At 40.6% G+C, this 70,381-nt stretch overlaps 1 protein-coding gene and 1 non-coding gene across 6 annotated transcripts; one reads left to right on the forward strand and one right to left on the reverse strand.

The window, feature by feature from the left end:
• The first annotated feature begins 7,254 nt into the window (after window positions 1-7,254).
• On the forward strand, window positions 7,255-49,712 carry LOC121853430 (innexin inx2-like). Of its 5 annotated transcripts, none has more exons than XM_042347596.1 (9): window positions 7,255-7,550; window positions 38,097-38,314; window positions 42,606-42,739; window positions 42,898-43,060; window positions 45,922-46,083; window positions 46,292-46,405; window positions 46,879-48,706; window positions 48,758-48,845; window positions 48,905-49,712. In XM_042347596.1, exons 1-7 carry the CDS (start codon window positions 7,406-7,408, stop codon window positions 47,077-47,079), a joined length of 1,137 nt encoding a protein of 378 aa, XP_042203530.1. In that variant the 5' UTR covers window positions 7,255-7,405; the 3' UTR covers window positions 47,080-48,706; window positions 48,758-48,845; window positions 48,905-49,712. The 5 variants fall into 5 exon arrangements, with proteins under 5 accessions (XP_042203530.1, XP_042203690.1, XP_042203763.1 ...); XM_042347756.1 differs by having other exon boundaries at window positions 49,015-49,712; XM_042347829.1 differs by having other exon boundaries at window positions 48,758-48,823; window positions 49,015-49,712.
• A 2,147-nt stretch (window positions 49,713-51,859) lies between these two features.
• Window positions 51,860-51,933, reverse strand: Trnae-cuc. The gene has a single exon. It is a non-coding gene; the product is annotated as a tRNA-Glu (tRNA).
• Window positions 51,934-70,381: the final 18,448 nt, after the last annotated feature.

Here is a 70,381-nt window from a genome sequence, read left to right on the forward strand (position 1 = left end):
TTAGTTAATTCCTCGCGGAGCTCGGAAGGTGTGTCTGAGCGATGTAATAACCCCTGCCTCATTGTTGACAGCAATATTATATAAACTTGGGTTAATTACATTAATTCTATATAACTCCATCACCTACGGTAACTTTCCATGAGCAGTGAGATGTCATGGAGTGATCATGTGGTCCATTCATCGGTAACTTTCCACTGGAGGGCGCGTTTCTATTTAGACCTTAGGTCAGCTGTAAGAAGCCAGCTATTTACCCCATTGATCACTCAGTTGATACTCAACCCTCAAGAGAAACAGTCGTATTGATAAACAAGCTTCACAGACAACCTTGTCGTCAATATTTCTACCATCCATAGCTCAATTGAGATAGTTACCGGTGATATCCTTTTTGAAAGTGTACATAGAAACCCTTTTATAATAAATGAAGAAAAGGAACATATTGGGTTTCACTACAGAAAACCCAATAAACTTTTACATGTTCTAGTTCCATTAGATAATCAAGAATCAATGGTTAAGGGCGAGAACAATTCTGTGATTAGGTTATTTTTGTATTCAAGTAAACAGCAAAATGGCAGAAAGTGTAAATGTAAATAATTTCTCTATCAATGTACCAAGAAGGAATTATATGAATTAGCATCATTATATGAGATTTCTTTAAGGTCTAGTAATAAGTGTGTCGTGGAGAAAGAGTTGGTGGGAGAATTAGTTACTTTGGTAGTGTTAAAAGATATTGAGAAAGAAACTGAGGGGTTGACTAACCATGATGGTAAGATGAAAATGAGTGAAAAGTTGGCATTGGAAAGGTTAAGGTTAAAATTTGAATATATAATCAAATCTAAGCCGAGAAAGAGATAAAACTTAAAGAATTAGAAGTAGGGGCAAAGATGAGTGAAAGACTTGTAAACAGAAAAAATGATCATAGAGTTAACCAGTTATCAAAGTTTGTTGAAGAGGAAGTTGCAGATTTCTTTATCCAATTTGAGAAAATAGCAAAATTAAAAATTGCGATGAAAATGATTGGGCTCTTCTGGTTCAGACACGGTTCATAGGAAAAGCATTGAGGCTTATACTTGTTTAGATATGAGAGATGTCTGTTGATTATGAGGCTGTGAAAGAGGCTGTTTTAAACACTTTTCAAATTAATCCTGAAGTGTTCAGGGATATTCAAGAAATTGCAAAATCAGATTTACTTGGAGTTTGGTAGGGAATGTAGAGTGAAATTTTATAGGTGACGCAAGGCTAAGGGAGTGAAAACTTTTGAGGATTTGAGATAACTGATTATGTTAGAGCAGTTTAAAAATTTTTTTACACCCTGATGTGAAATATGAAATAAATAAGGGACAGTTTAAGGACTTGATGGAGGTGGCGCGGTTAGCAAAGCAGCTAGCAGTGGGATATGAAATGTACAAAAAGGGTATCTCACACAAACAAGGTGGAGATAGACAGTTCAGGACCTAGTATCATGGGAAGGGTCAACAGAACCAAATGTCCCCAGGTACTAAATGGTGCATTCAAGGGTCAGGTAAATTTGAGGAATCAAAGCATTCAGTTGTCAGGCAAATATATGACTGGGAATCTTCAACGGCAGGCAAAAAGTATTTTGTTATAAATTACACCATGGAAATAATAATGTAGGTTAGCAAGGAATACTACCAGTGGAATGCTATAGTCGTGGGGAAGTTGGCCGTTTTAAATCTCAGTGTAGAACTACTCAAAAGTCAGCAGGGTTAACTGTGTCTTGGGAAAACATTAAAGTTTCCACGAAGATGTGACAGGTGCCAGACACTGTGAGGTTAGGATGCCTGCTAGAGACTTAGAGGCATTTATAACTGAAGGGAAAATCTCCAGAGAAGAAGGTCCTAAGAGGAAATTTACTGTATTAAGGGACACTGGGGCAAATCAGAGTGTAATCCTCAAAAAATCAATGGATTGGACGGCAGAGTCTCGTTCAGGTGATGAGGTGAAAGTGAAAGTGTTAGGCTCAAAATTGATTATACCTATACATGTTGTGAACCTTGAGATGGACGTTGTCGTTGGCAAAGTTAAGGTTGGGGTGATGGATGAATTACCAGATGACGGAGTGGATATGTTATTGGGTTATGATCTAACAGGGTACCGTGTGGTTCCGGACCCTAAGTTGGTGGAAGATCCTCTAACTTGTGATGGGTATGGCACTACTGAGGTATCTACGAGTGACATAAATAATGTAAATGTTAAATGTGATGCAGTGAGAAAGGAGGTTGAAAATTTTGAAATTCTGATATTTTTCAGGTGGGCTGTCACTAGGTCTATAGCTAAGAAAGACCCATGTGAGGATGACGTTGATTTAGGTCAGTTATTAATGGAAAGCGAAAAGTAGGATGAGGTAATGGTGGAAGAGGGAGACAAAAATGGTAAGGTAGAGTTGGAAGTAGAGTTTTGTGCAGATTTTATTGTTGATAAAGGTGAATTAATCAACTTACAGATTGGGGATGACAGTTTAAAAGAAATCCAGAGTGAGGCTGAGAGGAATGGTAAGTCTGATGATAATTCTGGGATTTTACTGCCAAGGTGGTGTGTTGATGAGGAAGTGGAGACCCCCAGAGGTTCCAGCTTCAGATCACTGGGAAATGAAGAAGTAAATTGTTCTTACGAAAGAGTATCAGAAGAACCCAGGATATATTAGCTTTATCCCATGATTCTAGTTTGGCAGGACATTTAAGTGTTAGGAAAACCACAAGCAGGTTGCTGGTGCATTTTTGGCCTAGTTTGTAAAAGGATGTGTTAAAAAGTTGGTAAGGCAAATCAGATTAACCCACCTATACCATTAAAACCCATTCCGGCTTTTTGTAAACCTTTTAGAAAAATCGTAATAGACTGTGTAGGAGCTTTTGCCAAAGACACGGACTTCCCTGACTTCCATTTATACACCTCTATCATATCGCCTCTCACTCTATGTCTCTCGAGGGAGTGCAAATTAAGATGCTTTAACCTGTCTCTGTAATCAAGGTTCCTAATGCCTGGGATTAGCATTGATATTTTCCTCTAAATTCTTTCCAAGGATTCCATATCCATTCTGTAATACGGTGACCAGAATTGAACTGCGTAATCAAAGTGAGGTCTCACAAGCGCAAGATATAGTTTTAGGATGACCTCGCTAGTCTTGTAACTAACACTCCTTTGTATGAACCCAAGTACTTTATTAGCCTTGTTTCGAGCAAATACACATCGTTTACTTGGCCTAAGGTTCCTACTTATCATTACTCCTAAATCTCTCTCGCAGTCGGATTTCTCAATGGCAGCGTTGTTCATCTGGTAACTGGTTTCCCTGTTTACATCTCCTATACTAAGTACTTTACATTTGTCCCCGTTGAATTTCATCTGCCATTTTTCAGACCATTAGAAAAACTTTGTTTAGATCTTCCTGTAGTTTTGTGGAGTCCTCGTCAGATTTAATAACACGTCCTATTTTAGTGTCATCAGCAAATTTACTTATGTTGCTGTCTATGCTGATATCTATGTCATTATGTATAAAATAAATAATAATGGTCCAAGTACTGAGCCTTGGGGAACTCCGCTAGTGACGTTGCTCCAATGGGATTTAGTGCCGTTAATGCTCACTCGCTGTTTCCTGCCCTGTAACCACACCCTAATCTATTTAAGGATATTACCTTTGATGCCATGTGCTTCTTTCTTTCTAATTAGTCTTTCGTGGGGGACTATCGAAGGCTTTGCTAAAGTCGAGATATACCACATCATAATTGTGCCCCTCGTCCACCGATTCGAAAACTGAAGAAAAGAATGTTAATAGATTAGTTAGACATGAATGCCCGCTTGTGAAGCCAAGCTGGGAATCATTGATCAATTGTTGCTTCTCCAGGTAATTTCGAATAGAGTTTGAAAGGATTGCTTCTAGTAATTTGCCTACTATTGATGTTAGACTGATTGGACGGTAGTTAGAGAATACTAATCTATCCCCCCTTCTTGAAAATTGGTATTACATTCACTATCCTCCAGGATTCTGGTACTACACCTGTTTTTAAGGACATGTTAAACAACTTTGCTAAGGGCATACTAAGCTCTTCCTTACATTCCTTTAATACTCTGGCAAATATCTCATTGGGACCAGGTGACTTATTAGGCTTTAGTTTGTCTATTTGCTTACTAACATCTTTACTAGTCACTACTATCTCGCTTAATTTGTTTTCTTCACTATCTCTGAATAGAGTCGGTGCCTCGGGTATCATGTTTAAATTTTCGGTGGTGAAAACTGTTGAAAAATATTTATTCAGATTATTGCTCATTTCTCTGTCGTTATCAATTAGGTCGCTGGTATCTGTCTGTATTGGTCCAATCTTATCTCGTGTTTTAGTTTGATACATTTGGTAGAATCCTTTGGGGTTTGTCGTCGCCTCCCTTGCTATCTTCAGTTCATTATTCTTCTTTGCTCTCCTTACCTCGGTCTTAACCCTTCCGACCAATACCTTATGATAATCCCGGAGGTAAATTTCAGCACAATTTATCCTTCTACCAATAGCCTTCCTTTGGCCAATAATGTTCTTTAAATAATTATTTATCCATTTAGGGTCATTGTTGTCTGATCTGAGTTTTTTGTATGGTATGTGCTGCCTTTGTGCATTAAGTAACTCATTATTTAAATTGTCGTGGAACTCGGCATTCTCAGATCTCATTATCAGTTCGGTGTCAACCGTCAGGTTCGCTGGTGGGGTGAAGTTGGTGTGAGTCACCCCCAGGCGTGATACCCCTTCCTTCAACTGTCTCTTCAAACTATCAAAGTTTGCCCTTCTGAAATCTGGGACTTCAGTGGAATTTTCCTTTCGTCTGCCCTGAAAATGTACTGGTATGTTTAAGAAAATTTTGAAAGATTTGCATATTTATCAGAAGTTGTCACGTGCATATCATCTACAATCACAGGGTTGTTTAGAGGTTGCACCAGCCACTTAAAAACACACTGAGAATGTATTGTGAAGAGATGGAAATAGATTGGGATGAGGGTTTGCCTTTGCCTCTTTTTGTTCTGAGGGATGCTGTACAGGAGTCAACAAGTTGTAGCCCATTTGAATTAGTCAGGGGGCTTCTTAGTATGTTAAAGGAAAAGTGGCTTGGAAATTAGGACTCCCCTGGTTTGTTAAAATATGTGTCTGACTTTAAGAACAGATTGATGAGAGTCAGGAAAATAGCTGTTCAAAATTTGAAAAAGTCTCAGAGTGACATAAAGGTGTGGTATGATAAGGATGCCAGGGTTAAAAACAATAAACCTGGTGAGAAGGTGTTAGTGCTGTCACCTTTGCAAGGGAATCCAATGAAGGCAAGGTTTATCCCTCTTACACGAATTTACCAACCGTATTGAAAGACTCTTTGATACACTCTGTAATGCCATCTCCAACCTATACAGACTACCCTTGGCTCCAGCTGCTACCCAGCCACCCCCTCTTCTGGTTTGACGCAAGCTGGTAGCCCCCCGTGTGCCCCTCATGCTCATGGCCTACTCCACCGCCGCCATAATAGAGGACCTTCCATGATACAGGACCTTCCATAATACAGGACCTTCCATAATACAAGACCTTCCATAATACTGGACCTTCCACAATACAAGATATTCCATTATACAAGACCTTCCATAATACTGGACCTTCCATTATACAGGACATTCCATTATACAGGACCTTCCATAATACAGGACCTTCCATAATACAGTACCTTCCATAAAACAGGACCTTCCATAATACTGGACCTCAAATAAGACTGAACCTCCCATAAGACAGGACCTCCCATAACATTGGACCTCCCATAACACTGGACCTCACATAACATTGGAACTCTCATAACACTGGACCTTCCCATAAGAGAGGACCTAACATAACATTGGACTTCCCATAACTCTAGACCTCACATAACATTGGACCTCCCATAACACAGGACCTCCCATAACACAGGGCCTCCCATAACACAGGACCTCCCATAAGACTGGACCTCCCATAACACAGGACCTCCCATAAGACTGGACCTCCCATTATAAATTATAAATTTTACTTATCAGAATTATTATTATTATTATTATTATTATTATTATTATTATTATTGTTATTACGTTTTCGCCCCCCGGGCCCTGATGTGGGTCGGTGACCTGTGTCCGGGTGGGCTAATACCCAAAAAAAAAAAAAAATAACACTTGACCTCCCATAACATTGGAACTCTCATTACACTGGACCTTCCATAACACTAGACCTCCCATAACACAGGACCTCCCATAACACTGGACCTTCCCTCACGGGTCTCCCATAACACAGGACCTCCCACAACACTGGACCTCCCATAAGACTTGACCTCCCATAACACTGTACCTCCCATAACACAGCACCTCCCATAACACATGACCTCCCATAATGCAGGGCCTCCCATAACACTGTACCTCCCATAACACTGGACCCCCATAACACGGGGCCTCCCTATAATGCAGGGCCTCCCCATAACACTGTACCTCCCATAACACTCATAACACAGGGCCTCCCATAACACAGGACCTCCCATAACACTGGACCTCCCATAACACAGGGCCTCCCCATAACACAGGACCTCCCCTACCTCCCATAACACAGACCTCCCTCACAGCACCTCATAACACAGGACCTCCCATAACACAGGACCTCCCATAACACTGCACCTTGTCATAACACTGGACCTCCCATAACACAGCACCTCCCATAACACATGACCTCCCATAATGCAGGGCCTCCCATAACACAGCACCTCCCATAACACAGGACCTCCCATAACGCAGGGCCTCCCATAACACTGTACCTCCCATAACACTGGACCTCTCATAACGCAGCACCTCATAACACAGGACCTCCCATAACACAGGACCTCCCATAACACTGCATTTGTCATAACACTGGACCTCCCATAACACAGCACCTCCCATAACACATGACCTCCCATAATGCAGGGCCTCCCATAACACAGCACCTCCCATAACACAGGACCTCCCATAACGCAGGGCCTCCCATAACACTGTACCTCCCATAACACAGGACCTCCCTTAACACTGGACTTGTCATAACACTGGACCTCTCATAACACTGGACATCACACATAGCACACAGACTATACAGTTTACTGAAGATATATAATAGAGGCACCTTGAGTCTTAGTTTGGTAAGAATATCCAATGTATTGGAAGATATGATAAGGAACAAAGATTAGATAAATTACCAAGAGAAGTTTTTCGGTGGTATCACATTTAGTGCACAGCTGGCGTCCAAGGGAGGCGCTCGCTACCTACAGGATTAACCACAGGTGTTGCCACATTTTGCCGTCCGCCTACCCCTTTTCTCTGAAAACGCTATTTTCCTACACCTAAGGTTCAATTGTTTCAAGCTTCCCACGCGACCAAGAGACAACAACGATGGCTTTCAGAGCAATTTCATCAATAAAAGTGAAGGTTGAGCTAAAACCAGTGGTGGATAACATGGTGTTCCGCCTTCACTACCGTTACACTTACATAATATACATGGTATCGATGTTACTGTGTACACTCTATGATGCAATTGGTAAGTGTTGATGTTTTCGTGTATTCATCACAATAATGTTTTTGTTCTCACTAAAATATTTTAAATGTCCATCACTTAAATGTTTTAAATGTCCATCAGTTTAATATTATTACGTGTTAATTGCTATTTATGTTTTCAGATGTTCATCATTATAATGTTTTAAGAGTTCATCACTATTGATTTTTCATGTGTTCATCAGTATAATGTTTTCCTGTGTTGACACGAGATTCTAGTATGTGTTACGAGCCTCTGGTAGATGACACGAGCCTCTAGTAGGTGACACGAGCCTCTAGAAGGTGTCACGAGCCTCTAGTATGTGTTACGAGTCTCTAGTAGGTGACACGAGACTCTAGTAGGTGACACGAGCCTCTAGTAGGTGACACGAGCCTCTAGTAGGTGACACGAGCCTCTAGTCGGTGACACGAGACTCAAGTATATGTTACGAGCCTCTGGTAGATGACACGAGCCTCTAGTATGTGACACGAGCCTCTAATAGGTGACACGAGACTCTAGTAGGTGACAGAAGCCTCTAGTAGGTGTTACGAGCCTCTAGTCGGTGACACGAGGTTCCAGTATGTTTTCTTGGGTGTGGTCTTGATCCGTCACTATGGAAACAGCTTCCAGATGACAGCCACTCATGGGTAGTACTAATTGGGCTCATGCCACAACATGCGCCTTATTTGTATTGTATAATCTAGGCAACAATGCATGTTGTATTTTTAACCCACAACACCTAACTGTATATTGTAGTGAAGTAAATTACAAGTATTGGGCGAGTTTATGTATTTGGATGGGTAAAATGCTGTTACCAATTTGTTACCAATAATTAAATATTATTGTTTTTTTATCTACTAACTCTTGTGAGGTGGTGCAGGTCATCACACTAATAAAGGTGAGATGGTTCAGGTCATACCACTAATACATGTGAGGTAGTGCAGGTCATCATACTGGTATGTGTAAGGTGGTGTGGTGCATGTCATCACATTAATACATGTGACGTGGTGTAGCTCATCACACTAATACATGCTAATATATGTGAGGTGGAGCAGGTCATCACACTAATATAACTAAGGTGGTGCAGGTCATATCGCTAATACATGTGAGGGGGTGCTGGTCATCACACTGGCGCATGTAAGGTAGTGCGGGTCATCGCTCTAATGCATGTGAGGTGGTGCAGGTCATTACAATGGTACATGTAGGGTAGTGCAGGTCATCACACTAATATATGTGATGTGGTGCAAGTCATCACACTAATATAGGAGACGGTGTCGGTCATTACACTAATACATGGGATGTGGTGCAGGTCATCACATTAATACATGTGAGGTGGTGCAAGTCATCACACTAATAAATGTGATAAGGTGCAGGTCATCACACTGGTACATATGCTGTAGTGGAGGTCATGTAAGGTGGTTCATGTCATCACACTAATACATGTGAGGTGGTTCATGTCATCACACTAATACATGTAAGGTGGTTCATGTCATCACACTAATACATGAGAGGTGGTGCAGGTCATCACACTAATACATGTAAGGTGGTTCATGTCATCACACTAATACATGTGAGGTGGTTCATGTCATCACACTAATACATGAGAGGTGGTGCAGGTCATCACACTAATACATGTGAGGTGGTTCATGTCATCACACTAATACATGAGAGGTGGTGCAGGTCATCACACTAATACATGTAAGGTGGTTCATGTCATCACACTAATACATGTAAGGTGGTTCATGTCATCACACTAATACATGGGAGGTAGTGCAGGTCATCACACTAATACATGCAAGGTAGTTCATGTCATCACACTAATACATGAGAGGTGGTGCAGGTCATCACACTAATATATGTAAGGTGGTTCATGTCATCACACTAATACATGGGAGGTGGTGCAGGTCATCACACTAATACATGTGAGGTGGTTCATGTCATCACACTAATACATGAGAGGTGGTGCAGGTCATCACACTAATACATGTGAGGTGGTTCATGTCATCACACTAATACATGAGAGGTGGTGCAGGTCATCACACTAATACATGTAAGGTGGTTCATGTCATCACACTAATACATGTAAGGTGGTTCATGTCATCACACTAATACATGTGAGGTAGTGCAGGTCATCACACTAATACATGCAAGGTAGTTCATGTCATCACACTAATACATGAGAGGTGGTGCAGGTCATCACACTAATATATGTAAGGTGGTTCATGTCATCACACTAATACATGGGAGGTGGTGCAGGTCATCACACTAATACATGTGAGGTGGTTCATGTCATCACACTAATACATGAGAGGTGGTGCAGGTCATCACACTAATATATGTAAGGTGGTTCATGTCATCACACTAATACATGGGAGGTAGTGCAGGTCATCACACTAATACATGTAAGGTAGTTCATGTCATCACACTAATACATGTGAGGTGGTGCAGGTCATCACACTAATACATGTAAGGTGGTTCATGTCATCACACTAATACATGGGAAGTAATGCAGGTCAGCCACACTAATACTGTTACGACCCTCGGGTAGATCGTTACATGAACACAAATCACTTAAGTCTTTAAAATATATCAGTATTTATAATAATATTCTTAATCCTACGTTCTCCCAACAAAGGTCAAGTTAACAGATCAAAACCTAAACTAGTCAATAAAAATATGAACATTTATTAACTTATTCCAACCATCACAGATGTACATAAAATAAAATAAATAATAATACGACAAGATGTTTGGAAGCGGCTGAGTAAGGACTGAAGGTCCAACAAGATCACACAAAATCAATATCAAGCAAAACAAATCTCAATAGTCAAATGCCAACTCCCAAAACACCAGAGAGAGGGTATACTACTTAACTTAAGGCAGCTGTGCCGAGACTGACTAAAGTGTACCAGTAGGTCACCGACTTCACCTCTCTACCCCCAAATACTGACGTAACATATCCCGATTGGGCAAAACGTAAACTTTATATAAATTACCTATTGACATTAGTTCCACTCATCTAACCTGTATAAAAACGTAATACAATCAAATATAATACACTCAAACATAATATAATAAATACACAATGTACTAAACAAAGTTAATACTTAAATGATGAATCATTCAGTGTGGGTGATTAATGAACGAAACTGCTCGAGCCAACCACACACCATCCGAACTAACGTATTTACATAAGAACATAAGAAAATAGGAGTCTGCAATAGGCCGGTTGGCCTGTCCATGGCATCTCCTGTCGAGAGTTACTACCACTCTCTATCATCCATGAATCTATCTAGCCTCCTTTTAAAACTTTCCAGCGTTCCAGCACTTATTACAATGCTAAGCTTGTTCCACTCGTCTACCACCCGTTTTGTGAACCAGTTCCTTCCTATCTCCCTCCTAAACCTAAGCTTATCCAACTTAAATCCGTTGCTCCGAGTCCTATCCTGCTCGGATATTATAGGAACTTTATCTATATCCCCTTTATTGATTCCTTTCACCCACTTAAATACTTCTATCATATCTCCCCGCACTCTTCGTCTTTCTAGGGAATGCAAGTTTAGTTTCTTTAACCTATCCTGATATGGAAGGTTTCCAAGTCCCGGAATTATTTTCGTTATCTTCGCTGCACAGATTCTAGTGAATTGATATCCATTCTATAATAAGGGCACCAGAACTAAACCGCATAATCGAGGTGCGGCCTGACTAGTGCAAGATATAGTTGCAATAAAACCTCTGCAGTCTTATTACTTACACTTCTAGATATAAAACCCAATACTCTCTTTGCCCTATTTCGAACATTAACGCACTGTTTTCTAGGCCGTAGGTCCGGGCTTACAAATACCCCTAGGTCTCTTTCACAAGTCGACTTCTCTAGGTTAATGTTGTTTAGGCTGTATACATTGACAGTATTTGCACTTCCAATATTAAGTACGCTGCACTTACTGGTGTTGATTTTCATTTACCATTTTTCAGACCACCCCTGCAGTTTATTTAGATCCTCCTGTAGTGCATTTGCATCCTGCCCTGAATTAATCTGCCGTCCTATTTTGGTGTCATCCGCAAACTTGCTTATGTCACTGCTGATCCCAGTATCTAGATCAGTGGTTCTCAACCTTGTTTGCCCCATGCACCCCTTTCACCATATGTCAGAATGTCATTCCCCCCTACTTTCCAAGATTGTCTGCCTCAAAAAGTGCATTCCAAATAATATGCATATAATACTGAAAATCCTTTATTTTTTCCATATTAGTACATATACATTTACAATTTTACATGGATTATTTTTATAGTGGAGTTTTACAAATTAAATGCCAATTAAAAATGTTGATGGATTCATAAAACTTGAATAAAAGTAAAATAGTTTTTTTTTTATTTATAATGAATTACTTAACAGACCAAACTGAAGCATAATGCAATAAACAAAAAGTTCAATAGAATACCAGGATATTGTAAATTTGTAATTAATTTTATTCAGATGAAGATTACAGTCAATGAGAAACCTGTCATTGTTTTTTCTTCGCCAATTCTGGGATACGCGGAGGAGTGCTTGAAAGGGCACAACGCAGGTCATTTTCTACCTCTAATCTACTACGTTGCTTCGTTTTAATTTGCAACAGAGTTGAAAAGCCTGACTCACAAAGATATGTCGACACAAGCGGAAGCAATGCACGGATAGCTCTTTCTGCCACTTTTGGGTAGGAATCGCACATCAAGGGGCAAAATTCTGTGATTGATTTTTCATCGAACATATCTCTTGCTCCCGAATCAGTTTCCCCCCCCCGCCCTGAAAACCTAAATTCCCCCCCTGGGGGGAATTCCCCCCTGGTTGAGAACCCCTGATCTAGATCGTTTATGTAGATTATGAACAAGAGTGGGCCTAGTACTGACCCCTGGGGAACCCCACTGGTTACACAGCCCCACTCAGATTTAACACCATCTACGCTGACCCTCTGCGTTCTATCGGTGAGCCATGATTTTATCCAATTCAAAACTTTCCCTTCGATACCATGAGCCTTAACTTTTCTCAGAAGCCTCTGTTGCGGTACTCTGTCAAATGCTTTGCTAAAGTTTAAGTAAATAACATCGTAATTTTCGTCATTATCTACTACCTCGAAGACTTTCCTAAAAAACGTCAGCAGATTTGTTAGACAAGATTTTCCCTTTGTAAACCCATGTTGAGAGTCGTAGATTAATTTGCTTTTCTCTAAATGCGATCGGATGCTATTCGCTATAATTGATTCAAGAAATTTCCCCACTACTGACGTCAAGCCTATCGGCTGGTAATTTGAAGCTGATGCTCTGTCTCCCTTTTTAATTATGGGTACTACATTTGCCTGTTTTCACAAGTCTGGCACAACTCCCTTGTCTAATTATTTTGTAAATAAGTTTACGAGGGGTCCGCTAATCTGTTCCCTACACTCTTTCAAGACTCGAGGGAAAATTTCTTCCGGCCCTGGGGATTTTGTTTTCTTTAGTTTATTTAACCTCTTAAGAACATCCTCTTTTCTGATAGTGATATTCTTTAATTTCTCTTCTTCCTTTCCCCTAAATATCAGTTCCACCTCTAGAATTTCCTCGCGAATTTCTTCTGTGAAAACTGATAAGAAGTAGCTGTTCATTGCTTTGCTTATTTCCTCACTGCCATTTATCACTTCCCCCCTCCCTGACTTTAAAGGCCCCACTTTGTCCTTGACCTTTGTTCTATGTACCTAGAAAAATCCCTTGGGATTCGCCTTGGATTCTCTTGCTATTCTGATTTCATAGACTCTCTCTGCTTTCCTTACACATTTCTTAACATTCCTAGATAGTTCATTATACCTATTTCTGAGCTGCTCCTCCCCTCCCTTTAATTTCTTATAAATTCCTTTCTTTATTCCTATGTCATGTTTAAGTTTTCTGGTCATCCACCTTGGCTCATTCTTATTTGACCTAATTTTTCTGTCTGGTATATTTTGTTCTTGTGCTTTATGTAGTATACTAGTGAATATATTATAGTCATGATCAATTGTCGTGTCATCTATGACCTCACCCCTTCCTACTGGGGACTGATGTGACTGTTCCCAGGTGACCTCACCTCGGTACCTTCTTTACCCCTGATAATTCGCCAACTGAAAGTTTGGGACTCTGACCATATTGTCATTGTTTTTCGTTTTCCAATTTAGAGAGAACCTGATTTTTCTGTGATCACTGTTACCTAGTTCTTCCCCTACTGTGATATCTCTGATAATATTTTCTTTATTTGTTAATACTTGGTTAAATATATTGTCACCTCTAGTAGGTTCTGTAATTAGTTGTTTCAAAAAATTGTCCTGTACTGCATCTAGGAAGTCTTCAGATTCATAGTCACCTACAATGTTATCCCAGTCAATACTTCTGAACTTGAAATCCTCCATAATGCACAGGTTGTTATATTTTGCTGCCCTACTCATTTCCTGCCAAATGGGCTGAGCTGCTTCTTTCCCAAGACTTGGGGGCCTGTAAATCACTCCCATAATTACTTTTTCGCTTTCTTCCATGATTTCTACCCATACAGACTCGGTTCCTATTTCATCCTTTATTGACGAGCGCCTCAGTTAACGAGATTTCAGTTAAAAAGTTTCCTCCCATAAGAATCTCAACTTCGGTTAACGAGCAATCCCTCGATTAACGAGTTTTCGCTTGCACTTGGCGGTCAATCAGCTGTAGTATTAGTCCGCCAATACAGTAATCGGTTCTAGCGCTTAAATTCCTTACTATTTTAGTAAATATCAAGAAGTTTATACTATTCATTAATTTTAAAAGTTGAATATTAAATTTTTTAGTCATTTTAACAATTATTGAACATAATTGAAGGTAAAATTCACTAGTTTGTGGCGCGCCATCCAGCCTTTAACACACCAAACAAGCGTTAGCCTCTTTCTCTTTTCAGTGCAGGTAACATCTTGCTTGAGACTCTCTTCAACTAAAAGCTTTTTTTCTGTGTTTCCAGGCAAATTATTGGTCATTTTGAAATTTATTTTACATATTGACAATATATAGCGCAGTGCAGTGATATTTTAAAGAAAATATTCTTTATTTACAGCTAGTTTAAACTTAAAAAATCACGTGTTGACAATGTTTGAATCCAGCATGGGGCCTAAGAGATCAAGAAAAGCGATTTCCATCCAAACCAAGCAGGAAATTATAAAAAATCATGAAGAAGGCATTAGAACAAATGAGCTATGTAAAGAATATGGCTTGTCAACATCAACTGTGTCGACAATTCTTGCACAGAAAGACAAATTTAAAGAAGTGAAAAGTGAGAGACAAATCTACCAGAGTGTTTAAAAGTAGATCCCTACTTGTAGAAACTGAGAGGTTATTTCTCATTTGGATTAGGGAAAAACAGATGAAAGGTGATTCAGTTTCTACTGAATTCATTTGTGAAAGAGCCAGGGAGATTTACGAACATTTAAAGACGGATGAACCTGGTTCTTCAGGCACAGAATTTGAAGATTTTCGGGCCAGCAAAGGCTGGTTCGAAAAATTTAAGAAAAGAAGTGACATTTTCAGTGTTGTTAGGTATGGTGAAGCTGCTAGTGCTGATAAGGAAGGGGCAGCAAAGTTTTTAGTGGAATTTAAAGAATTGATGGAAGAAGAAAATTATCTTCCACAGCAAGTGTTCAATGTGGACGAAACTGGGCTGTTCTGGAAAAAGATGCCCAAAAGAACATTCATCACCAGAGATTAGGCCTTTTTACCTGGGCATAAACCCATGAAAGACCGTCTCACTCTATTGCTTGGTGCCAATGCTTCAGGGGATTTCCGACTGAAGCCTATGCTCGTCTACCACTCTGAAAACCCCAGGGTGTTCAAGCAATAGAAAGTTGGTAAGAGCAAAGCTTGGAGTTTATTGGAAGTCCAACAGTAAGGCATGGGTGACAAGACAGCTCATTAATGAATGGGCTGTTGAGGTGTTTTGCCCTTCTGTCAAGAGCTACCTAACCACCAATAAACTCCCTTTAAAGGCTCTTCTCCTCATGGATAATGTTCCTGGTCATGACCCAGAACTTGCCAGAACTTTGGAGTATCAATTTGACTTTGTGAAAGTGTTGTTTTTGCCTCCCAACACTACATCAATCATACAGCCAATGAACCAGAATGTGATCAGCAACTTCAAGAAATTGTACGTGAGGAAAATGTTTAGGAGGTGTCATCAGGCAACTTCTACTGATCCTGAACTAACACTAAAACAGTTCTGGAAGACACAATTCAACATCCTGGAGGCTGTAAAATTGATTGTGTCATCATGGCACTAGATCCCTCAATTCTTCATGGAAAGCACTGTGGCCATCAGTAGTCCATGACTTTGAGGGATTTCAGGATGACACAGAGTTGGACCAGGAGATTGTGTCCATTGGTCAGTCATAGGGCCTTGAAGTGGAAGAGGATGATGTCGAAGAGCTTGTGATGTCTCATGATGAGGAACTTACTCCTGATGACATGAAGCAACTGGATGAGATGTTAGAGGCTGACAATAGTGAGGAGGAAACTGAAAGTCATGACCATATGTCAACTAAAGAGTTGAAAGATGTTATTTACTACTGGGAGAAGTTCAGGGAACTGGCTTTAAGGCACCCATATGTGGAAAAAACTGAACCAACTTTGTGTGATGTTGAGGACTCAATGGTCTCCTTCTTTAAACATAATTTAATGGTGAGGAGGAGAGATGCCCCACAGACCACAATTGACACTTTTTTCAGTAAAAGGCAGAGGGAACAAGATGCTATCCTTCAACCTTCCACTTCAAGAAGGAGAGAGGATGATGCTAGCCCTCAGCCTTCCACTTCAAGAAGGAGAGAGGATGTTCATGGTGGAGAATCTTTCAGTCCAGAGGTTCCTGACATTTTCATGGAAGGTGACTCACCTTCCAAGAAGCAGTAAAATGCTTCTCCTCCACCTCCACTTCCTTCTCTTCTCCCTTCTCCTCCTCCACCTCCCACTTCAAATTCACATCAGCATCATCATCCAGGAGCCTTCTACATACACACCTCAAAGTAAGTGTTAATTTCTAACATTTTTGTTGAATTTAGGCAATTTTCGGTGAGCTGGAATCAATTACCCAAAAACCCATTGAAACAATGGGTTCGGTTAACGAGGTTTTCGGTTAACGAGCAACCTGCTGGAATGGATTGTGCTCGTTAACCGAGGGACCACTGCAACATTTTAATGTATCATTGACGAAGAGTGCGACCCCTCCCCCCTTCCTACCTTTCCTGTCCTTGTGAAAAAGGTTGTACCCTTCTAAGTGGTACACTGATAACAAAAATTTGCTCGCCAGATTCATCCAAGTTTCGGTGATTGCTATGACGTCTACATTCTCGGTACATACAACCACTGTCAGCAAGTCTATTTTATTTCTAACGCTCCTACTGTTTGTATAGTATACATTTAAACCTACCCTTCCCTGGTCCTGTTTTACCCCTTGTCCTGAGTAACCAATTTTACTTCCCAGGACCTGCTTGTTTTTGACTCACACTTTCCCCTACCTCTCTCTACTGGCGAAACCCCCCTTTGGAGTGACAATTTCACACTCCAGGGATGCAGACAACGTCTTTACCCTTGCAAGAGACAAGTGTACTCCATCACGACTGTACAGGCAGTCGTTGCCATAGAATCGTTGCCAGCTATCAATGAATACCCAACCATTGTTTGCACAATGTTTTTTCCAGTCGGCAATTTATAGCAATTGACCTGGACAGCCATTCACGACCAACCCCTATTCTAGGCAAGACACCACATACTATCAGGATCCCTCCCCTTTCTCTAATCTTCCCCAGAGCCTCCCTATACCTCTTGAAAAGTTCCTCACTCCTAACCTTTCCTATGTCGTTTCCTCCCACACCAAGACATACTACTGGATTGGACCCTCCCCTGACAAAACCCTATCTATCCTCTCGGCTACATGCCATGTCCCAGCCCCAGGAAAACACACCCTAGTACTACGTTTCCTATCTCTTGCACAAAACGTCCTATCTAAAAACCTCACCTGGCTGTCCCCAACTACCACGACCTTACCTCTGAGCAGGGTTTGTACAAATGCCCTTTCCTCTCCTTGCACCACACCGTCCTGCCTCTTCTCTTCCCCGTCAGCTTCCTCCAGAAACTTATGGCGGACACTCGTGACAAATACATATGATGTAATGCAGGATATCACACTAACACTTGTGATGTGGTACAAGTCACAATACTAATATTTGTGAAGTGGTGGTCACCACACTAATGTATGTGAGGTGGTGTAGGTCATCATACTAAAAATTGTGAGGTGGTGCAGGTCATCAAACTGGTACGTTTGATACCGGAGATTTGCATGGAACACCAACTGAATTACAGCGAAACACTTCCATTGAGAATAGTGAACAATTAATCGATCAGTCATTTGGTGATTTACTCCTTACTCACCTTAGGTCAGGTCGTACATACGACACCACACCTCACTACGTTTCGGTTCCATCTCCCTCAACACCAAAGCCCAGTGTGCCAGGAGAGTTTCCTTTCCCTCCTGCATCATCTAATCCTCCAGTAACATCTCAGTTGTTTAACAACCAACTAACCATGGCTCACTCTGCCCAAGGCACATTACCTCAGCTTCCTAATGTTATAAAAATCTTGCCACAACAGGAACCCCTTTCATTATTTACGGGTGATGATCCTAATTTTCACGTGGTCACATTTTTGCTTTCATGCGATGATGCTATGCAAAACAATGGAACAAGGCCAGGGAACGATGCAATATCTTGTATCTGTTCTCACATCAAGTATGATAGTCATGTAGATAAATTGATGAAGGCTACTGCTTTGAATTGCGCAGATTTTTATGGATTTAGGAGAAACGTGATTCAATTTTTGGATCACGAAGCACTTGGAGGTGATCTTAATTGGATTTTTCATTGGGCTAACAGAGCTGCTTCTGTTGGTTGGACACAGGACGTGTTCATAAGTCAAGCCCTGGCGGGAGAGATATATTATGACATCGTTTCGCAGTTTGCAACCTCAGATTGGGTTGACAAGGACAAGAAAATATCACTTGTGAATTTTGAAAGTCTTTTCGAATTTGCGATATATATATATATGTCTTGAATAAAGACGAAAGCTAAGGTACTCCGTTGTTTCCATTTTCCCGTGTGATTTTATCAAGATATATATATATATATATATATATATATATATATATATATATATATATATATATATATATATATATATATATATATATATATATATATATATATATATATATATATATATATATATATATATATATATATATATATATATATATATATATATATATATATATATATATATATATATATATATATATATATATATATATATATATATGTGTGTGTGTATATATATATATATATATATATATATATATATATATATATATATATATATATATAATAAGAAAATAAGGAGTCTGCAATAGGCCGGTTGGCCTGTGCATGGCAGCTCCTGTCGAGAGAGTTACTACCACTCTCTATCATCCATGAATCTATCTAGCCTCCTTTTGAAACTTTCCAGAGTTCCCGCACTTACTACAAAGTTGCTAAGCTTGTTCCACTCGTCCACCACCCTATTTGTGAACCAGTTTCTTCCAATCTCCCTCCTAAACCTAAACTTATCCAACTTGAATCCGTTGCTCCGAGTCCTATCCTGCTCAGATATTATAAGAACTTTATCTATATCCCCTTTATTGATTCCTTTCACCCACTTAAATACTTCTATCATATCTTCCCGCACTCTTCGTCTTTCTAGCGAATGCAAGTTAAGTTTCTTTAACCTATCCTGATATGGAAGGTTTCTAAGTTCCCGGAATCATTTTTGTCATTCTTCGCTGCACAGACTCTAGTGAATTTATATCCATTCTATAATAGGGGCACCAGAACTGAACTGCATAATCGAGGTGAGGCCTGACTAGCGCAAGATATAGTTGCAATAAGACCTCTGCACTCTTGTTACTTACACTTCTAGATATAAAACCCAATACTCTGTTTGCCTTATTTCGAACATTAACGCACTGTTTTCTAGGCCGTAGGTCCGGGCTTACAAGTACCCCTAGGTCTCTTTCACAAGTCGACTTCTCTAGGTTGATGTTGTTAAGGATGTATACATTATAAGTATTTGTTCTTCCAATATTAAGTACGCTGCACTTGCTGGTGTTGAATTTCATTTTCCATTTTTCAGACCACCCCTGCAGTTTATTTAGATCCTCCTGTAATGCACTTGCATCCTGCCCTGAATTAATTTGCCGCCCTATTTTGGTGTCATCCGCAAACTTGCTTATGTCACTGCTGATCCCAGTATCTAGATCGTTTATGTAGATTATGAACAAGAGTGGGCCTAGTACTGACCCCTGGGGAACCCCATTGGTTACACGGCCCCACTCAGATTTAACACCATCTACGCTGACCCTCTGCGTTCTATCGGTGAGCCATGATTTTATCCAATTTAAAAGTTTCCCCTCGACACCATGAGCCTTAATTTTTCTCAGAAGCCTCTGATGCGGTACTCTGTCAAATGCTTTGCTAAAGTCTAAGTAAACAACATCGTAATTTTCGTCATTATCTACTACCTCGAAGACTTTCCTAAAAAACGTTAGCAGATTTGTTAGACAAGATTTTCCCTTTGTAAACCCATGTTGAGAGTCGTAGATTTGCTTTTCTCTAGATGCGATCGGATGCTATCCGCTATAATTGATTCAAGAAATTTCCCCACTACTGACGTCAAACTGATCGGCCGGTAATTTGATGCTGATGCTCTGTCTCCCTTTTTGAATATGGATACTACATTTGCCTGTTTCCACAAGTCTGGCACAACTCTAGTGTCTAATGATTTTGTAAATAAGTTTACGAGGGGTCCGCTAATCTGTTCCCTACACTCTTTCAAGACTCGAGGGAAAATTTCATCCTGCCCTGGGGATTTTGTTTTCTTTAGTTTATTTATCTTCTTAAGAACATCCTCTTTTCTGATAGTGATATTCTTTAATTTCTCCTCTTCCTTTCCCTTAAATATCAGTTCCACCTCTGGAATTTCATAGCAAATTTCTTCTGTGAAAACTGATAAGAAGTAGCTGTTCAATGCTTTGCTTATTTCCTCACTGCCATTTATCACTTCTCCCCTCCCTGACTTTAAAGGGCCAACTTTGTCCTTGACCTTTGTCCTATATACCTGGAAAAATCCGTTGGGATTCGCCTTGGATTTTCTTGCTATTTTGATTTCATAGTCTCTCTTTGCCTTCATTACATTTTTCTTAACATTCCTAGATAGGTCATTATACCTGTTTCTGAGCTGCTCCTCCCCTCCCTTTAATTTCTTATATATTCCTTTCTTTATTCCTATGTCATGGTTAGGTTTTCTGGTCATCCACCTTGGCTCATTCTTATTTGACCTAATTTTTCTGTATGGTATATTTTGTTCTTGTGCTTTATGTAGTATACTAGTGAATATATTATAGTCATGATCAATTGTTGTGTCATCTATGACCTCACCCCTTCCTACTGGGAACTGACGTGACTGTTCCCAGGTGACCTCACCTAGGTACCTTCTTAACCCCTGATAATCCGCCAACCGAAAGTTTGGGACTCTGACCATATTGTCATTGTTTTTCGTTTCCCAATTTAGGGTGAACCTAATTTCTCTGTGATTACTGTTACCTAGTTCTTCCCCTACTGTGATATCTCTGAAAATATTTTCTTTATTTGTTAATACTAGGTCTAATATATTGTCACCTCCAGTAGGTTCTGTAATTAGTTGTTTAAAAAAATTGTCTTGTACTGCGTCTAGGAAGTCTTCAGATTCATAGTCGCCTACAATGTTGTCCTAGTCAATATTTCTGAAGTTGAAATCCCCCATAATGCATAGGTTGTTATATTTTGCTGCCCTACTCATTTCCTGCCATATGGGCTGAGCTGCTTCTTTGCCAAGACTTGGGGGCCTGTAAATCACTCCCATAATTAGTTTTTCTCTTCCTTCCGTGATTTCTACCCACACAGACTCGGTTCCTATTTCACCCTTTATTGAATTATTAATACAATATTTTAATGTATCCTTGACGAAGAGTGCGACCCCTCCCCCCTTCCTACCTTCCCTGTCCTTGTGAAAAAGGTTGTACCCTTCTATGTGGTACTCTGATAAAAAAAATTTGCTCGCCAGATTCATCCAAGTTTCGGTGATTGCTATGACGTCTACATTCTCGGTACATACAACCGCTCTCAGCAAGTCTATTTTATTTCTAACGCTCCTACTGTTTGTATAGTATACATTTAAACCTACCCTTCCCTGGTCCTGTTTTACCCCTTGTCCTGAGCAACTAATTTTACTTCCCAGGACCTGCTTGTTTTTTGACTCCCACTTTCCCAGACTTCTCTCTACTGGCGAACCCATGTTAAGGTAATTGATCATCCTCCAAGCAAGACTAGACTTCGAGTTTATTGCCGACTACAGAAAGAGTCGTTAGGTCAGACGAGTTTAACTTCACATCACGCATCTTTAAAACCGGACACAAACCCAATTTACGTACCAGTTCACAGACTACCTCATAGTTAGCGCGCTGTAATACAAGACATGGTTCAAGATTGTTTCGACCCTTGGCCTCTTAGGGTGTAACAAAATTACAAATTCACAAATTCAACTTCTCTTTGTGTTACAGGTCCAAGGAATAGATCAGCTAAAACTAATGGCCCATCACTTTTTTCGTAGATTTTAGTGTATATAAACAGAAAATAATTTCAGTTTCAATATTTTGCAACCTTTTGCTAGGTAAATTTTAGCGTGAAATTTATCGAAAATCTAACGTACAGCTGCATTAGTGCATTACAATTAAATAGTGAACATTGCTTTCTGACTTCATTCTTTAACAACCCAACTAACAATATTTTTTTCTGTTTCAGATTCTGATGCATTTATAAGTTGATAATATTTGCGATGGCTGCTTGTGTCAGGACGAGGAACCAAAAATCCAGCCATCTCAGTCACTATCTTGGGTCTGGGAGAGAGCTCCTGAAGTCAGGTTGCTACATTGAGAGATGCTTTGAGATACGGTGTTTTAATCAGGCAAATCAGTGAAAAGAACCAAAGAACTTACACAAACAAAGACATTGCCAGTGATATGACCAAAGCTGTCTTGGCACAGTACACTCTGGCTAACGCTCAGTTCAAGCCTCCAGTCATAACAAGTCAGAAGAAGATTAGTGAGAGACTGCTAGCCAGTTGGGAAAAGGCAAGAGATATCTCTCTTGGGAGAGGAAAACTTGCAGTTAAGGACAGCTTTGCCAAGCAACTGGACCAGTTATTTGACATAATTACTTGCAAGTGCCCAATTGTTCTCTGTCCTGAGTTTGGATGCGATCGTGACTGTAAATCCGAGGCCCACATCTCCTGTATTTGCAAGCGTGAACTGAAGATTCCTGTGATCGAACTGGCATTTGTCAAAGCACAGAGAGAGAAGACTGGCAGTATAGGGGCTCTCATGATATTCCGGAGTCCAAGAGACAGGAGGCTGCCACAGAGAGACAGAAGAGGAGAAGAGTTGCCGAGGAAAAGAGACTTGAGAAGGCCCAGGGTGAGGTAAAAAAGGCCGATGATTGGAGTCAAGCTGATTCAGAGTTTAATGACTTCCCCATGGCTGATCCGAGTGCTGACCAGGAGAATGGTGACTTTGTCCCTAACCCAGAAAATAATGATCCCAAACCTTCCAGGCATAAGATTCGAAATAGGAAAGATATCCCGAGCATAGCTCTGGCCAACATGCGACACCACACTGGTCTCAGAGCAACTGCAGAGATAGCAGCAGCTGCCTGGGTTGACGGTGGTTTGATAACACCTGATGATGTTCACCTGGTGATAGTTCATAGCAAAGTAAGAGAGCTCAGGAGAAACTTGTCAGTAACCTAGAAGAGGAGTTTGATAAGGGGATAAGAGAAAATGGAATCAATTGTTTGTTCTTTGATGGGAGAAGGGATGACACTAAAGTGTTCATGAAAGTTGGAGATTCTGACAAGTTGTTCCCTGCCATGGTGAAGGAGGAACACTACTCCTGCTGCAGTGAACCAGGAGGGAAGTATTTGTGGCATTTCACTCCAGAGAAAGATGACATCAGGAAACCAGCTGAGATAGTGGCAGATAACATTGTGAACTGGCTCAGAGAGAGGAACGTAGACCAGACCCTGCAGGCCATTGGAGGGGACAGCACCAACACGAACACAGGGTGGCAAGGGGGGGTCATACAGTGGATAGAGCGGAAGATTGGGAGGAAGCTGGTCTGGATTGTTTGTGACCTCCACACCAACGAGTTGCCACTCAGACATCTGATCCAGGAGCTGGATGGCAAGACTCTTTCAAACAACAGATGGTCTGGTCCTCTTGGCAAGATGCTGGACTCTGCCACTGAGTTAGAAATAAATCCGAGCTTTGAAAAAATCACAGTTGGCCCTCCACTCGTTGAGCTTGCACATACTGTCATTGACGACCTGAGTACTGACCAGTACTATGGTTACATGATTTGCAGTGCCATCAAAACTGAGGTCATGCCTGATAGACTTGCTTACCTGCAGATAGGTCCAGCCTCACATTCTAGGTGGCTCACAACGGCTCTCAGGTTCTGCAGAATTTGGGTCGCTCATCATAAACTGAAAGGGAACCAGCTTCACAACCTGAGACTTATTGTCCAATTCATCGTGAGTGTCTACTTGCCAAATTGGTTCAACACCAAGGTCAAGTCATCGTTCTCCGAAGGTCCGAGGCATGTTCTCTTCCAGCTTGAGCTCTTGAGGAGTCAGCCAAGGAAGGTTGTTCAGATTGTGGAGCAGACTGTGAGGAGATCTTCCTGGTATGCGCATCCCGAGGCAGTTCTGCAGACAATGCTCTGCAGTAAGGATGAGGAGGAGAGAAGAGTGGCAGTCAAAAAGATCTTGGATATGAGACTTATGAGAGGATCTGGGCATGTCAGTTTCTTCGTGAGTAGGCTTGCTTACACACTGTGCTAATGCCCAAAGTGCATCAGCAAGCGATGGCTTGTTGGCCTCTCGAAGAAGTCCATTTGTTTCAAACAAAGCTGATGGAATACTGCATAACTCATAGTGAAAGAAGTCAGCAACACCATTGTTAGTCATGTCCTTTGCAGCTGTTATCAAGTGCCGAAGCAGCAGCTGTGAATCAACTTTTGCTGAAACTTTGTGGTCCAGTGTATTCGAAGACGTTTTTCCTTTTCATGCTTTTAAGTATTTTTCTACCTACTTCTGTTGCTTTGCGGGCATTTACAGTATCAGCAGCGTAACACCTGTTACGATGTTTCAAAGGGATGTGGCTGTGTTAAACGGATTTCTTTCTCGAATAAATGCAAGAAAGGCCTGTGTGTCACTTTCATCTCTTCTTTGTCTGGCAACTGTTGCCTCTTTGTGCTGCTCACTGGTTGCATACATCGTTCCTGTAACCTCCTGCAGAGCCCCGTTGATATCTGCACATGCTGGCATGGACAGTAACCACTGTATACGTTGTGCCTCTGAAATTCTATGCCTCCGTGTCAAGCCACCTGTTGACGTCATACTTCGCATGAGTACCTGTTCAATGATCAAATCTGAAGACAGGCCACCGCAGTAGCGATTACTTCGACGAATAATATGGTACCCAGTGTCGAAGCGCGCAAAGAAATCTGGATGGTGTGTCTGGAGTTGAAGTATCTGCTGCAGACGTAAGTACACTGACGTGGTGTAAAGGTTGTGCCCCGCAGCCGCAAAGTAAGGCAACATTTCTTGTAGACATTTCAGATGAAGGGACCAGTTTCCACTACGTTCAGTTTTGATGAATTTGCGAAGAAGGTCCACCATTGGCAGGTATTTTAACCACAACTGTGCAGTGGGGTTGTTGGCGAAAGTATGTGTCTGGTTGTCCAGTTCCTGCTGTATCCTCTCAAGCACATCTTCAGAACATACATCTACCGGGTTTAACTCACTTTCCATCAGCTTGTCAAACAACTGAAGTGCATCTTGTAAATCTTCGGAGATGTGATCGAGCCGCACTGAAAAAGTAGTTGGGGATGGTGATCTCTAAGCTAAACTGGATTCTGCCTGGGTGTCAACTGATTCAACCGTTTCTTCATCATAGTTCCTTAGTTCAGGAAGGGGAACTTCGAATGGATGAGATGTAAGAGGTGCATTCAAAGCAGCATCCACAAGGAAGTGTCCACGGACTGCTCTTGCTACTGCTTTTCCGATGAGCATTTTCCCAACAGCATTTGGAGCATATCCCACTTCAAGCACCTATGCCAGACCCGAACCCGACATGATATTCCCGATGCATCCAAGGAAGCTCATTTGTGTGTGGAATGCTCCTAACCGAAGTACTATTGAGTGTCGATCACTGTTCGTAAGTTTACTAGCAACAGTGATCTGGGCCTTCCACCATAACGGCTGTTCAGGGTAAGGACTGGCTGAACATTCTGTCGACTGGCCTCTACGGACACGAACATTAGGGTGGAAGAAATGCAATTCATGTCACTTGGATCCATATCTATCATGGGCAAGAATATGATCGAAGACTGACCTGGATGACTACCACGAGAAATAGCTTACATCATACCTGACCATCTAGGCCTTGGTGCACGAATAGGCCAAACAAATTTCCAGAGCAGATCTAACTTACATGTTGGGTCTACGTAGCTGAGACATTGCAGTGTATTATAGAGGAATGGTGGGTTATCGTTGGTTGATGACGTGTAGTAGTGTACTTTGATTTTCCCAACCGCTGTCACGTCATCGAGTGTTGCAGAAAGCCTGGGGACTTGTCTAGTTACTGTGGTCTTTGGCGTCACTGTCGCAATGATGTCCATGTCATGGAATGTGCCACGGCCATCAAGTGTGTCGATTTTGTGGTCTGCATTATCAGCAACAAACTGGATGAAATGAGCAAACTTGATGCCTGGAATATCAGTGCCCTGACTGTTAATAGTAGAACGTTCGAACATTTGAACTTCAGAATATGATGCACTGAATCCCAAATTGTATAGAAAATCAATAAGGGATTTTGATCCGAAGTGATGATGCATTTGCACAGCGAGGCCAATCTGAAGTGGTACGACTAGAACTCTTGGTCTGGCAGCTTGCATAATAGTCTGACCTATGGATGCGATCCTTCGCTCAGCTCTATTTTCGCTGAATTTTGTTCTCAGGAATGGGTGCAAAGAGTCAGGTACATACTCACTATTTTTTTCCAAAGAAGACAAGTCCTCAAAACTTGGATATCTATCAGCACATGGTTCAGTGGACTTAATGTCACTATTGGTGAGATCTGTAGGGGCTCTTACTCGTCTTAGTTTCTCTTCCTCTACATCCGATAGTCTGTGGGTTTCATAAAATTCGTTCATGATATTCGATGCTGTACCCTTCAGTGTCACCACATTGGCCTTGTTGTTGACACTAGTGATTACAAAGTCGTTTCCGAAGTGCTCTTGTATGCGTCCTTGTCACAGTACTCCTTCATTTTCTGTACCAGGTCACTAATGTTATCTGCTCGTCATCATTCTCTTGAAGCTAGACAACAACCTTCAAAAACGCCTCTTCTCTAGATACATCTATCGGCCTGCCTGGAGTTTGTTGCATGTCATGCCTCGAGACCTGGAAGGCTCTGGGTATCTGTTTCCCTGCTCGGAAATTTGTGCTGCATATCTCGTGGTAGACTGCATCTGCTGCGTCCAAATCCCGGGCAAACTCAATCCTGCTGTGAACAGTCTCAGCCCAACTGTCTGCACGTTTCCTACACGCAGCCAAAATAGTGGACTGGAAGTCATTTGTTCTGACTGGGAACACATCACAGCTTCTCTTCTTCCCTGAAAACTTAGCAGGTTATCCACAGAATAAGCAGTGTTCGCGGAACTGAAATTTAATTTCACTAGATCGAAGAGAACGGCGGCTGGTGGATGCTGTTTCACTACTTTTTCTCAGGTCTCGTTTAATAGTGTTATTGTTGCAATAGTCGAAGCGACATTGTTTGCGCACAGATTGGCGTGCCAATACAACAAGCATGTCACCTCGTTGTTCACTGGCTTTGTTAACACCAATACTTCCTTTATCACGAAGCACAACTATATCTTGACCGTTGACCAGCGGTTCCTTGCAGACTACACAGACGTCCATTTTCAATCTGAATGAGAAAAAAGGATTTCAGTACATGAATAAAAAACAATGAAAATTAACCCTTTAAGTATCACAGGCAGATTTCAAGTAGTTCCCATAAGTTTTCCTTTTACCATCAAAATGTGACAATCAAATTTTAATTTATCTTTTGTTCTTTATAAGTTGATTATATACTGTAGTTCTTGTATCTGAAAATGAAATACATGGTCGCCGACGCTTTGTCTCGACATAACACCAGTGACGCCTGATCTTCGTTCACTCTATTGCAATTACAGGATGAACAAGGACTTGATCCCTCGTGGTCTACAATCATTTTTGCTCTAGAGTCGGGGGAGGAGGCTAATATACCGAAGTTACCTTTTCCGTTCAGTCAATTTGAACTATGGCAAGACATACTCCACTGCTGCAGACCGAATGCACAGGATACTGTCACACATATTGTTGTCCCTGACACTCTACGAACTGCGGTACTAACCCTATACCACAATGTAACTCAAGCAGGCCATCCCGGGCGTGACAAATGCCTAGCGGAAATTATACTATTTTTCTATTGGAATACAATGAAAAAAGACAACGGGCAGTACATTGTTAAATATTTATCGTGTGTGGGGTACTACCTTTCCACCTGCTCCAATGTTGGAAAACTCTACACCGGAAAGTCAATTTGACACAGTCGCCATTGACTTGTTACTTCTTCCGAGGAGTCACCAAATATCCTCGTTCGTACTTGTGTGTGTCGATCATTTTTTTAGATTCATGATTTTAGTCCCACTGTAGAATAAACCAGCCGATCTCGCTCACGATCTGGTGATGCATCTCATATGACCTTTTTCTACACTTAAGGTTCTTGTCTCTGACAAGGGATTAGTTTAAGATTCAACTTTTAGCACAAATTTGGCAGCAATATGGCATCCAATAAAACTTCATCACAGCTTATTACACATACACGAATGGTCTTGTTGAAAAAACAAATAGTAAAATTCTTGAAATTTTTAGACACATTGTGAATCCAATGCACAATGCATGGAAGAACTGGTTACCTCAAGTAGCAGCCTCGATTAATGGGTCGATTAATAGCTCCACGGGCCAATTACACTACTATATTGTTTATGGCACAGACAAACGTTTTCTTTATGAAGTACTTACAGGAACTCCTTAACCTGTATACAATATGGATGATTATGCTAATAAGAAAATCAACGTTTTTGCAAAGATCCACGGCAAGGTACGGACACATTTAGCAGCGTCATGCGCTGAAATTATTTATAAGCAACACAAACAAGCTAAGCCTATAACACTGGAAATGGTCGACGCTGTCATGGTAAGAGAACCTGAACGGATCTCCAAACTTGCACCCAAATTTTCCGGTCCATTCCTGATTACCGCCAAGGAAACGGGCAACAAATTAAAACTATTGAAACCAAACACACAAACCTCAGACGAGGTACAGTCAGCCAAAGATGCACCGACCCCACCCTCGGTCTCGTGCTCGCAATTTTACCTGGCAATACTTGGTAAAGGATGGTTGTATGTAAAGGTGATTGTGATTGGTGGATCTGTTTTCGGCTGTATCACTGTCAGGATAATTATTGAACACACCAAAGGTAACATTTTTAAAATAATGAACTATTCATTGTTATTTAAGCTCATGAGAAGTTTCCAAATGTTCCTATATTTGTTTAAATAATGAAGAAAATTTGATGGGAGAATCTTGTGGCAGCTTTGGTTGTAGTTGAGTTGCCAATTCATTAATCAAACAGGGAGGTACTACCGCCTGGGAAGATATTAGAAGCATAATGTGTTGTCTAATGGTAGACCCTGCTGCCATATGGCATCACGAAAATTGTGACCAAGTCCCAGGTTGCTGATCTGACTTTCTGCCTCATTTACACACAATATATTGTTTCTCACTTTTGATTTTTTTTCATTTTTGCATTTCTTTATGGTTCTTTATTATTATTATTATTATTATTATTATTATTATTATTATTATTATTATTATTATTATTATTATTATTATTATTATTATTATTATTATTATTATTATTATTATTATTATTATTATTATGATTATTATTATTATTAGTCCCCTTGGTCCCTGTTCACCTAGCAGCAATGTAGGTACCTGCTGTAAATCGAAAGTTGCGAATTCGTATTCACGGACAAGTTGTTGGAGCCTCCAATAACTTGCTTAGACATAAACCATTGACTCTTTAGGCTTCTACGCCCTTGACTCTTCAGGCTTCTACGCCCTTAACTCATGAGTCATAAGGCAAGCATGAACTTAGCATGCTTCCCTGTTGGGCGCTGTAAACGATTCTGCGCTTCACCTTACACAAGGATGTAAGGGGAGGGGGTGCCCATAAAAATAAATAAAAAGATCATTATTATTATTACATTTTCGCCCCCCAGGCCCCGATGTGGGTCAGTGACCTGTGCCCGGGTGGGCTAATCCCTGTAACAAAAAAGAAAAAAAATGGTACCTTCCCCGATACATGTAATGACACACTTGTGACCCTGGATAAACAAACTGAACATTAGTAGTGCCTGATCACTTTTAATTTTCTTAGCAATGGATAATCCTAAAGTGATTATCCACAGTGTAAATCGCTATATACGGTATGTATGTCTGGCCTATGCATTCAACTTTATTCCTACTGCAGAAGGAATATGCGAACTGGCGATCATACATGCGAACGCTCGCACAGCGCTGACACATATACTTAGACACCTATTTCCAGGAAAACGGTATTTTATGCACACTCTTCATAACATATACTGTATATATATATATATATATATATATATATATATATATATATATATATATATATGTGTGTGTGTGTGTGTGTGTGACTTCAGACTATTTTAAACTCACCAATAGTGCCGTCATAACCTTGCCAGCCCATCATTAAGTTTTGCCTTTAATTTGATTTGAATTTCCTATCTCATATCTTTATTTTTTAAATGTCAATATTGCTCCTAGCAAACTCAATCTAGTTTCTGATAATTTAACAGTGTTGCTTATCGCACTGAAACACTAATTCCTCCATTTGATGATATTTTGCAATTTAATTTGTCTAAGGGTTTTGTAATTCCCAGTTTTGTGTTACCATCTTTCATTATCATTTTATCAATGTTATGTATATTTTGCTTTTATAGACCTTTTTTCTTCTCGATAGTTTGAAATGTACATTTTAAAGCCCTCACACGTAAGGCACTTAAGGCTAGGAATTCAGACACTCAATCATCTAAGAACTGCACCTCGGCGAGGCAAGATCTTCTCTGCTCCCGAGGTACTGCGTGAAACTGACGATGCTGACCTGTGACCAGGCGAAGGTCGTAAGACTGTACCCAATCACATGCCCTTCGCGCAAGCAACTAAACCTCCTTGTCCTAATGAAGTTTTTTGACGCCTTTGGAATCAGGGGGGTAACAAGGGTCGTCCGCAGAGCGAGTGGTAGCCTTATCGTCACCTTCGCGGAATGGGGACAGGCCCAGCAAATAGCCAACATAACAAAAATCAACGGGATCCAGATACTAGTAGAAGCTCGCACAGAGGACAACTTGGTGTTGGGAGTCATCTCCCACACCGAGATGGAACACCTTGAAAAAGAAGAACTGGCCGAGCTGATCGGAGACCAGCTCTCAATAGTACGGAAGCTGACCAGTGGAGTAGCACTGGTTGGCTACCCCAAGAAGCTACCAAGCACCGTTTTGCTGGGATGGGAGAATATCTCAGTAAGACCGTATGAAAGAAGACCAACAAGATGTTACAAATGCCAGAGGTATGGCCATCTGGCGGGGAAGTGTCGTGCTCGGGAGGTCTGTTGCAGTTGCAGGACACCCGGGCACCAGCACACCAACTGCTCGGCGGCCGCCAAGAAATGCGCAGCTTGTGGTGGCCCTCACTCCTCCTCCGACCGGGAGTGTTCCAAGTGGAGGGAGGAGTGTAGGGTGGCTAAACTGCGAAGCAAGAAAAAACTGAGCTACAAGGAGGCTCTCCTTGTAGTGAAGACCGAAGAAAAGAAGAATCAAGACCCCAAGAAGACCACAGAAAAAAAATCAAGACCCCAAGAAGACCACAGAAAAGAAAAATCAAGACCCCAAGAAAACCACAGGAAATAAGCCAGAAATACTTAAACTAATATTTACACCGTTTATAGACGTTTACGAGAATGTACCAGAACAAGACCAAAAATAAGAATGTATACCAGAACAAGACCAAGAAGAAGAATTGCAATTGAAAAGTAAAAAGAGAAAAAGGAAGAAGTCCAAAGAAAATGACTCTGCAAACAATCAGCTTCGGCCGAAATAGCCTAACGGCGAAGTGGCCAGTAATCCCCAAAACAAGTTCAAGACACTCAACCCTCGGTTGTAGATTCCTCAGTTTAGCTCCAGCACATTTTATCTTTTATAACGTGGATAAGCATCCACAGGTATTATTTTATACTACTTGGTTAAACTATACCTCGTAGAAGTCGATGGGTGTGGCCTAGCAATGTGGACTACATACATTATGTTTATATATAATTGCTACACTCACGGTAATTATACTATGAGCAGGTTTCTAGCATTTTCTCTCTAATACTTAGCGAGTGATGTATGGTAATTAATCTTCGTGTCTAACAGATGACCTCTTGACATCTGATCTATAGCCCTCTGCTTAGACAACATAAACATTAAGGACCTGATCCCTGGCTGTGACTTAAGTTTATCATTAGTTGAACTCATTCTTTCGCCCATGATACATCGTGAGACTCCTGAAGTTCAACTTTATATTTTTATTAACGCTCACAGCACATAGCGTTAATTATGGTGATATCATAACTATTTGTGCACTAGTTTATCTTCTTAATAAATGGAGAAAAGACCATTTGGGTTTGATAATTTAACACCATAAACATTTATTTATGATACTTCCAAGGAACCTGGCAGACTCACGGTAAAGGACATTCAACGGTGATTGCTACAGGTAAACGAAAGGATTCATGATGTGGTGCAGGTCATCACACTAACATTTGAGAGGTGGTGCAGGTCCCCACACTAATACTTGTGATGTGGTGCAGATCATCATACTAATACATACTAATACATGCAAGGTGGTGCAGGTCATCACACTAATACTTGTGACGTGGTGAACTGGTGCATGTCACCACACTAATATATGAGGTGATGCAGGTCATCACGCACTTGTGAGGTGATGCATGTGTAATGAGACACTTTTCACAATGGAAGAGAATTACATATAAGTAGGAAGCATAGAGAGTAGGAATGTAAAGATAGGAAACTTGGTAGCGTGGCCGGGATGTTATTTACTCAGCGTCAATACGCTTATCTTATCTCGTTTGTCAATACACATATATCACTTCTTAAAGGGACAACTTGTTAAACACCTCTTCGATACAACTATTTATTAATTCACTCAGTGACATGGACACATTCATATCACTATTATATCGGGGTACTAACACATTATGTTTTACGTTACTCGACACTGACTCTCGGACACACCTGAATGAATACATAAGAACAAAAGAACATAAGACTGGAGGAAACTGCAGCGGGCCTATTGGCTCATACTGGGCAGTCCCGTTTACACCCAACCCCTATTGCTCATATAAGCATCCAACCTATGTTTGAAGCTATCCAGCGTATTCGAGTTAATGATGATATTTGGTAACTTGTTCCATTCATCCACAACTCTGTTTCCAAACAAGTGTTTACCTATTTCACGCCTAAATCTAAATTTGTCTAATTTAAAACCATTGTTACTTGTTCGCTCCTCGTTGGATAGTTTGAGTACCTTTGTAATGTCCCCTTTGTTTAGCCCTGACTTCCACTTATACACCTCTATCAGGTCGCCCCTCGCTCTACGTCTCTCGAGGGGGTGCAAATTAAGGTGCTTTAACCTGTCTCTATACTCAAGGTTCCTAATGCCCGGGATTAGTCTTGTCATTCTCCTCCGAATTCTTTCCAATGATTCTATATCCATTCTGTAATACGGTGACCAGAACTGAATTGCATAATCCAGGTGTGGTCTCACAAGAGCAAGATACAGTTTTAGGATGACCTCGCTAGTCTTGTAACTAACACTCCTTTGTATGAACCCAAGTACTTTATTAGCCTTGTTACGAGCAAAAACACATTGTTTACTTAGCTTAAGGTTCCTACTTATCATTACTCCTAAATCTCTCTTGCAGTCGGATTTCTCTATGGCATCGTTGTTCATCTGGTATCTGGTTTCCCTGTTTACATCTCCTATACTGAGTACTTTACATTTGTCCAGGTTGAATTTCATCTGCCATTTTTCAGACCATTCGAAAAATTTGTTTAGATCTTCCTGTAGTTTTGCCGAGTCCTCGTCAGATTTAATAACACTTCCTATTTTAGTGTCATCAGCAAAATTACTTATGTTGCTGTCTATGCCGATATCTATGTCGTTTATGTATATAATAAATAATAATGGTCCAAGTACTGAGCCTTGGGGAACTCCACTTGTGACGTTGCTCCAATGGGACTTGGTGCGGTTAATGCTCACTCGCTGTTTCCTGTCCTGTAACCACGCCCTAATCCATTTAAGGATGTTACCTTTGATGCCATGAGCTTCTACCTTTCTAATTAGTCTTTCGTGGGGGACTCTGTCGAAGGCTTTGCTAAAGTCGAGATATACCACATCATAATTGTGCCCCTCGTCCTCCGATTCGAAAACTGATGAAAAGAATGTTAATAGATTAGTTAGACAAGAACGTCCGCTTGTGAAGCCATGCCAGGAATCTGGGAATCATTGATCAATCTGTGCTTCTCCAGGTGATTTCGAATAGAGTTTGAAATGATTGCTTCCAGTAATTTGCCTACTATTGATGTTAGACTGATTGGGCGATAGTTAGAGGATAGTGATCTATCCCCCTTCTTGAAAATCGGTATTACATTCGCTATCCTCCAGGATTCTGGTACTACACCTGTTTTTAAGGACATGTTAAACAACTTAGCTAAGGGCATACTAAGCTCTTCCTTACATTCCTTTAATACTCTGGCAAATATCTCATCGAGACCAGGTGACTTATTAGGCTTTAGTTTGTCTATTTGCTTACTAACATCGTTACTAGTCACTACTATCTCGCTTAATTTGTTTTCTTCACTATCTCTGAATAGAGTCGGTGCCTCGGGTATCATGTGTAAATTTTCGGTGGTGAAAACTGTTGAAAAATATTTATTCAAATTATTGCTCATTTCTCCGTCGTTATCAGTGAGCTCGCCGGTATCTGACCGTATTGGTCCAATCTTTTCTCGTGTTTTAGTTTGTTACATTTGGTAGAATCCTTTGGGGTTTGTCTTCGCCTCCCTTGCTATCCTTACCTCATTATTCCTCTTGGCTTTTCTTATCTCGGTTTTAACTCTACTCGCCAATATCTTATAATAATCCTGGAGGTAAATTTCGCCACGCTTTATCCTTCTACCTATAGCCTTCCTTTGGCCAATGATGTTCTTTATATAATTATTTATCCATTTAGGGTCATTGTTGTCTGATCTGAGTTTTTTGTATGGTATGTTCTGCCTCTGTGCATTAAGTCACTCATTATTTAAATTGACGTGGAACTCGGTAGTCTCAGATGTCGTTATCAGGTCCGAGTCATCTGTCAGGTTCACGGCCAAGCGTGACACCCCCTCTCTCAGCTGCCTCTTTAAGCTGTCAAAGTTTGCCCTTCTGAAATCTGGTACTTTAGTGGAATTTTCCTTATGTCTGCCCTGAAAATCTAACTGGAATCGAATTTCTTTGTGATCGCTGTTTGCAAGTTCGTTCCCTACCTCGACATTGCTAATGAGGTTTTCTCTGTTCGACAGAACTAAATCCAGTATATTATTACCCCGTGTGGGTTCGGTTATATGTTGACTTAGGAAACAGTCCTGGATCGTCTCGAGAAAATCCTCTGATTCTGAGCTACCCGTAAGGTCAGTCGAATCTATTTGGCCAAGGTTAAAGTCGCCTACTATACAGACTTTGTTGTGTATGGAAGCCCTGCGCATTTCATCCCAGATAAGTCGCTCATTGACTCTATCAAGATTGGGAGGTCTATATATTACTCCTGTGATTAATTTTTCCCTACCGTCGCTTAATTCTATCCAAATTGTTTCTGTATTCCTCTCAGTTTTTATTTCTTTATTTATTTCACACTTCAGATTATCCCTAACATAGATTGCAACTCCGCCTCCTTTCCTGGTTTGCCTATCCGTATGGAACAATTGGTAACCCGCAATTTGGTATTCGACCGGCAACTCGCGTGAGTCTAGGTTGATCCATGTTTCAGTGAATGCTATTATATCGATTTTTTCGGTACATACCAAGGCCCTAATATCATCCATTTTGTTTCTCATGCTTCTACTGTTCACGTAGTAGACCTTTAAGTCACCCTAGGAATCGTTCTGACAAGACTCACGTGTACCCTGACGTAGGCCCAGTGAGTGCTGGCTAGGCTGCCTCCTATGGGAGAATCTGCTTAGCTGGCGATGCCGTGGTCTGGTCGGGAAGTCTCCCTCCCGACCTGGGGAGGGGACGTGCGTGATTCTGCTTAGTGAACCGAGTGACGACCCGAACGGGAGAGAGATGACAGCAACCAGAATGAGAATCAGTATGACCAGATTAACCCCGTGGACGGGTCTGCAGGGCCTTTATATGGGGGAGGAACAGCCGGCGTTTTGACCTCCGCCAATTAACACTAAACTGGGTTTACAAAGGGAAAATCTTGTCTAACAAATCTGCTAATGTTTTTTAGGAAAGTCTTCGAGGTAGTAGATAATGACGAAAATTACGATGTTATTTACTTAGACTTTAGCAAAGCATTTGACAGAGTACCGCATCAGAGGCTTCTGAGAAAAATTCAGGCTCCTGGTATCGAGGGGAAAGTTTTAAATTGGATAAAATCATGGCTCACCGATAGAACGCAGAGGGTCAGCGTAGATGGTGTTAAATCTGAGTGGGGCCGTGTAACCAGTGGGGTTCCCCAGGGGTCAGTACTAGGCCCACTCTTGTTCATAATCTACATAAACGATTTAGATACTGGGATCAGCAGTGACATAAGCAAGTTTGCGGATGACACCAAAATAGGGCGGCAAATTAATTCAGGGCAGGATGCAAATGCATTACAGGAGGATCTAAATAAACTGCAGGGGTGGTCTGAAAAATGGCAAATGAAATTCAACACCAGCAAGTGCAGCGTACTTAATATTGGAAGAACAAATACTTATAATGTATACAGCCTGAGCAACATCAACCTAGAGAAGTCGACTTGTGAAAGAGACCTAGGGGTACTTGTAAGCCCGGACCTACGGCCTAGAAAACAGTGCGTTAATGTTCGAAATAAGGCAAACAGAGTATTGGGTTTTATATCTAGAAGTGTAAGTAACAAGAGTGCAGAGGTCTTATTGCAACTATATCTTGCGCTAGTTAGGCCGCACCTCGATTATGCGGTTCAGTTCTGGTGCCCCTATTATAGAATGGATATAAATTCACTAGAGTCGGTGCAGCGAAGAATGACAAAAATGATTCAGGGACTTAGAAACCTTCCATATCAGGATAGGTTAAAGAAACTTAACTTGCATTCCCTAGAAAGACGAAGAGTGCGGGGAGATATGATAGAAGTATTTAAGTGGGTGAAAGGAATCAATAAAGGGGATATAGATAAAGTTCTTTTAATATCCGAGCAGGATAGGACTCGGAGCAACGGATTCAAGTTGGATAAGTTTAGGTTTAGGAGGGAGATAGGAAGAAACTGGTTCACAAATAGGGTGGTGGACGAGTGGAACAAGCTTAGCAACTTTGTAGTAAGTGCGGGAACTCTGGAAAGTTTCAAAAGGAGGCTAGATAGATTCATGGATGATAGAGAGTGGTAGTAACTCTCGACAGGAGCTGCCATGCACAGGCCAACCGGCCTATTGCAGACTCCTTATTTTCTTATGTTCTTATGTTCTTATTAGCGGGCGAGGTCAAGTCCCTAGGGTCGACCTGAGGTGTGTCAACCCGGAATGTGGTGGTACCACGAGGTCTGTAGTGTACCTGCTGTTATATGTGACATAATTCTGGGCTTTAAGCTTCGGTCTGACAATCAATCATTACACATGTCATCACACTAATACTTGTGATGTGGTGCAGGTCATCACACCGTACATGTATGGTGGTGCATGCCATCACACTGGAAGATGAGAGGTGGTGCAGGTCATCACACTGTACATGTGAGGTGGTGCAGGTCACCAAACTGTACATGTGAGGTGGTGCATGTCATCACATTGGTACAGTACATGATAACACAACACAACTGGTTACCATTTTTTGTAGGAAATGAGTTCTTCACACTATGCTACAGAAGCCTAATATACATTATAATTACTGTATTTACAGGTAATAAAATTGAATGTATGACTGGAGTGGATTCGGATGCTTTTAAGGAAATGGTCAACAGCTACTGCTTCATCATGGGCACGTTCACAGTGGATCGTCTTCACGGTGTTAAGGTGGGACTAGAAGTGCCCCATCCCGGCGTAGGTCCCCAGCAACCTGGTGAATCTATCACTTACCACACCTACTACCAGTGGGTACCCTTCGTCCTCTTCGTCCAGGTAGATCATTCAGCTTCCGTTTTCTTTTTACTTTACCCTCTTCGCCTTTGGTCGGCCAATTAACTGGTCGGGCGATCGGTCAGTTCTTTGGGCCAATTGCAAGAACATCCGTGGTGTACACCATGCTGTGGTAGCCCCATGGTCGGTTTACAATAAGCTCTCTGGGCTAAAAAAAAAAAAAATCTACGATTCGTTATTGGAACGTGGGAGATTTCCGTGGTACTCGTACGCCTGCCCGATGACCACTATTATGGAACTATATTTTGAAACCAAAAGAAAAGAAATACAATTGGATGCACATTAATTGCATAAATCTGAAAAGAAAAAATATTTTTATAAGATATCCTCCATATAGAACAGCACATGAAGAATTTTAGTGTTCTTTTTAAAAGAATTCCATGTTTGTTTAGGAACATCCGTCAGCCTTTACTTGCCTCATCGCCGGTTGTATCCTCCACATTCTCCTAACCATCATAAAAGGTAAGCCTTTACGATAACTAATCCAAATAATTTATGTGTAGAAATGTATGGAAATCAAATTAAGCTAAAAAAAGTCGTAAGTGGTCTATTTGAAGAGTGGTGAGAACTGCTCCATCTGGATATGGTGAATGACGTCCCTTATCAGAAATAATTTCGACCCAATTTTCGTAATGAGCGCAATTAATAACTGTCCACCACTACCAAAATAATTATTTCATTAGTATAAATACTTAGTAGCCTAAATTTCATATTTTATTACGTCCTAATATGCCTGGTAACCAGTGCCAGGTTGTTCCCAGGCATGTTTCATTTGTGTATCAACTTAACCACAATTTGTCACTAATAAAATAAATTCAGTGACATAAATTCATGTTCTTTTTTCAATTCCCGAAGTGACTCAATGTATTGCAAGAAAGAATTACTTTACCACTTTTTGTGCAACATTTGGAGTGGCGGTAATAATTCACTTTGCCGTTGACACTGGTAGAATCAAGTGCAGATATAGTGGCTTTGTATGTCCATGATTCCAACAAAAATGAATAATGTGTTCCAAAATAAATTAAATTGAAGGTCTTATTAGCTTTTCGGTCATCCAGGGATTTTTAGGATTTTAAATTGACCGATGTTTTCCAGTTAGGTTAAGTCAGGTAGGCTAGGTTAACATTTTGATGTAGAACATTAAAATTTTAAAGGGCTTATAATTTTTTTCTATGAATTTCTCCAGAAGAAAGGGATCAAAGTTTTGGAATCTCCATAAAAATCTACATTAGAGAAAAACATTATTTTTTGAGTGTGTTGCATATCAAACCAAACAAATCTGAGTTTCCATTGGAATTTTTAATTCTATTTTTTTATAACAGACAAAATTACGCTCAATATTTAGATGTTGGAAACTTATAAATATTAACCCTCATAAATATAGACGTTTCAGAATTCGCAAATTTAGCTGACACAATATTAATGACTTTATTTTCACTTAAAGGTGGAGATACAGCTGACTATTCACCTTTCACCAATACTGAAGAAATAAATCTTGGTATCATGATTGATGGAGAATTTTTCCGGTTCCAGGGAAGATTTTTTAATTTGCTACCTAACCAAACCTTGGAATTGGTTCCCAAACTCGGAACATAAAAAATTGGAGATTTTCCGTAACATCCCCAAATTACTCATAGACCAGAAAAAAATGCAGTTTCTGGAATTTTCAGAAAATATGCCTGGGAGAAATCATAACATACTGTATGCCTTAATTATTTTATTTATTTTTTATTTTACACTCTGCATACATACATGGATATTACGTACTAATATATTTGTGAAATATGTGGATGATTTTTTTTTTTAAATACTTTACTCTGATCATCCATATATTATAACATATCCTGCTATTAATAAAGGCTATATTCTGACATAAGCATTATCATTGTATTCGTAACGTTATTTTTATTACAGTTTATATTAAACATTAAAGAATGCAGGAATAATTTACAATTAACATTGCAGACTCCATTGAGGATATTTTTAAACCATTTAATTATCATCTTGCTCTATGTTTAACATTATTAGTCTCTGATTAGTTGGTAAAATTTCATGAATCTACCTACTGTATATGGGTTCCATGACATTTCCTCACACGATGAACCTAATCTAACCTTACCTAATATGTCTTCCTTTCCATTATAGTTGTAAGTATATGCCTTGTAAACAAATGTCAGCACACTAACTATATGAAGACTATCTGGTGAGGATCCATATACAGTATTTACATGGAATGTTTTTCCAAATAAAAGACCATTTAAACAGCAGATACTTTTCTCCAAGTGGTGGTTTAGTCCATGTCATTAACATATTGTATACATTTTTACTCCTGACATTGGGAAAGTGTTCATATCTTGCTTTCTTTCAAAGGGTATTTATTGCATTACTATAATCAGGTGGAAACAAGTAGGAAACATTGTCTCAAGTTTTCATATCTTGTAGATAACTGGCCTTTATACTTGCATAATATGAAAGTAAAAATTTTTGGGACAAAGATAATTTCCTGTTTGATAGAAAACTAACAGTTATGGTGATATTTTTTCAAGATTTTAACCCAATTCATCTGTACAGTGAGCTCACCACTGTCATAGCAAAATTATAATACCTAATACTGTACTTTGTTATACTCTACTGACTTCATCCACAGAACAGGCCATAGTTCACTGTATTTACACTCACCCAACCGCAAGTTCGTGACAAACTTATTACTTTATTGTTAGATTTAATAAGGATAAAGAAGAAAGGAACAGATATTACACTCCATTCCTACGTTTTTATGGTTGTCACAGGCTATACTTTCCTATATTCACTGTAAATTATCGTATTTCATTCCCAGAATTGGCTTATAATCCAAGAAAATAATAAAATGAGGTGCACCTTAGCTTGGGATTCAAGTTTTTCTTGCTCGTAAATCATGTAGCAAGAGTAAACGTTTCATGCCACTGACAACGTTTTGAAGGTGCAAGCATACCAACCCCCAAGTCTTCCGCCAGTTGGTACACCTGAGTACACTACGATGACGTAGTAACAACAAACAACGGTAGGGTACTACCATGGCCCATCTTGAAAAATCACTCAATTTTCACTCCATTGTATTACGACCGCCGGGATACCACAGCGTGTTATACACCACGGCTGATCTTGCAATTGGCCCTCTGTTACACACTGTTGGCAACTACTGGTCACGTACGGGTTAATGTTGGTCATGTCTGGTTTGAAATGAACTAACACTCAATGTTCTCCTTACATTATCTGACTGGTTATTTCAAGAAGTCACAACTCTTACTGCACTTGTGTTTTTTTAAGTTGAGACTGTAGAAATTCGTTAGCTCCAGATATGAACAATTGGCTGAGCAATGTACATTGAGGTGGTTATAAACCTTAAATAAGCACCTCTTGCCTTTCTATAGTAGGTATCAGGATAATTGCCCCTCGACAACTGCCCCCGGACAATTGCTCCCATTGCCTGTGAATCTGTACTAATAATTACTCAATCAAAAGACCTTTCTCATCGATTTGGGAGAAGCTGCCAGGAGTCTCATTGAAGAGGTCTTCCCCAACACAGCTGTCAAAGGATGTTTCTACCACTTAACACAAAACATATATTGCAAGTACTTGCAATTTTAGTGCGTGGTATATGACAAAGCATTTATAAATATTGATTTGGCTGATCCAGAATTTTAGCCACTTATCCACAAATATTATTAGTGTTTTACTAATTTTAGTTTCTTGCATGGTTATAGTGTTAAAAATTAATACTTGTGTGATTTGTACATATTGTGTATATAATTACTATTATACATAACAAATAAAACAAGAAAATATAACATAAATTCTTAGTGTTTTTTGTTCCTCTGTATTCAGTCAGTTCCAAGTTTTATTATTTTCTCAATGAAAAGTACAGTAAATGTCAGTACAGATTCACTGGCAATGGGGGCAGTTGCCCGGGGGGTAATTGTCCTATAGGGGCAGTTGTCCGGGGGCAGCTGTCGTGGGGGAGGGGGCAATTGTCCAAGGGGTAGTTGTGCTAGAACCTCTATAGTATACACTTGTCAATTGAAAGTTTTCTAATCTCTCTTGGTATGTTAGGTGCTTTAAGTGCCACCACCAGTTTGGTGGCCATATTTTGACGTTATTAAGGACAACATAGATAACAGAAATAGAGGCGTAAAACGTTGTTCATTGTACAACAAACAATATTCTCACCAGTTTTCGTATTGTCATTTTCCATTATAATTCTACAAGTCACTCTGTCGTGTTTTATCGTCTACAGGGTGTGATGTTCTACGTACCTCACTGGCTGTGGAAGGGCAGGGAGGGCGGCCTCTTTAGGCAGGTTATCCAGGATCTCTCCATCCGCGACTACCTTGGCTCAGACCTTAAGACCTACTTCAGTCGCGAAAAAAAGTGAGCAAGACGTTGGCAACATGTTATTACTTGTATGGAATATTGCTTGTTTCAATCTTATCATTATGCAGTTTAGAGTTAGATAATCATATTAATCAGCATAAAAAAAGTTTTAATGTGTTTCGTTGACAAATATTAAAAACAAAAAATACTGATAGGTTTGAAGTATTGTCCAAGTACATCTACCACCACATGGACGCCCATAAGAAGTGGGCGTATTCGTTCTTCGTGTGTGAGTTCCTCAACCTAGGCGTCGCCGTGGCAACTCTTTTCTTTACTAACTGGTTCCTTGGCGGCGAGTTCCTAACGTACGGCGCTGATGTGAGTCATACATATGTCTGGTTTTATACAACCGTTCATGTTACCCATTGTTTACATATTAACTAACTCCCCCGGTGTTTTAAATTAGTTATGATGGCTAAGATTTTATTATGCAGTTATTAAAAAACTGTACTGGTATTAGTGATGTTCTGTACAGATAAGTTACATTGAACATTTTCTAAACAAAACACTTCAGATCATTTACCGGTCAACATTTTATTGTCTTACTCTGGTAACAAGAATTTCTGTTTCATGCCTTATCTTTCTGTAGGTCAACACATATCGCTTATCTGATTTACACCTGAATCTATATCTATGCCCAGGTACAGTACATCACACTATATCCTATGATTGTGACCAGGTACAGTACATCCCACTATAACTTATGATTGTGACCAGATACTTCCTACTATAACCTATGATTGTGACCAGGTACATCCCACTATAACCAATGATTGTGACCAGATACTTCCCACAATAATTTATGATTGTGACCAGGTACATCACACTATGACCTATGATTGTGACCAGGTACATCCCACTATAACCTATGATTGTGGCCAGATACTTCCCACTATAACCTATGATTGTGACCAGATACTTCCTACTATAATTAATGATTGTGACCAGGTACATCACACTATAAACATTGATTGTGACCAGGTACACCCCACTATAACCTATGATTGTGGCCAGATACTTCTCACTATAATTTATAATTGTGACCAGGTACATCACACTATAACCTATGATTGTGACGAGGTAAATCACACTATTACCTATGATTGTGGCCAGATACTTCTCACTATAACCTATGATTGTGACCAGGTTTATCACACTATAACCTATGATTGTGACCAGATACTTCTCACTATAACCTATGATTGTGACCAGGTACATCACACTATAACCTATGATTGTGGCCAGATACTTCTCACTATAACCTATGATTGTGACCAGGTACATCACACTATAACCTATGATTGTGGTCAGATACTTCTCACTATAACCTATGATTGTGACCAGGTACATCACACTATAATCTATGATTGTGACCAGGTACGTCACACTATAACCTATGAATGTGACCAGGCACATCCCACTATAACCAATGATTGTGACCAGGTACACCCCACAATAACCGATGATTGTGACCAGGTACATCACACTATAACCTATGATTGTGACCGGGTACATTACACTCTATTCCCTATGATTGTAGCTAGGTACACTCGGAAACCACAATTTCTAGCCCACTCACGTTGGGCAATGAGTTGAGGACCGGGTCCTTTCTGAACGGCGGGCCAAACTAACTTTCACGGAGCAACACGCGCACGAACACACAAGTTATGAACCCTTCGAGGCTTCGCTATCAGTCTGTCATGTTATATTCATCTTGATATGTATAATGGTAAGCAGTCATAGAATGTATGCTTAGATGATAATATGTATTAGTATATTGCATTTTATACCCTTCAAAATATCGTCATTAACATTGGACAGGAAGGAAAAGTCTCACACACACTATAGTTAAGAAATTAAGATCCGAAGCACCGCCATATACAGTAGGTGAGCGAATCACACAGCGATGCCCGACCTGAAGTCGTGTGTAGGGAAACTTCTGGGAAGGCCTGCCGTTAGTGTGGACACAGTTGGTCAAAGGGTAAGTCGTATGGTTTCTTCGCTGTATTGCTTGACAAGAGCTAAATATACCGTATATAATCTAATCTATATATTTTAGATATACAAAGGTGGATATAATTCGACAAAAGTGTTTTATATAACCTCATATTTGTTCTTTACTACACTCCACATATACAGTAAGTGTTGCAGGACATGTAGCCGCACACCAAAATCGCTTTCCTACTTATTTCACACATGTTTTAAATGTTATGGACAATTGTAATGTTTACAATAGATACATGTTTATACATAATTTGATAAAATATTTTTGTGGTTTCATTTAACCAACAGTCATGCCTACAAAACAATCTTGATGCTCTTTGTGCATGTGTGTGTGTGTGTGTGAAATGACGAGTAATTGATCCACATTTACATATAGTTTGGGTAAATAAATGGGTGAAAAGCAATCACACAGGCATTTGGATATAGATACACGGAAGAAGGGAAATGAGGGTAAAGGTTGGGTGTGGTGGAAATATTGTGTTCCGGCACTCTGCTCAAAACGACGTACGGGAGAGCTATCTCGGACGATAAATGGATAAATATTTTTATGAAGCATCTTAAATACTAAGGATGAAGCATTATGTTACACACACACACACACACACACACACACACACACACACATGGCATTACAGAGTAAGTTACCTCTCTTGTCTCACTTGTGCGTTGGCTGGTTTGGAGTTGCTTCGTTCGAATCTTACTTTCGAAATTACAATCTATGAGAGGTTTCCTTCATTTCCAGGACTTACAAAGATATTTGAAGGGTATAAAATGCAATATACCAATACATATTGTCATCTATGTATCCATACTATGACTGCTTACCATTATACATAGCAAGATGAGTATAACATGACAGACTGATAACGAAGCCTCGAAGGGTTCATAACTTGTGTGTTCGTCGCGTGCTGCTCCGTGATAGTTTGCATGGCCTACAGGTCAAAAAGGACCCGGTCCTCTACTCCAGCCCGACCTGGGTGGGCTAGAAATTGTGGTTTCCGACTGTGGCCAGGCATCACATTATAACCTATGATTGTAGACAGGTGCATCCCACTATAACCTATGATTGTGACCAGGTACATCACACTATAACCTATGATTGTGACCAGGTACATCACACCATAACCTATGATTGTGACGAGGTACATCACACCATAACCTATGATTGTGACCAGGTAATGGAAGTGATCGGGTTGGACCCTGAGAACCGTACAGACCCGATGTCGTACGTGTTCCCCAGGATGGCCAAGTGCACCTTCAAGAGCTTTGGTTCTTCAGGGACCATCCAAGTGCGAGATGTCATGTGCCTCATCGCCACCAACATCATCAACGAGAAGGTCGGTCACAACTCTTTTACTTACTGTTTCAGCCATTACTACTGCTACTACTACCACTACTATTACTATTCCTACCATTACTTTTATAACCACGAATATCACTATTACAACTTACACCACCATATACTCTCTTCCATTTTCTTTGCAAAATATTGGTAGAGTCATACCTGGTAATATATTGATTGTGTGCATTTCTCTCCCCGAATAGATCTACGTCTTCCTCTGGGTGTGGTTGGTAATGTTGACGACCCTTACCTCGGCATTTTTAATCTACCGCCTCCTCACTATTCTGTTCCCCTTCTTCAGACATTTCCTCCTGAAGGTGGGTTTAGTATTGGTTCCACTGTGTCTCATAGCTGCTTTTGCATGTTGCAATTCGAAACATAAATGTTGTTTTCGATTAATATTTTACTTCATTGCATGTAGGAATCAGTTAAGATGCACTGATTACTGATTAGTTATTTTAATAAAATCCAATCTAATATTATCTAACGTAACCAACTATAACCAAAATGAACTTTGCCTAATATTACCCCTCCTAACTTAATATAACTAAAGCATAACTAACAAAAGCATCTAAACCTTACATATGTCCAGCCTAACGCTCATCTAGTACTCGTAAATTGTAACAAAGCCTAATGAAACCTTACCTAACATTGCTTATACCATTTAATTGAACTAATGTCGCTCATTTCCATGGTTTTACGTTAGCTATGAACACTGGTGACGTGAACACTTTCATTCTTAAGTAACAAAATTGTGGCGTGTATTGATTTGTTCTCTGGTGTGTTGCAGACTCGTGTAAATCATGAGATGAGTCGCGACGTCACCGTGGTGATGAAAATGTCTTCTCTCAGCGACTGGTTCCTTGTGTACAGCCTCGGTAAGAACATGGAGCAGACTGTGTTTAGCGAGTTTATCCACTACTTTGCCGGCGAACTATCGACTTCCACTGACACTCTGTCCATGGACGAAAAAGAAAAGATGAAACTGTGAGGAGTTGGAGCTACCGGAGAACGGTGAACACTGAAGCTGAGGTTATGGGGAGGAGGGAAGCTGAAATTGTATTGTGTTTAATATGAAATGAAATGTGAATCATTGAAATAACTAGTTGTGGGTGAGAAAAATAACAGTATAAATAGACGATCTGAAATAGCGCAGCGACAGAAAAAAAATAGACAAACAGACACTGAAACAGAATGATGTGAGAGAAAGAAATTACGTGTGAAAAAGGAGGTCTTTTTAGACTGAGGAATAGTGTACGTGTAGGGTGAAAGAGAAAGATTTATTCAGAGAGAGGTAACTCGGTGTTATAAGCCTTGGAAGAGACTAATGGCAAGTTCTGGACATCATAGAGACGTTCAATTTTGTGAAATATCGCTTCTTCAGTCGCTAGGCTTAAGAACAGAAAGACAATTTTGGGGAAGATGAATGATGCAATAGAATTAACTGAACTAACCAGAATATAATAATAGATACATGGTAATTGACATAAGTATGTAGTTAAGAGCAATGGGTCATTACCAGCTAGACGTATTGGAAACAATGTTGTCGACACAAGAGGTAGCACCACTAATGTACTGTACACAATCACTGGTTATGTTTACAAAATTATTGTATAAAATATGTATTATGAGAATAGGTTAGGTTAATTTAGGTTAGGCTAGCTTAGCTCAATTTATTTTAGCTTAGGTTAAAAAGTTTGTTTTGATTTATTGGAGACGTTATATTAGTGCATGATAAGACACGTAAGTGCAGTATTTTACAAAGTATAAAAATAATGATGAGTCCATTACGTACCACGGGTGGTAGATGACAATGTCCCAGGATGGCATACGATAGTGCCACAGGTAGTAGTTAACAGTTCAACACGCGGTAGTTAACATTTCAACAAGCGGTAGTTAACAGTTCAATAAGCGGTAGTTAATGGTACCACAGGTAGTACTTAATAGTTCCACAAGTGGTAGTTAACAGTTCCACAAGGGTTAGTTAATAGTGCCTCAGGTAGTAGTTAACAGTACCAAAAGTGGTAGTTAATAATGCCTCCGGCGGTAGTTAACAGTTCCACAAGTGGTAGTTAACAGTTCCACAAGTGTTAGTTAATAGTGCCACAGGTAGTAGTTAACTGTTCAACAAGCGGTAGTTAACATTTACACAAGCGGTAGTTAACAGTTCAACAAGTGGTAGTTAACAGTTCCACAAGTGTTAGTTAAAAGTGCCACAGGTAGTAGTTAACAGTTCAACAAGCGGTGGTTAACAGTTCAACAAGCGGTAGTTAACAGTTTAATAAGCGGTAGTTACTGGTACCACAGGTAGTAGTTAATAGTTCCACAAGTGGTAGTTAATAGAACCACAGGTAGTAGTAGTTAACAGTTCCACAAGTGGTAGTTAATACTGCCACAGGTAGTAGTTAACAGTTCCACAAGTGGTAGTTGACAATGATACAGGTGGTAGTTGACAGTGACACGGGTGGCAGTTGACAGTGACGCAGGTGGTAGTTGACAGTGACACGGGTGGTAGTTGACAGTGACACGGGTGGTAGTTGACAGTGACACGGGTGGTAGTTGACAGTGACGCAGGTGGTAGTTGACAGTGACACGGGTGGTAGTTGACAGTGACACGGGTGGTAGTTGACACGGGTGGTAGCACGACAGGTGGTAGTTGACAGACACAGGTGGTAGTTGACAGTGACACGGGTGGTAGTTGACAATGACACAGGTGGTAGCTGACAGTGACACAGGTGGTAGTTAACAGTGACACAGGTAGTTGACAGACAGGTGGTAGTTAATAGTGCCACAAGTGGTAGTTGACAGTGACACAGGTGGTAGTTGACAGTGACGCAGGTGGTAGTTGACAGTGACACGGGTGGTAGTTGACAGTGACACGGGTGGTAGTTGACAGTGACACGGGTGGTAGTTGACAGTGACACAGGTGGTAGTTGACAGTGACACAGGTGGTAGTTGACAGTGACACGGGTGGTAGTTGACAGTGACACAGGTTGTAGCTGACAGTAAAACAGGTGGTAGTTGACAATGACACAGGTAGTGTTTGACAGTTACACAGGTAGTAGTTGACAGTGACACTGGTGGTAGTTGACAGTGACACAGGAGTGACACAATTAATAATTGACAGTGACGCAGGTGGTAGTTGACGGTAACACAGGTGGTAGTTGACAGTGACCAAGGTGGTAATTGACAGTGACACAGGTGGTAGTTGACGGTGACAAATGTGGTAGTTGACAGTGACACAGGTAGTAGTTGGCAGTGACACAGGTAGTAGTTGGCAGTGACACAGGTGGTAGTTGACGGTGACAAATGGGAGTTACTAAGGTGTCTTAATCCGCTGTGTACGGGTTCCTCTCTGTACTGAATAAAATCTTCTGACATTGGCCAAATACAATATTATAAATGATGTCCCCGTAGGTAAGGGGGTTAGTGGATATAGTCTTGTCATCCCTTGGGTGGTTAAAACATCTCTTTCGAGTATTAATTCATAAAACACTGAAGGTGTACCTTAAGTCTTGTAAGATATATCTGTGTTCATGAGCTATGAATAGTTAACAAAATAATATTAGTTTATTAATATACTTTATTGAAATTTTTCGTTTAATAAAAACTACCCCAAACTGCCCTAAAGGTATCCTTTACGTAGAATATTTTCCTTACTCTCAGACTTTCCAAACACGACAAAAAGTTGATGAAACTTTGTAAACTACGGCAGAGTAATGCTTTCATAATGACTAGTGATGATAGAGCAAGAGATTCTTACTTCAGTTCATAACACAATAGTTACTAAAAAAAAATAAGCCTAAGCGTCACCGACACAAGCTGCCACTCCTTCAAGACTAGCAGATGTAACAACAATAGTATCCTTACTAACACTCATCAGTGCTTGTACAGGTGAAAACCCAACAATTAAAAGGTGTGGTCAATCCAGTTCTACCCTTCTCTTCCCTTTTGCTTATCACCGCGCGCTCTGAGGAAGGGACTTGGCGGGATCAGATCCATTTAACACCCTCCGACTTCTCGTTACCCGGGCGGCTATAACAAGTGTCCACCAGGAAGAGCTCTCGTTGTCCACACTAAATCTAGTTGATTTTCTCAGTGTTAAGCGGCCCATACACGAACATTAAAACTTGCATATTATATTGACAGCAATAATTAGTCAAAATCCGTCTGCCACTAACGGTGTAATAATATTGTTCAATGGTCATTTGCGGTCTCCGGGTATGGTCGTTGACGCATGAGGTTCTGGATCACCAACCATGAATACTGACAGTGCCGCTTGTATAGCTCTTGTTCTCGCAGTTTCGCTAGGCAAGGATAGAAGACAAGGCACAAACGGAGATGTTTGGAAAAACAAAGGCTGAGGTAAAGGAATCATTACACTCATGAGAATCTTTATTTGAACTGCGATGCAATGAGCCAGCCGACTACAAGAATTTCCTGCGAATGGATGGAGAATGTTTCGACAAGTTATTGCAGATGGTTACACCACTCAATGAAAAACAAAATACAGCAATGCGAGAAGCTATTCCTCCAAGTCAGAGGCTATCATTAACTCTGCGGTACCTGGCCACTGGGAACACATATGAGGACCTGAAATTCCTAAGTGCTATATCACCAAATTGTACTGTATTAGAAACCTGTGAGCTAAAATACAGTGTCTCAAAGATTATATATGGGGATGGATACAAATATTGCATAAATAAAAAAAATATATATTTTGAGGATGCATACATTATGGAAATGTATAGGTGTTGCACGCAACACCACATTAATAATTTCCTAAGATCAATGACCAAGTAAATTAGTATAACAATGGGCATTGATAATAATGACATCTTCCACAGAGCGGGGAGTTCACGATATAGCTGTATACATTCCAGGATGAACCTCTTGTCGGACCCGGCATGTTTACCGGTTGGCCCCCGACACCGACTAACGAAATAATGCTCAATATAATCGTTATTGCCATCAGCCACTCAATATTATTGAGATCCCTTCAATAAAAATAAAATCTTTTTGATTTCTTTAATATATTGCGCAAATCTCCAATATCACCCACACACGATCAATAATATTGTCAATATCAAATATTGAATCAATAATATCGAACGTGAGTGGGCCGCTTTATGCTGAACCTACATGAACAACTTCATGGAATAAAAAGAGGTTGTTGAACGAAAGGTGCGGTTGCCTACCACTCTGTAGCCTTTCCGAACATGTAGCTAACAATATATTTATTTTTTCAGTAATATTTGTGCTCGAGATTTGTGCTAAGCGATATGATAGATGTAAAATCTGGAAAGATTTAACTATGATTCCGAAGGAGCCACATGTTCGGAAAGACCACCGGGGGGTGGAGCACTAGAACCTGTGAACAACTGTACATCCCTTCTTGCCTCGGATAAAATCATGTCTTGGGCAATACTTCAATCACATACTATATAATACACCTATCTTTCCCAATACATCAGTCATATACAATACATCCGACCTCAACAATACATGGTTGTCCCTCATGTAACGAGGATGGTTGCCACCAAGGCGTGAATTTGTTTAAGGTGTAGAAGCTGTCATCGACACAACATCCGCACCCTGAGTTAACGAGCTGCATGACCCAGTGTCAAGGAATAGTCCGAGAATACCGGACAGTTCGCCAACTGCACTGGCTAACCATTACCCCGGAATACGATCTGCAAATCGATTAACATTGGTCCCCAATTACTACTGGGTAGACAGAGGCAATGGCGTAAAGAAACTTGCCCATAGTTTCACCCTGCCCGGGGATCGAACCCGGGTCTACTCGCTTGAGAAGCGAGCATGCTGACCATTACACCACAGGTCGCCATTATATCATATAAAATACATGTCAACAACATACCTCTGTCAGTCACAATAAATCTGTCGTATAAACTACATCTGTCATCAACAATACATCTGCCATTCACAATTCAACTTTGGTACAGCGGAAGCGCGCTAAACTCTCACCAATATGTCAAGGGTTTGAGCCTCGGCCCGGACACACGTGAGAACGGTGTTAACCAGTATGACCCTTAGAAACACCACAGGTTTCCCGGTTCCCGGTTTCCTCCTGTACTAACACTGGATAAACCGCCCAAACGGCTAGTAAGTTGATAAGTGGCGAATATAAGAAAAATAAAGATATGCATCACACGTCAACAATAAATCACGCAAATACAATTATCACACCTTTCGGTTATATGTAACTTCCCATCATTATATAGTGTGCTAGGCACCACCTTCTATACCTGAGGCAGCCACTCACCCACCCATGCCAATGTCGTGAACTAAGTGTCCGAGAAGGTAGTCTAAATATTAGTAAATAGTATCTTCGTGTAGTTTAAATTAATAGTCAATGTTACAATGTATTTCCCTTATTATCTAGGTTGCTAACGTGTCTAGAGTCGACCGTGGTTTATATTGCATCTGAAATGATTAAAGGCCGTGTCGTGTTACCCTAGATTCCTAAATTCCTAAATTCCTTACATTGTATCTTAACCAAATGTCTTCATAATTCGTCTTGTTATCTAGGTTTCTAATTTGTCTCACGTCTAATCTGGCCTATCTTATCTTGCATTATAACCAGGTGACTAGTGTTCACTCACGGAGTCCTAGTCCCTACTCTTCTGATATCCCATGTCTATTCTATCTGGGGTTAATAATTATTACAAATGTCATTCCTTTTACTACACTGTTCATTAATTTTGTATATATCTGATTTAAATTTTCGTTACATTAAACTTTTGTTTGTACGTGAGATTCCCTTCTCCTCACCCATTCAGTAATGAGGCTACTTAGTGAGATTTTCAGTGTCGGACTTTCCCACCGACTAACTGGTTCACTTGTGTATTCTTAACTTTTCCTTATCAATTCAGACTAGGGAAAAACCTCTGAGTTATTTACCTGAGAAGGAGGCCATGTTGAGGGAAGGAAGCCAGTGGCCTGTGTAGGATTCCTTCATTGTTCCAGACAGTTTTATCAAAGGCTATTTTGAAGCCCAGTACTGTTCTCGATTCCACAGCTTGAGCTGATAGACTCTTTCATATATCTATCACCCTCTGTCTGAAGAAGTATTTCCCTACGTTCGCTCTGCATGATAACTGGTAAACTTGAAGTTACGTCCTCTCGTGTTGGTGATGCTTGGAAAAAAATGGCCTGGGAGCAAGTTTTCCATCCGTTTCAAGAATTTGAATGTTTCTTTGGTGTCTGTCCTATTGTGTTTTGTCTTAAGAGTTATTAGTCCTAAGGTTCTCAGTCTACTTGGATACTCGAGTTGATACTGTTCCCATCTCTGTTTTATAATTCCTAAATCTCGTTTTTATTTTGTTTTGTTTTTTCTCTTCCGCTCCCACTTGTTGCTCTGCCTTTAGTGACGCATTTATCAAAACGCCTAGATATTTTTAAGTGTCAACAGTAATTATGAAAGTATCATTAATATAATATTTGTGATTAGGGCTGTTGTATCCGACATGCAGTCTTACATTTCATGTCAAAGTACATTTACCAGTCTCGAGACTATTTGAACAGCTCATGCAAATCTTTCTGCATTGTTGCAACATCATTTTGACTTATTATCTTCTAAAATATCTTAGTGTCGTCTGCAAACGTGACAAAGTGGCTCGATACATTATAATCTATGTCGTTTATGTTGATCACAAACAAGGTGAGTTTCAATGACAGAACCTTGTGGTACTCCACTGAGAATCGTTTTCCTTTCTAAAAGTACTCCGGTTATTGCTAACCTTTTTGCCAGACTTCGACCTAGTTGTAAATCCACTTCAAAATCTTGGCTATGATGCCATGTGCCTGGATCTTGAGGCTATACTGTACAATATATCGCACATAAAAAATACGTCACACATATACTGTTAATAATAAACTATTCATCGTTATTTAAGATCATGACAAGTTTCCAAATATTATTATATTTGCTTAAATAATGAAGAAATTATATCAATGAATTGGCACGAAGCTACATCTAGAGCTGCCACGAGATTCTCACATCAAATTTCAAGAATATGTTTTCCACATTTAATCTTGAGTGTTTCATGAAGGAATTAATTGTCTTTACAATGTGAGCATTACATAATATGATTTGACGTAAGTTAGAGATGGATTTTTTTTTTGGCGTTGCATTACGAAGAGAGCAGACACTGTAAAAGACTCAACCGACACAATAATGGCATGTGGTATCCCTGCACCAGCGCCGCACGGATGTGTGGAGAAGGAAAAACACTGAAGTGGTCATTTTGGTGTTCTGCTAACTGCATTTGATAGTATTATTATTAATAACTCAGTGAATGGGAGAGGCAGACAGGCAAACAGACAGACAGAGTCAGTCAAAGTCAGAGTATACTTATATAGAGTTGATGAGGACTCAAAAAAGGGTTGAATAGCTCTCATTTATTGTGTGGGTTTTTAGTTCCTCACTTTTTTATTTCCTTTTGAATCATATTGCAACTGGCTTTATTGTCATTGTATAATTTAAATTTAAGGTTTATAATATAATTCTTTCTTTCGAGGATTGAAATATAAACAGGTGTATTATTTACGGGATATTGTTTAATAACGGGTCCATTCACCCTCTTTATCAATTACAGTTTGTAGCCTAGACTGCATACAATATACGTTGTTTGTAACAAGCTCAGGTTTGTTTCTAAGAATCTCCCACTGTCTTGTCATGTGGTCGAACAGTTGGTTCGGTGTTCTCTCGAACTAGGGGCTCCCAAGAGTTGACGATACTTGCCCAGATATTTTCAATGGGAATCATGTCGCATCCCTTGCTCGGCATTTCCAAGAGCCTGAGGTGTTGCTGCCCGTCAAACCACTGACTCACTGCTCTGGCCGTGTGGATGGGGCATCTATCGTAAATAAAAGTAATTGGCCCAGCAGGGAATGAGAAATCGCGTTCCTGAATTGAAGGAAGGAACTGATTCCACAGAATGTCTAGTTATTCATTTGCCGTAAACTTCCCCTTAATTTGGAAAACATCTTCCATACCGTGCAGGGATATGTAGCCCCACACATTCAGCGTCACATGCCCACTTCAAGCTAACTCGTATAGGTGGGTCCTGTGGTATCTGCAGGAACGGAAAATGCGATATAAATATAAATATATTGTCCTAATTAAGCTATTACATCTTATATTAAGAGTGTAGTATAATACTTGAAAATAAAAATAAATTTTAATGTTATGCAATAATTTTAAAGACTTTTATTTGAAAATGTATAATGAGCTGCTCGATGTTTTACGGCTACATCGACAAATACGGTCTAAATCTTATTTTAATCATTATGGACTTGTTATTATGTTAAGTTTACTTACTTCGAGCGATTTGGCCGCCACAAATGAATTTTACCGTGGATAGTACTGGCAAAAGTCTTCTTATTCGTGAAGACTACTCGCGACCAAAACTCCAGGGCAAACTGGAGGCGACCAGTGCAGTGTTGTTCAGTTAGCTGTTCCTTTATGGCAGGGACTCTGTTGTATGTCCGCCTCATACAAACATGACCGACAGTCTGTGCACAGACGTCTAAGTGTAACGCCTCTCTGAGGGCGACAGCGTTGGAGAACGGGTTGTTTTGGATTGCTGCTATTATGGGCGGCATGGTCTTCTTTCTGAAAGTACACACAATATTATTTTTGGATCTCCTGTGTCATAACCTGGCATGCCATCAATGTTATGGCATACACGCATAACCTTTAACAAAAAATCATAAAATTTACATAATAATAATTGCATTATCATATCAATTATATAAAAATAAATATCTTATATGTTGTTTATATCCCGGTTCTATCTGAAATTTTCATACATACCCAAATCAGTTAAAATATCCGTTTCGGCATATCTCCTGATCCACCTCTACACAGTTGAAGTCGAAACAGCAAGTCGGTCTGCGATGGCAAGCACCGTAAGGCCTTCTTTCCCGGAGGGCGATTATTTGGCCGCGAGTAGTTAAGCGCTGCTGCGTACCGGAAATTCTTTCGAGGATAGTGTCAGTAGGTCGAAATGAAAAATCTCGGTGAGGGGATCTACGTTGTAACTCTTGATAGGATGCCAAGGCTAATACATTTGCACATGCACCTGTATCAATATGCAGAGCCAACTTAACTGACCCAACTGTCTCCGGAACGGACAACAAATCCTCTTTGTTGAGCCCCGCTATTAACGAGGTTATAACAGAAGTGCTGTTATGAGTTGGTACTGATGTACAGTCACAATCCAAAGTTTTGACACCCCCCACACAGCACACGAGCATGGAAGGAAATTTTTACGAATTTTAACATGACATGCAACTGCAAAACAAAATTTAATTCAAAACATTGTTGCACACGTAACAATAGCAAGTTAGGAGTGAGGCATGAGAAACTCTGGCTGTTCTCGACCCAGTTATGAAATATGAATATTGATAAGCATCATGTGTTGATGGACTAAAAGTATCTTGAGACTACTACAGACAAAGAATAAGTCCCATCACAAAGATGCACCTTAACAGTCAATAATCATAGTAGTATCATTCAGGTGAAAAATATAAAAATAATCATATGCATAACTAGTTGTAATATTGGTGACCTCTGTGCCATAACTCTCATAATCCGAGACATTATGAAGTGAAATTTAAAAACTAAAAGCAGCAGTAGACAGAAAACAAGGCAGGGGACCAAGAAGTAGTCACTAATGGTGACACACGGCCAGGCATCTATGCTGAGGGTCGAGGTCTTCGGCAAAGTCGCTGCTTCGGACCAGACAAAAATTGTTTGGGTGATACCATGATTAATGTGAATTGCAACATTCCAAGCCAAAATACTCCAATGTAGTTATTGATACACAATTAAATATTGTAAACATGACTATATAATTTCCTAGTATGTGGGACACCATAATATTCCCAGGGTTATGGTAATATCTATACATGTACAGTATAGGCCTCACCTTGTCGATTGACCGCTCACTCCCCCTTGACGAAATTCGGCCGCCGGCCACCCTTTATATATGCTGCCCTGATGATTCATGTGTGGGCCGGTGGAAGTTGTTTGGACTTACTTCCTAGCCCCCATTAGTCCCTGTTCACCTAGCAGTAAAGTAGGTACCTGGTGTAAATCGAAATTTGCGAATTCGTATTCGGGGACAAGTTGTTGGAGCTTCCAATAACTTGATGACATAAACCATTGACTCTTCAGGCTCTATGCCCTTGACTCTTCAGACTTCTACGCCCTTAACTCATGAGACATAAAGGCAAGCATGAACTTAGCATGCTTCCCTGTTGGGCACTGTAAACGCTTGTGCGCTTCACCTTGCACAAGGATGTAGGGGGGTGCCCAATAAAAAAAAAAAAAAAAAAAAATCATGTGTAATACGAGGACTGGCATCTAGTGGGTCCAAGCCAGTGTTTTGTGACCGGGCAAAATTTTTCATGCTCTATTCTTAACATGTTATTGTTATGTGTGGCAACAATGTTATGCATGCATTTGTTGTGCAGGTTCATGCCATGTCAAAGTTCGTAATAAGTTACTTCCTGTGCTCGTGTGCTATGAGTCTCGGAGTGTTATGGTGGTGGAATGTGAACCTCGCCATCGTAGTGCCTCGTTACCACATTGCTGAACTAGTCTGCGTCGGATCACCTAGCCTTACCTCAACCCTGGCCTCGGCGAACACCCAGCCAGGGGTGTGATTGTACCTATCCTTCGTCGTTCTGGAACTGTCGCTGGTCTTTCCCCGACTTCTTGTAATAACGACGATGCGCTGCACACTGTAGTGTTACCTGGAGTGAGCCTGAGTTTGTTCCGAACTCTTTGGATAATCGCACAATCACCGATGATGTGGGAAGCAGACTGATGGTACTCACACCACATATCAGCTTTATTTACTGCTGCAGACTTAGTCTTTGCAGTCGCTGAATACGTCTTAGGTGGTCCATGTCTCTGCCGTAGGTTGGTGGTTGAAGGGGTCGCGTTATTAGTCTTGACGCCACCATGCTGGAGTTGGTAACAAAAGTCAACTGCATGACCTCTCTTTTTGCAATGGGAACATTCTAGAGTTTGCTTAGCCTTTGTACCTGAGTTCTTAGGAACTCGTTGTTGCATTGGGGCAACAGGAATAGCTGTCCTAGCTAGTGGTGTACGTGATGCCTTAGGTGTAATCTTATTTGCGTAATCCAGAATCAAATCAGTCGGTGCTTAATCATTATCACTCTTGTCAGACATCACCAGCAATGGCGAATATCCTCATCGGATCTTCTTCGCGAACCACACTTGTAATATGGTCAATGCATGTAAACATCCAATTTAAATGTCCTTGCTGTCTTCTGAACTCAAAAATACTAATTAGTGCCTTCTTAAACTTTCCATACCTTGGACCTGCAAGGCCACGAGCATCTAAATGCTCACTTGCAAAGCTACCGTGTTTGATATGAGAGCGGATAAAAGACTTTCTTTCTTCATCTCCCGTTACCATAACATTTTTCATAGTATCCTCACATGCTCTCAGAAAGGTAATCACACGGTAGTCATCTTCCGCCGTAAATTCCCGAACTTGGTCGCTCCGCGGTAACACCTGATTAACATTAGAAGGGTTAGCTGACATGTCGGTGTTAGTAGTAGTCATGCTGGACAACTTAAGTCTAACTGAAGAATCAGTTAATGGGGGTGGGAAAGAAAACTTTTCTGACACACTGTCTTTCTCTGTAGGAAAAGTGAGAACCTGCCTGTAGTTAGGTGTTGTATTGTACTTATTACCCGACCTTAGGGTTCTATGGTTTAAATTGTCAATGGATCGATCTATTAAATCTTCACTACTCTTGACAGAAGTGTCTAGCTGGAACTGCGCCTGTGTTTCCTGCGAATCTAAAGGTTATATATTTGCTCAATATTAATACTAGTCCCATCAACAATATCTGAATCGTTTTTATAATGCTCCGCCAATTTGGTAATATCTGAACTCGATATATTAAAAAGATCATCCATTAACACTACATGGAAAGTATAAAAAATTATATCATAAAATACGCTTGCCTGTGCATTTACAGTAAATTATATCAATTTTCTAGTAAAATGAATAAATTATCAATAAATGAGCAAGAGAAAATTAATACCGGATTGTGATTACAGGGTGAGCATAAAGTCTTTCCCTGATTACAAACATTTATTACACAAAACATATGCTAGGTACACTCGAACCAAAAAGTATCTGTGCAGGGTGAGATCGACGAGTTCCGAAACGATAGGTATACACTGTGATATGTCGGGAAGGTTGGTAAGTGTATCCTCATAACCACCCCCCCCCCCTCCACTAGGTGTTGCCATATGGCTGACAATCAGGGCTGCCAACATACGGCTGGAACAACTTGCCTTTCCCAATACCTATCGTCACTGGTCTCAAATTGTTCACACTACAGTATGCACCGATACAGTTTTTTCAGTTTAAAATATGCATGAAAAAAAATATATGAATTCGTCTACACAATGCTACAACATTCATGTTTCTATCTAGAATGGTCTTCGAGATATGATTTTTCATAATCAGGGAAAGACTTTATGCTCACCCTGTATAATCGGTAAGTAAAACACTTATAAAAGGAAAATAACCTACACGACGGCTAACGTGTGAAGATATGCTGTAGAGTATATCAATGTGTGTATAAATCTACTGTATGCCTATGAAATATCTGTAAATGTAGTCTTGACTTGATGAAGGTGAACTGTTGCCTCAAGTCCCGTAGCTGTCAGATGGTGTAGTCGATCGTAGGAGTCACAGCTGATGTCAAGGTCAGGGTCACTGGGTCAGTGTCCCTGTGTTGATAGTAGATCAAATGGCGTCCACAAAACAAAAATGGCATCTCCTTTGCCTTGCAACTGATTGAAGCTTCAAAATGGCTACGGGTCAGTCCACTCAGTTTTCAAGATGATGATTAAGCACTGTTGATTCGCTGGGTTCACTGGGAACGTCCGCCACGGATTAGAGTCAAGATGCTTCTGTGTGATTTGGGTTGTTTGTTGTCGGGTTGTTTATCAGCCCATGTTCGAGCTCCTCTCTGAAACCATGTGCTACCACTGGATCCTCCAGACGCTTAGTGTTAACACCTCTTCTGGAGGCTTGCTGCCTTCGCTGTTTTGGGGCCACGTGAAGTGATACCTTCGCTTTGACAAGCCGATGTTCAGTGTTGCAGTGGTTTGAGTCACGCATGGCTTTGGTAGTTAGAACATCTCGGTGATCTCTCTCTCTCTCTCTCTCTTACAATGATGTAGTAAATGAGATGCCAGTTGCCACGACCCCTTGAACTTGTCGGCTTGCATAAACAAGGTATTGGTGATAGTGAGGTTGTGTGCAGCACACTTGCTGAGGAGGAGTAGACCGTTGGGATTACACTTGCCAAGTCCATTTCTCCTCATGGTTCCCTGCCAAATGTTAGCATCACAGCCAACTCTGGCATTGAAGTCACCAAGGAGCACAACCTTATCTTCTCTGGGGATAGAGGTTAGCACTCTGTCGAAGTCGGCATAAAAGGCCTCCTTGATGCCATCCTCTGCATCTAGTGTTGGGGCGTAGGTACTGATGAAGAAGGCATGACGTGAGTGATTCCGTGGGACTCGGAGCATTATGAGGCGCTTGTTGATCCCAATAGGCATTTCAGTTAGCTTGTGTAGGATGCGTTGGAGGATGGCAATGCCAACTCTATAAAAGCTGTGTCTCTCAGCAGCAGGTTTACCCTTCTAGAAGAAAGTATAGCCAGGCCCCCATTCTGTAAGTTGACCATCGTCTGCGACCCGTTTCTCACTAATGGCTGCTGTGTCGATGATATACCTAGCCAGTTCCTTTACCACAAGGGCGGTTCTTCTTTCAGGATGCTCATTTGTGCCAGTATCCAGAAGGGTCCTGACATTAACATGCAGCGACCATAAGAGCTTGTATAGTTTGTTTTAATTTGCATATGTGATTATGATTGTGTTTTCGACTGCATAAGGATGACCTTACTGTTTGTGGTTGCCCAGTCAGGTTGGTTATTTAGGTAGGCTATGTTTAGGGCACTCCCCACTCCCCATGTGGGGTGAACAGAGTGACTCCTCGAAAGGGATGTTAAGTCGCACAGACAGGAGAGGATTGCACTGCTGCCTAGATCCCAGTGCATAAACGACCAACTTATCTGTGTCGCCCATGTGCAGAGTTGTGACTAGAGACTCATGGCAGTTATCTCTGCCTGTCCCCGCCGCCACTAGCTAGTTGCCATAGGACTTTTGGGGGTATAGGAGTTTTGATGATAATGAGTGGTATGATGAGCTGGGTGATGGCTGCGCCTGAGTTGATTTATGTGGTGAGACAGGAGCGCAACGACTGGAGAGAGGGAGAGTTGCAATGGACTGCCGATAGCCCAGTTTGTTGGGTTTCACCTTACCAGCCTGTCCATCATGCATTGCCTTCGTCCGCCAGTGTAGTCGTTGGGTTCCCATGGTGGTCACCTCTTATCCCTATACTGCCGTTGGGGTCTTGGTGGAGCTCTGTAAGCATGTCTGCCTGATGTTGGGCTCCATTGTAGATTTCTTGTTCGGATTTTACTTCCGTAGCCTATCAAGGTTAATCCACATGCCAGTGGGCCGATATGCCGTCCCTCTGGTGCTCACTGGTACTCCGAGATCCCCTGCTTGTCTAGAGACTCTAGACTGGGCCCACGAGGCACCTAGTTACCGTGTGCTGCCACGAGGAGGCACAGCAGGAGTCTTGTCTTGATGATGAAGAAGCTGTGTACTGGCAGGGGAAGATTTATGCAAGCTGCTTCCCTGTTCGCCACGAGGGCTAGGCAGCGGCGGTAGCTGAATGTGTGAGGAAGCAAGCAGTGTTTGCACTTTAACACAAACATAATGCTGCTACACTAGACGCATTTCACCACTCTGTGTGTGAACACATGCACACACATATAATACATCACACACACATAATACATCACTCATATGTAGTACACCACGCAGTTAAATTTGTTCACATATACTGTATACTTCACATGCATATAATACACCACACTCCAATAATATGTTACACATATTCATCATACAGCCTTTCGGCCGCCATGTTCTTTCAATAAACCGTTAATTATTATTATTATTATTATTATTATTATTATTATTATTATTATTATTATTATTATTATTATTATTATTATTATTATTATTATTGTTGTTATTGTTATTGTTATTGCTGTTATTATTATTATTATTATTATTATTATTATTATTATTATTATTATTATTATTATTATTATTATTATTATTATTATTATTATTATTATTATTATTATTATTATTATTATTATTATTATTATTATTATTATTATCATAATTTTTATTACACATATAATACATGAGACAAAGGCGTGGCTTTACTCCACAGGGTAACACTGGTGGCGGTGTGAGCAGTGGTTTAATCTTATCAGGTCACATGAAATCGCTATTTAAATAGTTATCAGTAAATTATGGGTGAGCGATAAGATATAAACTCGGACAGGGGATTGATTGATTGTGGTAATAACATCCGTGGCGACGCTTAGGTCATATGCAGCACTCGATCAGGGACATACCTGTATTATCTAAATTGGAGTAAGGATTAGACTTTGATCATTGGTAAGTGACCTATATCATGAAGTGATTGACTTAGGGGGATGGTAGAGGAGGGTTAATAGGGGGTGCAGTAGGAAAAAATAAAATGGTAAACAAGCAATGAGACAAAAAACAAAATAACAGAGAAAGTGAACAAAAGACATTAACAACTGGGTGACACACAGATGCATAGAAAGTCACCGATAAAATCTTGTCAAGCAGGGTTCACGTGCTTTGAATGCGGACACTGGCATAGACACGATATATAGTGTTGATAAGTCAACACAATACTCAAGGTTTCCTGTCACAATGCTTGTGTAGCCGACGCGTACCCCTGATGAGTACATATGGTGATTTAAACATATGAGGATATGCGGACAATAACTTCATCAGTGCCCTCCCTCTTCCCCCTCCCACAAAAAAAAAAAAAAAAAAATACAAAAAACGTGGTTAAAGCTTTGGAAAATAGAACTCCCTATGTCTCATGAACTAGTTGTGATAGAGCACTAATTCTTGAAACAAATAAATGCTTACGTACCCAGGTTAGTGGAGCGTATAAACAATTTTCTTTGCTCTTTTAACTTTTTTTGGCTTTAAATATTCCTTCAGATTAATATTTAATTATATTTTTGGGAATAATATCATATATATAGAACTGTGATACAGTTTATTTATATGTTACACCCCATTTCCCCATGGTGTCGACACAATACTCCCTCATATCGATCCTAATGCCTTTCTACAAAACTCACTGGGTTACACCAACCCAAACTGTAACTATTACTTTCCTGACTCCCCCGAGTTTAGTTCTAGTCTCCTACTACCTCATTCCTTCTCCTTGATTAGCCATAACATCAGCAGTATTCCCCTTCATCTAGATACCTTTTTAGATCAGTGTTTATCTTCTATTGCCCACAAATTTGATGTACTTGGGTTCTGTGAGGCCAAACTCACTAACGATATTGACCATTTGTATAACATTCCTAATTATAATAGACACTGCGTCAACACGTCACGACACAGTGGTGGTGTCGCCCTATATGTTGATATCAAGTATAACACTTCTGTAAGAGATGATTTAAAGGTTCAGGAGGAGTTCATGGAGAGTGTTTTCCTTGAATTACGTAACGACACACGAAATATCCTAATAGGAGTAATCCACAGAAGACCCCACACTAATGTAAGGAATTTTCTTGATAAATTTTCGGAGCTACATTACATTGCTACATTGCTACATTACAGGAGATTTCAACCTTGATCTATTAAAATGAGAAACCGACACTTCAGTATTAGACCTTCTTGCTACCTGCCATTCTAAACTCTTCTTCAACGCTATAACCAAACCCACTAGAGCATCGGTTCTTAACCTTTTTTGAGTCACGGACCCCTTTGAGAATCCGGTGAAAGCTATGGACCCCCTCCCTAGAAAAATACACATAAACACATAAACACAACTTTGCATGCAATGAATATACTTTATTTTATTGAAAATTCATTGCCTCATACAGTGTATGACATACACAAAGTATGAATAAAGTAAACAATCTAGAAGTCAAAACCTGACGACGATGACGATTGTGTGTTACCTGACCGTGTACAGCAGCATCCCATGCCACCCTACCGATTTACTGGTTTTCTTCAGTAACCAAAAATACATACATAACATCTGGTATATATTGACAAAAATAGAACAACTTAATATAAAAATAAAGTGAATATAAATGTTAAATTTTTATCTGACCTTCACGGACCACCTGAAGCCCATCCATGGACCCCTTGGGGGTCCATGGACCCCAGGTTAAGAACCCCTACACTATAGTAACTGCCACCTCTGCCACTGTAATAGATCATATCCGGACTAACAACACTCCTAACAATCTTGCAAGTGGAATTATTTATAACAATATCGTAGATCACTTCCCAGTTTTTGCCATGTATAAAACAGACACAAGACCTGAAAGGTCTAGAAGAGTCTCAATACAATACAGAGACTACTTCACCGACAACATGCTCCTTTTTGAAAACAACCTAATGAATGCTAACTGGGATGTTACCTATGCCTCCAACAACCCTAACGTGAACAGCTGCAACTTCTCTTGCATCTTCAATGCTTGCTTTGATAAATTCTTCCCGCTCACGACTTAGTCAGTGAAAACTGTATCCATTTCCAAACCCTATATCACAAGCGAAATTAGGATAATGATAAAAGAAAAACACAAACTCTAAAGGAAATATGCAAAAAGACCCATAACTTTCGGTGACGCTTACCGAAGTATCAGAAATAGAGTAACTGAAGCAGGTAGAAATGCCAGACGTAGCTATTATACAAATAAGCTCCAGTCAGCATCAGGCGACAGTAAGAAAACCTGGAATATCATAAATTCTATTCAGAACAGGAACACTCAGCCTTCGGCCCCCCACTCTAAAGATGCAGCAGCAGGCGAAGACAATACGCCAATGCACATCATTAAGAAATTAGCCCACCTGTTCTCCTACACAATTGTAACTCCTCCTTCATCAGTGGTGTCTTTTCGGATAAACTGAAAGTTGCTAAAGTTCACCCAGCATATAAAAAAATCTGGGGACAAAGGTCTCTTCAGGAATTACCGCCCCAGCCTTGAGTAAGATACTGGAAAAGTTAGCACGTAGTAGACTAAATTCCTTCTGCAATGCCAATAACATCTTTACAGACACACAGTTTGGATTTAGAGCTAGAAGGTCGACTGAGAGTGCTCTCCTATCCTTTACTAATGACATTTTAAATTCCTTTGACGACAGTCAGTTCATAGTTGGTATATTCCTGGACCTCTCTAAAGCCTTCGATACTGTCGACCATACCATCCTCCTTTCAAAGCTTGAACATTACGGCGTTAGGGGCCTGTCCCACAATTGGTTTACCTCATATCCTTCCAACAGGATGCAGTATATCTGCATTGGTGATTATTATATAATCACCAATCTGACTCCTCGCTAATCTTGTATGGCGTCCCCCAAGGTACCATTCTCGGTCCAGTACTGTTTTTGTTGTACAAAAACGACATAGTCCACGCCATCACACTCATAAAATACAACTTATTTGCAGAGGATATTAATCTCTATGCCAGTAACTCCGACCTCCATTCCTTGATGAGAACTATGAACACTGAATTGACTAAAGTCAGGACCTGGGTGTAGTGATGGGTTGTCAGACCGCAGCTTGCATCTCAGAGACAGTCCAGGCTTGACCCGACATTAGGGAGGTCAAAAGTGTAGGGTATCTCTTGCGGCTGACCAAGGGTTATAAATCAGCCAGGCTCCCCTTCCCATGTCACACGGCCAACAAACATGTAAGAAGGCACCAGCCGACTCTCTCCCAATATACACAATATCCTACACCGCAGAAAGAAGTCCAGACCTGACCTCACATTAGCCAGGTCAAATGTAACCCTCGGAGCCCAACTCAAGGGGCCACAAATCAACCAGGGCCTCTCATGTCACGGCCCCATCTGATGACTTCTCCAGAAGATACAACTTATAGTCTCTGAAAAAGTCCAGACCTGACCCTACATTAGCGAGGGCAAATGTAAGGAGACCCTTCGCCGCCCCCCCCATCAGCTCAACCTGAGGGCTCGCCTCCCAATATATAGGACATCCTAGTCCTCCCTCGGCAGAGAGAGAGACCAGAGAGAGACAGAGAGCCAGAGAGGGACAGAGAGAGTGTGTCTTGTAACCAAGAAGGACCAGCTACCACGTCCCGAGTCCTGCTCGAGAGAAGTCAGGGGCCGGAGGCAAGCCGCCTCCGGTCGCCTCCAGTCGCCTCCGGTCAGGACCGAGACTTCCCTCCGGCGCCCAGCTAAGCAGTCTCCCATAGAGACAACCCAGGACCACCTGCTAGGCCTCCCCTAGGTCACGTGAGTTTTTGTCAGAGCTTTCCATGGGATGAGTTACTTACGTGGGAAGTGTATTCATTTCATGTTCGTGTCCGAGAATCAGAGTGTCTAGTAACGTAATATGATGTCCTAGTAACGTAAATATAATGTCCTAGTAACTTCAATAGAAGGTGTTATTAATGTGTCCATGTCATTGTCGTAATTAATAAAGAGTTGTAACGAAGCGGTGTTTGAGAAGTCGCCCTTAAGACGTAATAGATGTGTATTGACGTATAAGATACGATAAGTGTAAATAACTATCACGGCCACGCTACCAAAATCTTCCTCTCTTTTATACTCTTATACTATCAATATTCTACCTATATGTAATCTTCTTGTGAAATTTTGTCTCATTACATGGGTAATACGTAATAAACTGACGTAAGACCTTGAGAAAACCCCCTACACGATCTTTCACAGAAGGAAAAACTTACCCCCAGACTTAGGCCCCCCTATACTTTGGTAATACAGTCCTCAAAGGTGGACCAAATATTAAATTCCTCAGAGTTATTGTTGATAAGAAACTTTACCGGGGAAACCACATTAAAGCCATTAAGAGTAAAGTCAATAAACAGTGAGGTATCATGCATTACACTCGACAGTCACTCTCACAGCATTGAAAGAAATCCTGATCTTGTTTACCAACACCTGATTCACTGTCACACACTAATGAGGGGCCTCTGGCTCTTCAAAAACACAATTTCTGGTTACTGCACAAAAGAGATTTGTACGGACAATGACCTACTTGAGAAAAACAGACCACACAAACGAAAAATTTGCTATACTGAAAATGTCAAAATTCGAAGATATTAACACCTACTGTTGTACTCTCTCTGTTTACAAATCTATCAATCACTTGCTTGACAATAATTATTTCCAGTTCCGGAATAATCAGAGATATAACTTAAGGCACCCAGAGCTACTAAGACCACCAGCCCATGCGCTTCTCTCTGTCCCAGACCTCCATAAAATATCATGGTGTGAAGGTGTGGAATAACTTACCCATCGCAGCAAAGACTACGCTCCCTTCCTTTAAATCATCTCTTAAAAAATATCTATTGTCTAAGTATTAATATTTCTTGTAACACCTACTATATTTACAGTATCTGCTTTTATTGTACCATCAAAACCGTTTTATCGGAAATTATCATGTAAATAGATAAGTAATTACCATTGCAATAAACATAATTGCCAACTAGACATAATGCTGTCAGCTCTGTCCTCTTGTTCAACCTTATTACTGTACAACCCATGTTGTACTGCTCCCCCATTATACCTATGTTTTTAAATTCCCCTGTAATTTATGTATATATATATATAAATAAATATGAAAATAAACTAAAAAAATAATAATAATTAAATAATATAGATAAATATTGAAGTGATAACCGTGGTAACATTATGAGATGTTCTTATTACCTCCATGCTATTGTACTATTCCAGATGATACTAAATGTTACTTAATACTTCCTTGAGATACATGTTTAGTATATAATTATCAGGTGCCTAAAAGAGAGCTCAGGCTCTCAACTGGCTCAGCCATGTTAATATTTTTATTATTATCCACTCTGTATCTGTGTTTTTCTGGCTAAGTAAACTGTTTCAAATTCAATTCAATTCAATTCAATTCAATTCAATATTACCACCCCTCCCCAGTACTGTCCTACCTACATCTCGTACATATCTAACCTTCTCCCCACATTCAATTTAGAATGGTCGGGGAAGTTATACTCCTCCCTGGTGAACTCTATTCATAACTTCTACAGTCACTACGTTTCACGGCCACACATCAAACTTCGCTCCAAAGCCTATGGATGGACCTTTGATGATCTATCCTCCAGGTGGAAAAGAAGGCGGTGGAGAATGCTATCGCCTCCACCTGTATCAGTCGTCGATGGATGATCTAATTGCCTTCCAACAATGTGTTCGGACTAAATCCTGGCATAATCTCACAGACAAAATTAACCATCAGACGAGCGCAGGAGCCATGTGGCACCTTATCAACGTGGTCAAGAAAATTTCCTTTAGTGCCCTTCACCACAGCTCAGCAGAGTACGAACAAAATCTTATCGAGATATGGCTTATATTCACAAAATAGCCCAAAAGGTGATTGTCGGTGGCATTTTGGGGCAAAAGTTGGTAACATAGCCAGTTATATGTATTTTGCCCTTCTGAATTAAAAAAAAAAAGTTTACGAAACTGAATTTTTAGTGTAAATGCTTCAAAATGACAATTCAAAATGACTGTTACCACAAATATTGTATCAGGAATATCTCTGCGTCTAGGGAATCTAGAAAGTTGATTTTTGTTGCCACACCTACGTTTTCATGGGTGGAGGATATAATTATGACATCTTCATTCATGTATGTGATAATTTTGAACTTTTTAGGGAATCTCCAAATGGTCACTACTACAATATAGTGCATATTTTCGCATAATTATGGTTGTTTGTGAAACATGTATTTTATTGGCCAAGTTATGTTTTGAGGGGTGAAAAATACAACTATAACAATTCTGTATGTTACCGCCACAGTAAGATAAGCTAGAAGAGAAAGATAAAGAGAGGGATAACCATAATGAGATATGAGATAAGAGATATAGTGTAGACAACGAATTTGCTGACCAATCTGCTGAGGTGTTTCAATACGAAAACATATGGCCCTCGCCTCCGGGCTGAGATTGCCCTCGAGGGTAGTCTACTGATTTCTACAGGCCAGACAACACGTTGGTTCAGACCACTAGACCCTAAAACGTTTTGACCGAATTATATGGTACGCGTCAACGTTGAGGGTTTATTTCTCCAGCAACAAACCAATAACGCTCCTATGAGCGTTAACAGTCAAAACGTATACGGGAGGACAGGAAGAACCAAGCAGAATTTATGCAGACTCACGTCAATTCTCGTCGAGGAAGAGACTTGTGGGTCTGGTGACATCAGGAATAAAGACAACCAGAGAAATGGACGATGAACGCTGCTCGCTATGCCGTGGAGATAACCTTCTTCAGATGTGCCGGACATTCCTCAGCATGTCCACAGGAAAGCGAACTTCCCTTGTAAGGGAACAACGTCGCTGCTATGCCTGCCTGGGTCATAACACTGGATAACAGAGTGCAGTCAGAAGATGGTATGTGGTATAGATGGCTGCTCTGGAGTACACTCGAGGCTCCTGCACTTCACGGGAGCTCTGACGAGCAATGACAAGGTGCAACGGGGCGAAGTTGAGAAGGGAGAACACCAGACTAGCCTCCAAAGGGTGAAGAGAGCTACCACAGGGGGCGCCTACCAAATAGACATAGCACCTGACCACAAGCGACCTAGAATGAGTCAACGTAAGGCTATTATGCCACCACCGGAATCGGCATTTAGTAGAGCTAAATCATGGAAGGTCGAAGCCGGTACAAGCACCATGGGGAAAATAAATCCGCATAAATGGGTCAGGGAAAACCATAACCAACAATGGAATTGATGATCGGCGTGAAGAACCCAACGATTGCGAGTTGTGACTACAAAGTTCCAGCAGAGTCGCACTTCCAGTAGTGAAAGTCAGGGTGGAAGAAAAGAACCTAGAGGCGAAAGAAGCAGTAGTCACCGGAGCTCTCTTGGATTCAGGCAGCAACCGATCATCTTGCACGCGTAGTCCAGCTTACCGGCTGCAGGCAGAGGGAAGGCCAGTTTCCCTCTCCATTGGCACAATCATGAAAGAAAGTAATAGTGTAAACACCGAAGAAATCAGTGTGAGAGTGGCTAGCGTAGGAGTCAGAAAGAGCCGATCCCC

Source organism: Homarus americanus, unplaced genomic scaffold (genome assembly GCF_018991925.1).
Source record: "Homarus americanus isolate GMGI-L3 unplaced genomic scaffold, GMGI_Hamer_2.0 scaffold51859, whole genome shotgun sequence".
Taxonomy (NCBI): Eukaryota; Metazoa; Arthropoda; class Malacostraca; order Decapoda; family Nephropidae; genus Homarus; species Homarus americanus.

Excerpts from the sequence above, each read along its gene's own strand:
- LOC121853430 (XM_042347596.1), top strand. The coding sequence starts at position 7,406 with ATGGCTTTCAGAGCAATTTCATCAATAAAAGTGAAGGTTGAGCTAAAA. Across the intron at positions 42,740-42,897 it reads TACTTCAGTCGCGAAAAAAA|GTTTGAAGTATTGTCCAAGT; the intron begins GTGAGCAAGACG and ends AAATACTGATAG. Across the intron at positions 46,084-46,291 it reads CCAACATCATCAACGAGAAG|ATCTACGTCTTCCTCTGGGT; the intron begins GTCGGTCACAAC and ends CTCCCCGAATAG.